General features: G+C 40.8%; 1 protein-coding gene across 3 annotated transcripts; it reads left to right on the plus strand.

Moving 5' to 3' along the window:
- The first annotated feature begins 9,424 nt into the window (after positions 1 to 9,424).
- LOC108696412 (NXPE family member 1) lies at positions 9,425 to 53,973 on the plus strand. Of its 3 annotated transcripts, none has more exons than XM_041569217.1 (6): positions 9,425 to 9,496; positions 32,677 to 32,785; positions 39,089 to 39,780; positions 41,280 to 41,341; positions 49,022 to 49,237; positions 51,491 to 53,973. In XM_041569217.1, exons 2-6 carry the CDS (start codon positions 32,687 to 32,689, stop codon positions 52,024 to 52,026), a joined length of 1,605 nt encoding a protein of 534 aa, XP_041425151.1. In that variant the 5' UTR covers positions 9,425 to 9,496; positions 32,677 to 32,686; the 3' UTR covers positions 52,027 to 53,973. The 3 variants fall into 3 exon arrangements, with proteins under 3 accessions (XP_041425151.1, XP_041425149.1, XP_041425150.1); XM_041569215.1 differs by lacking the exon at positions 9,425 to 9,496 and adding an exon at positions 22,899 to 23,252; XM_041569216.1 differs by lacking the exon at positions 9,425 to 9,496 and adding an exon at positions 22,900 to 23,252 and having other exon boundaries at positions 39,092 to 39,780.
- Positions 53,974 to 61,590: the final 7,617 nt, after the last annotated feature.

The following is a 61,590-nucleotide window of genomic DNA, read 5'->3' on the forward strand; positions in this document are numbered from 1 at the left end:
AGTCAGTAACTTATTTGTTTGCTTCACATACTTTATTGCGCTTTATTACAGCATTTTGCCTATTTACTTGTCCCTCCCTTCCTTGACCTTGCATAGCAGCTGCTCCCCTGAACTGGGGGAAGAGATCCAGTTGGGTAAGGAGAGGTGTCAGCAGAACAGCAAGTGTCGCAGGTTAGCGTAATTGTGCTAATGTGTGTGATTTGTGATTTTGAAAGGTAAAAAAATAAGAAAAAAGGGAAACAGACTTTTGTTGCCCTTTTTTCTTATATATTTTTTTTTACCTTTCAAAATTACATTAACTGATAATCCACACAAAAATCTAGCCCCCTGGTTTTGCTCATGACAGTCAAAGTTACTGAAAAGTTTCATTCACAGTTTTCATGCCAAAGTTGATTTTCACCAAGCAGCAGCAGGGAACCAGCCAGCAGTGACACTCTTCACAGTGCTAAGCTAATCCCACCACCAGCAGCAGAACAGAAGAACAGCCTGGCAGAGAGCAGCAGAATAGAAAGCCAGTGAATGCCTTCTTGGCACGCAGAGGACCGAGGGAGTGATCATCATCAAGCTGCTGGCAACCAGAGAGATGATCGGCTGCGTGAAGTCCTGATGCAGAGCTGAGAGAAGACTGACGTCACTGAAGCATCACCCACACACCGGAAGGAGAGAATCTGCAGTGTGAGCCGAGGAAGCAACAAGTAAGCCGGAAAGACCTGAAGGAGACAACTGCTCCCCTCTGCCGCTCTGGAAAGTGCAGAGAAAACCTGGAAGAAGCAAGAAGTGCCAGAAGATCTGAACAGCGGAACATCTTCACCTGCTATCCGGGACTGTGGGACAGGCAAGTAAAATCGGGACTGTCCCATGTAATACGGGACAGTTGGGAGGTATGCACAAGCCACTACGATACTGCCACTACCCAACCATACAAAGTTGCACTTTAAATAAATTCTACAAGTTATACAAGTTTCTATAAGTTATTACAGCACTTCACAGCAATAAAAGGGTTAATCCTGTTCACAGCGCCAAATTTAAAAAAGAAGTGAACCTTTATAAATAATAATACTTGTATTAATTAAAATAAATATATTAATACAAATATACAGGATCAATGATTAAACCTTTTGATATACTGCTTGTGAGCAATAACTTACACACACACACAAGTAAAGGTAGAATTTAAAAACATTTACTTAACTTCATATGATGGTAATTATAAGAATAGCCAGTTCTGCATCAATTCAGCACAATTGGGGAGCCCCACAACTTTTGGTTCATCACCCTCGGTGATGAACCTGATAATCAAGCGATGATCCAAATCCTGGCACCCACTCATGGGTCCGAGGCGAAGCTACTCATGTAAAGCTCCTTCTTATACCACAGTTCTTAGAAAAACCCCACCCAAGTGCTTACTTGTGCACTAATGTTGTTGTGCAACTGTTATCATAAACACACATTTCTAACTAGTAAAAGTATTAACTTTATACAAGGCCTTATCTGTTACTCAAATAAATTTTCTGGATAGATTATTGTCTAAATTGGATCTGTTTGATTATTCCAAGGATATTTGCTAAGTAATTGTTTACCCAGCAATATACATAGAACAAAGTCAGTGTACCTTGATCATTGGACAATAGCCATCCCAAAATCTGCTGCTTTTACCTAAACCAAGGATTTGATTCATATACCAAGGCAGATGTATATATTGTAAATCACTATCAATCAATTATATAAAAACCGCTATGCTACACACTCATTCAGTTTTAGGAGTAACAAGGAGAATGAAATGGCATTCTACCCAAATTTCCCTACTGTAATTGTCCTTGTTGGAGCAGCCCCTATGGGCTGCGAACTACATTGCACTAAGTATAAGTATAGTATTAAAATGTATCAGAGTTAGTCTGTATCTCCCCATAACATATAGTCACTCAGGGCTGTCAGCTGCAAATGTCTGTTACTAGCCACATTAAACTTGTTAGTGAAAATCCTGTTTATAAATCAATTCTAAAAACCTTCTAGGACCCTATGTAAAAATAACACTTCCAAATCCATTAGATTGCAAGCTTTTGTGAGCAGGGTCCTCTGATCCTATCTTTATTAGGTTAAATCATTGCAAGACCCCTGTTATTGTCTCATTGCGGTAAGGTGCTAGAAACCCTGGCGCTGTTTAAATAAATAATGATGGTGATGATGAAATGTAGCAGGACATTTATACATTTATTAATACAAACATGTCTGTCAGAGTGTAAGCTGTAATTGCAGTATTAGATAATGTAATACTGACACCTAGTGAAAAAGTCACTGACAACAGAAACATGTTTAACAAAAAATTCTAAAGCCCTTACAATACTTTAAATTACAGCAACATACATAAATAGTAACGTAGTAAGTTTGATTGATCAAGTTCAGCCTTTTAAGTGCCTAAGTGCTAGTTGATCCAAAGGAAGACAAAAATCCCCATTTGAAGCCTCTCCACTTTGCCTCAGAGGGGGAAAAGATTTGATCCTGACTCCAAGATGGCAGTCGGACCAGATCCTGGATCATCTTGTTGTACGAGCTATCTTCCATAACCCTGTATTCCTTCATTTGCTAAAAAGCCATCCAACACTTTCTTAAAGCTATCTAATGTATCAGCCAGTACAACTGATTCAGGGAGAGAATTCCACATCTTCACAGCTCTCACTGTAGAAAAAACCCTTCCTTGTCAGCCCTTTTGTCAGCTGGAAGGACCTACTGGTAAATAAAGCATTAGAGAGTTTATTGTACGATCCCCTTATATATTTATACATAGTTATCATATCACCTCTTAAGCGCCTCTTCTCCAGCGTGAACATCCCCAAGTTGGCCAGTCTTTTCTCATAACTGAGATTTTCCATACATTTTACCAGTTTAGTTGCCATTCTCTGGACCCTCTGGTCATAGTATAAAAAGTCTTTTACTTCTCTGCATAGTAGCATTCCTTGTAGTCAGTTAGCCTTTTGAGTGCTGTCTCATCTGCAATCTGGTGGCTTCTTTCCTGCCATGACATCCCTTTCTCAGGCGGTCGTGGCACAAACATAGTGTGCGGTTGCACAGCAGAGGGGGGCATGGGGGGACCCTGGGACAGCAGCCCCCGTGTGGCTATAGACCTTGGCTCTAGATCCCCTAATGTAAGTGAAGAGGAGGACGATAATATACACTGGGGCAACAAAAACCCTGAATTTCAGAAAAGCAAAGTTTATCACCTTAAGTGCTTCCCTTCAGAGCATTGATTGGGGCATTATGTGTTTCACTAAAAACAAAGAACAGAAATGATTGTCATTTAAAATTATATTAAATCAATGTTCTGAATGTATTCCCTCAATTTATTCCCTTAAGAATTAAATGTAGAAGCACAAGAGCCATGGGACCACCGGGTTTTTTCCCGGTGTCTCACCGGCCCTGTCTGACTCTGTCTATAGCATACTCCTACAATTAATTTGTTGGACTCTTTACAATCAGTGAAAAGCATCACCCATAAGACTTCAGCTCCCTCTTTTTTAACACAGCTCCTTTATATTAGCTTTTAAATCCTGCCTAACAAACAGACAAACGCCTCCTCCTTTTCTATTGCCTCTGTGCCTCTGAAACAAAGTATAGCCTCTGATATTAACTGCCCATTCATGCAATTCATTCAGCCATGTTTTGGAAACACCAATCACATCATATTTTCCTTCTCTAGTGCAGTGCTATAATGTAGCATCAGAGGCAAAATACTGCACCTCTGGAATAGAGCAAAAAATATGCAGAAGCATGGTGCACAAAATGTCACCAAAATGCCTTCCAGCCAGCAAGAAAGGAAAGCCCTGGAGCTATAAGCACAGGGGCTGTATGACAAGGGATCCGAATGACCAGCAGTCAAATTACACTGGTCTAGTTCAGAGATGGGCAGAATCACATGTAGCTGTGTTTAGGTGAGAAGGAAAGAGTTAAAGCAGGAGATGGCCAGGCCCAGGGGAAGAGAGGGACGTTATGTCAGGGGAAGAAGCAGTTCACTTTCTTATCTTCTGAGCAGGTAGAAACGACCCACCCTCCCTCATTTTTCAAATTGTCAGGAGTTTTCTACTTTTATGTTCTCATATTATCTATTAATAACTGAATCTGGATGTTTTTATTGTGGTTTCTGTATTTTTAAACATTATAATTGTGAGAGTCTGTATTGTATTCATTTATGTAAGTTAATGTGAAACGCTTGATCCAGGGAATGTTTCTGATCGGCATTGGGGTCAGGAAGGAATTTTTTCCCTCTTGAAGCAGAATTGGCACTGTTTTTGGGCTGGGTTTTTTGCCTTCCTCTGGATGAAAACAGTGCACATATGATATTATATTTTAAGTTCTATTTGTCACAGCAGCGGTAGGACCTTGCCAGAGTACTGTACAGGTAAGTTTAGAAGAGGGAGAAAGGAGGTTCTCTCCTGTGACTGCACGGTGGATTGATTGATACAGACGCTACTACAATTTGTGTTAGGGGGCAGCCTGCTTGGATTTTCTATCATCAAGACACTGCAGATGCAGATCTGGCAGCAGGGCTGCTGAACTTCTCTCATATTGGCAGCACAGCGTAGTAGCGATCTCTTGTTTAATTCTGGTATTAGAATATTGCCTTGGGTTAAGCTGGCAAGGTCCTATTTATTTGATAAAATGTGAATAAATGCTGTTGCCATTTTATAACCATCTCTGTCTCCTGATTTCATGAAGGTATGTAATAATTAGGGATGTAGCGAACGTCGGAAAAAAAGTTCGCGAACATATTCGCGAACTTGCGCAAAAACGCGAGCGGTTCGCGAACCCCATAGACTTCAATGGGAAGGCGAACTTTAACATCTAAAAAAGACATTTCTGGCCAGAAAAATGATTTTAAAGTTGTTTAAAGGGTGCAACGACCTGGACAGTGGCATGCCAGAGGGGGATCAAGGGCAAAAATGTATCTGAAAAATCTGCCTGTGTGTGCTTGGAAGAGATAGTGTAGGGGGAGAGCTGTTAGTGATTTCAGGGACAGATGATAGTAAGTTTGCTGGCTAGTAATCTGCTTGATACTGCTCTGTATTGGAGGGACAGAAGTCTGCAGGGATTTGAGGGACATTTTAGCTTAGGTAGCTTTGCTGGCTAGTAATCTACTGTTCTCTTTAAACAACTGCCATACGTTGACCTTGTAGGCATTGTTTGCCCAGTTTTTTTGGACGCAGCCACTGAAGCACAGTTGCCAGAAAAAATATGCCATATAAATGCTGAAAATAGTAATTTTTCGCCATACGTTGACCTTGTAGACATTGTTTGCCCAGTTTTTTTGGTTGCAGCCACTGAAGCACAGTTGCCAGAAAAAATATGCCATATAAATGCTGAAAATAGTCGTTTTTTGCCATACGTTGACCTTGTAGGCATTGTTTGCCCAGTTTTTTTGGTCGCAGCCACTGAAGCACAGTTGCCAGAAAAAATATGCCATATAAATGCTGAAAATAGTAATTTTTTGCCATATACGTTGAGTCAACGTATGGCAAAAAATGACTATTTTCAGCATTTATATGGCATATTTTTTCTGGCCTCTGTGCTTCAGTGGCTGCGGCCAAAAAAACTGGGCAAACAATGCCTACAAGGTCAACGTCGTTGACCTTGTAGGCATTGTTTGCCCAGTTTTTTTGGCCGCAGCCACTGAAGCACAGAGGCCAGAAAAAATATGCCATATAAATGCTGAAAATAGTCATTTTTTTGGTCGCAGCCACTGAAGCACAGTTGCCAGAAAAATTATGCCATATAAATGCTGAAAATATAAATTTTTTTGGTTGCAGCCACTGAAGCACAGTTGCCAGAAAAAATATGCCATATAAATGCTGAAAATAGTCATTTTTTGCCATACGTTGACCTTGTAGGCATTGTTTGCCCAGTTTTTTTGGTCGCAGCCACGAAGCACAGTTGCCAGAAAAAATATGCCATATAAATGCTGAAAATAGTCATTTTTTGCCATATACGTTGAGTCAACGTATGGCAAAAAATGACGATTTTTCAGCATTTATATGGCATATTTTTTCTGGCCTCTGTGCTTCAGTGGCTGCGGCCAAAAAAACTGGGCAAACAATGCCTACAAGGTCAACGTATACACTACTACAGCGGTGGATACGGATTACGTAAAATATATGAATGCTGCTTGAAAAAAAGTAACTCAAGTGGTTTTTCTAGAGACGATAATATTATCAATATTTAGACAAAATGTGAACAAGCTCACACAGCTAGATGGCGGGTTGAAGAAAACACTGTGCAAATAATGCCTACAAGGTCAACGTATACACTACTACAGCGGTGGATACGGATTACGTAAAATATATGAATGCTGCTTGAAAAAAAGTAACTCAAGTGGTTTTTCTAGAGACGATAATATTATCAATATTTAGACAAAATGTGAACAAGCTCACACAGTTAGATGGCGGGTTGAAGAAAACACTGTGCAAATAATGCCTACAAGGTCAACGTATACACTACTACAGCGGTGGATACGGATTACGTAAAATATATTATGGCTGCTTGAAAAAAGTCACTCCGGTGTTTTTTCTGGAGACGGTAATATTATGGATATTTAGACAGAATGTGAACAAGGTCACACAGCTAGATGGCAGTTGGTTGAATAACACACTGGGCAAAAAATGCCTACAGGGCAAATAATGCCTAAAAGGTCAACTTATACACTACTACAGCGGTAGTAAAATAAAAAAAAGTAAAATAAAAAAAAAAATGAATATTAAAAAAAAAAAATTAAAGTTGGTGCTGCTGAACTACTAGGAGCAGCAGATTAGCACACCAGTCCCACTCCCCAACACTGCTAGACTAATAGCACTGGGCTCTTATAGTAGTAGTAGTAGTAGTAGTAAAACAACAAAAAAATAAATAAAAGCAGTCCTTACAAGGACTACTGTTATTGCAGCAGTCAGCAGATGAGATCAGAAGCAGGACAGCTGCCCACAGCAGCTACATACAGAGCACTGCAGTAGAAGGTAGATTACTAGCCAGCAAAGCTACCTAAGCTTAAATGTCCCTCAAACCCCTGCAGACTTCTGTCCCTCCAATAACAGAGCAGTATCAAAACGATTACTAGCCAGCAAACTTTCAACTGTCCCTGAAATCACTAACAGGCAGCAGCTCTCTCCCTACACTATCTCTTCAGCACACACAGGCAGAGTGAAAAAACGCTGCAGGGCTTCGGTTTTTATAGGGAAGGGGAGTGGTCCAGGGGAGAGCTTCCTGATTGGCTGCCATGTACCTGCTGGTCTGGGGTGAGAGGGCAAAAAAAAGCGCCAACAATGGCGAACCCAAAATGGCGAACGTCGCGCGACGTTCACGAACTTCCGGCGAGCGCGAACACCCGATGTTCGCGCGAACAAGTTCGCCGGCGAACAGTTCGCGACATCTCTAGTAATAATGCGGCGCAGTGGGATAGCTCAAGACAAAGGGTCAAATTGAGGAGTCCCCTTGTCATGTAAATCACCGGTGGGATCGCATATGTATAGATTCACTTTTCCAAAGTCCCTGGAAGTTGCCTCATGGGTAAACTTTGGGGCAACTTCGGAAAACCTTAGCAACATGTTTGCCATCCTGCCAGCAATTCGCATTCTTGCCGGCAGTAAGGCATTTTGAGGGGACATTAGTTGCCTGCGGTAGCAAAGATTTGTCGTGCTTGTCGACTAATCTCCTCATGTGCCACCACCCTTAGCAGAAGTGCCTCGGCCACTAAGAGCTCACAGTGAGTGTACTGAAAGTTTTTAAAATATGCCTTCAAAGCCTACGTGGGACACGGAATTGATTAAATCTAAAGCGCCAGGCTCAGGGCTTGTACACCTAAGCCACATTTCAAATTTGGTGTGTATTATGTGTGGATTACCTATAGTAGCGGTTTCGATAATGAGAATGTAATTTGAGAAGTACTTTTATTATACAGCTTTTTATGTCAGGGTGACAGGTCCCCTTTAAGGCTAAACAGGTCTCTAGGCAGGGTAGAACTAAGCAAAACTTTGCTTTCTATAGTCATCTGACAGAGAGAAGGAAGATGGGAGAGGGACACCTGACACTGTTAAGGTAGATTTCTATCTTTTTTTTACAGCAGTGTAGCTTTCAAATAAATAGTACTACAAATGCAATCACTTCTCAAAGATAATAATTAAATTGGAGTTGAACCTTCTTTCTCTAATGTAAACAAGGAATAGGTATAGCACCTCTAGTCCAGACTGCTTTTATATAATTTGGATCTCCATGTCTTAAGTCTACTTAAGTTGGTTTTGATTTTTTAGTTATTTAGCATTTTATTCAGCAGCACTCCATTTAGCAATTTTAGCAATCTGGTTGCTAGGCTCCAAATTACGCTAGCAACCATGATTGAAAAATAAACTAGAATATGAATGGTAGAGGACCTGACTAGAAAGAGGAGTAATAAAAAGTAGCAATAACAATATACTTGTAGCCTTAGAGAGCATTTGTTTTTTAAGATGGGGTCAGTGACCCCCATTTGAAAGCTGGAAAGAGTCAGAAGAAGAAGGAAAAAAATTAAAAACCTATAAAAAATAAATAATGAAGACCAATTGAAAAGTTTCTTTGAACTAGCCATTCTATAACATACTAAAAGTTAACTTGAAGGTGAACCGCACCTTTAACTAAAATGTTGTACATTATGTTTTAAACTTCTGTACCATCCCAAGGCAATCACAGTCCTTTACCAGGGAAGCTCTGTGCCTCCAAAGATGCCCCAGTAGCCCCCAATCTTCTTTTCTGCTGATTCAATGCACATGCTCTGTGCTGCTGTCACTTACTGAGCTTAGGGACCAACTCAACATATCCATAAAACACTATAAGGCTGATTAGTAATTAATACAAATAATTACTATATGGCAGCACAGAAACTAGTGTAACTAGCATCAGAATTTAATAATCAGCCCTGTAGCATCAGTTTATATTACAGGCCAAACTCATTTTCTACTTGATAATTTGCGATGACCCCTAAGCTTAGCTTCTCAACAGCTGCTCAGAGCCCACTGAGCATGTGAGTGTTGCAGACGCTTTCCAGGATGGTGACCCCCGTGACAAGTTTGAAGTCCTGGATGCTATTGAGAAACTGAAACTTTAGGCCAGTGCAATAAAATATTATATTAAATATGTCATTATATAAAATATGTCATTTTATCCATTTTAATTTGTAGGGTTTAGTTCTTCTTTAAGAGTGGCTGTTTCTGTGAATCTTGCCCACAGAAAACAGGTACAAGTATCAGTTAGCAACCTAGCTGCGTGACATAAAACCAGATCACATACTGTATTGCATATAGTTTATTTGGATTGCATCCCATGCACTCCACCCTCCAGGTATTTTAGCAGGTGGAGTGAGCAAAATGTAAAACCAGTAATTAGAGCTGGAGGACCAAGGCTTCTGAGTAATGCAGTAGCAGAACCCACTGGAAACAGATAACACAGACAAGGAATACAGAAGCACAGAATCCATTGCTTGAATCAAGTAAGAACTAGAAATGTATAGAGGGAGAGAAAATTAATTGGGTTGTATCGCCAAATAAAAATATTTTACAGTATAATGAAAACAAATTTAATTCTAATCATTTTTGAACATTAAAATAATGAAAAATATATAACTAAAAAGTATTTATAAATGTAAATGACATTGAAAGTACTGCCTATCTTTTGTTACCCATGTACTAAATGTTCCCTTAAAACTACAGTATGTGGCAGTATTCACCACCTTCCCAGGCAAGACTGCACAATGCCTTGCATATTCTATATTTTCAATAAGAAAATGTTATTTCACATGAAAATGCATGGATGAGATTCAATTTGAGGAGAAAAAAAAACTTTTCAACTAATTCAGTTCCAGTTTTTTCCCCTAGACTTCACATGATAAACCTTGAGATAAGTTTTTCTGAATTGATTTGCATCTCAAATTGAATCCCATCCATGACTTTTCACATTATAAACCCTTTTCTCACTGAATTGAGTCTGACCTATTATATAGTAGGTAAAAGGCATATTTGCTCATAATATTACTGTGTCATATCTATAATTACTGTCAAAAAACTTTTCAGTTGACTTTTTTTTTAAAGTTTTTGAATTGTTTGCCTTCTGTTTCTTTTTCTTGCTCATCTTTCTATTTAGGCCCTCTCCAATTCATATTCAAATTAATGTATAGTTGCTAGGGTAGTTTGGATCCTAGAAACCAGATTGCTGAAATGGCAAACTGGAGAGCCGCCAGAATAAAAGCTAACTAACTCAAAAACCGAAATGATGAAAAATGAAAAGTAATTGCAGATTGTTTCAGAAAATCACTCTCTACAGCATACTAAAAATATATTTAAAGGTGGACAGCCCAGACACTCTAGGAATATCCAGAGGGCAAAAAATATAAAAGTAAAAATACTTTTTATTGAAGTTAAATTAGAAAATAAGCATCTCCAATATCCCTCTGACTAATAGACAGAACATTTCAATACATGGTTATAAAATATCATACTCCGATAATTTTTCCAAAAGTTTAATGTTCCAGATTCTGAACGGTTAAGGTGATCATAAATGGGCTGATAAAAGACATATCGAGTCGGCAGCTTATTGTCCGTTTATGGGGCCCTCCTACGGGCGTTCCCGATTGATATCTGGCCGAAAGTCTGCCAGATGTCGATCAGGCAGGGCTTAAAATCCTTGTGGATGCGGTCCCGTGATCCGACCGCCCGTTCTCTGATATCGCCCATCTCAAGGTGGGATCTCTCTGTGTATGGCCACCTTTACAATTTGCTTCATTAGTTGATACATTTTTCAGCAGAATCTCTGGAGTATTAGCAACTATTGTATCAATTCTAACAGCTGCCTTTAATGAAACTCAGGGATTCTACTCAGCTGAGTCAAAGATAAGAAATGTATCAACTAAATGCAGGTTGAAAAATGGCACACACCTCAAATCCAACTATTGTCTAATTACTAGTCATTTTCTAATTAATAAAAAAAAACACATTGACATTTTTCCTCGTTGAAATTATGTATGGGTGTGAATGTGGGTTTGAAGAGGAAAATGACAAACTTACAGTCATTTGCTAAAGGCAATTATAAGTAATAAGGTCATGTATTGCATATTAAAGAGAGGTATTAGCAAATAGGAGAATTGCTTTTTCACAGATATATACTGTATGAGCAGGTTACACAAGCTTTATAGTGATATGTATTTTCTATAGTATACATATTTATGTTACATAGCTATACAAAGATCCCTTATCCACAAATCTGAAAGGCCATCTCCAATATCTACTTGTTTATTTTAAGCAAAAAAATCAAATTTTTAAAAACATTTTCTTCATTCTCTGCAATAATAACTAGCTTGCACTTTATATAAACCAAGTTGCATGAATTCATATTAGTGGCAAAATAATTTTGATTTGTTAAATGTTTAAACCAGGTCCAAAGAATTACAGATAATTGTTTCACGATTGTTTCAAATTGACCACACGCACTCCCAGGTAAGCCCTGCGCCCCACTCGCAAATGATGATCATTTCACATATCTTCAGGTCGGCGTATCTGTCTGAATACTACATCTTAAGAACAGATCCCTATACTGAACCGCCAGGATACCTGTTCTAAGCGCTTCTAATACAACTGCGGTGTAAGTGCAGTCACTAGCTGCTCACCATGAATGCACCTACGATCCTGCACTATTTCAGTTTTTTCCAATTAGGTACAACCTCATACACTACGAGGTTCATACACCGATGTTCTAAATACCCTTTGTGTTGTGAGGTTAATACTAGGGATGTCGCGGACTGTTCGCCGGCGAACTTGTTCGCGCGAACATCGGCTGTTCGCGTCCGACGCAAGTTCGCGAACGTCGCGCAACGTTCGCCATTTTGGGTTCGCCTTACCTGGCGCTTTTTTTTGACCTCTCACCCCAGACCAGCAGAAACATGGCAGCCAATCAGGAAGCTCTCCCTCCTGGACCACCCCCACACCCCCTGGACCACTCCCCTTCCATATATAAACTGAAGCCCTGCAGCGTTTTTTCATTCTGCCTGTGTGTGCTTGCAAGAGCTAGTGTAGGGAGAGAGCTGTTACTGATTTCACTGATTTCTTTGAGGGACAGTTGATAGTAAGTTTGCTGGCTAGTAATCTACTTGATACTGCTCTGTATTGGAGGGACAGAAGTCTGCAGGGATTTGAGGGACATTTTAGGGTAGCTTTGCTGGCTAGTAATCTACCTTCTACTGCAGTGCTCTGTATGTAGCTGCCTGCTGTGGGCACTGATCTCTTCTGATCTCATCTGCTGACTGCTGTAATAACCCAATAGTCCTTGTAAGGACTGCTTTTATTTTCTTTTTTGTTGTTTTACTTTGCTACTTTAACAGCCAAGTGCTATTAGTCTAGCAGTGTTGGGGAGTGGGACTGGTGTGCTACTGTGCTGCTCCTAGTAGTTCAGCAGCACCAACCCGAGAATATTTTTTTTTTTTAATATACATATAATTTTTTTTTTTATTTTACTTATCTTACTGTTCTTTAAGGTGTCCAGTGCTGTTTGCTGTTCTTCATAGTAGTGCACCAATAGTAGTGCACTTGCAGGCATTATTTGCCCAGTGGCCATCTAGCTGTGTGAGCTTGTTCACATTCTGTCTAAATATCAATAATAATACCGTCTCCAGAAACACCACCTGAGTGACGTTTTTCAAGCAGCAATAATATATTCCGTATCCACCACTGCTGTAGTGTATACGTTGACCTTGTAGGCATTATTTGCCCAGTGTGTTCTTCATTTTCAAACCACTGCCACTTAGCTGTGTGAGCTTGTTCACATTCTGTCTAAATATCAATAATAATACCGTCTCCAGAAACACCACCTGAGTGACGTTTTTCAAGCAGCAATAATATATTCCGTATCCACCACTGCTGTAGTGTATACGTTGACCTTGTAGGCATTATTTGCCCAGTGTGTTCTTCATTTTCAAAACCACTGCCACTTAGCTGTGTGAGCTTGTTCACATTCTGTCTAAATATCAATAATAATACCGTCTCCAGAAACACCACCTGAGTGACGTTTTTCAAGCAGCAATAATATATTCCGTATCCACCACTGCTGTAGTGTATACGTTGACCTTGTAGGCATTATTTGCCCAGTGTGTTCTTCATTTTCAAAACCACTGCCACTTAGCTGTGTGAGCTTGTTCACATTCTGTCTAAATATCAATAATAATACCGTCTCCAGAAACACCACCTGAGTGACGTTTTTCAAGCAGCAATAATATATTCCGTATCCACCACTGCTGTAGTGTATACGTTGACCTTGTAGGCATTATTTGCCCAGTGTGTTCTTCATTTTCAAACCACTGCCACTTAGCTGTGTGAGCTTGTTCACATTCTGTCTAAATATCAATAATAATACCGTCTCCAGAAACACCACCTGAGTGACGTTTTTCAAGCAGCAATAATATATTCCGTATCCACCACTGCTGTAGTGTATACGTTGACCTTGTAGGCATTATTTGCCCAGTGTGTTCTTCATTTTCAAACCACTGCCACTTAGCTGTGTGAGCTTGTTCACATTCTGTCTAAATATCAATAATAATACCGTCTCCAGAAACACCACCTGAGTGACGTTTTTCAAGCAGCAATAATATATTCCGTATCCACCACTGCTGTAGTGTATACGTTGACCTTGTAGGCATTATTTGCCCAGTGTGTTCTTCATTTTCAAACCACTGCCACTTAGCTGTGTGAGCTTTTTCACATTCTGTCTAAATATCAATAATAATACCGTCTCCAGAAACACCACCTGAGTGACGTTTTTCAAGCAGCAATAATATATTCCGTATCCACCACTGCTGTAGTGTATACGTTGACCTTGTAGGCATTATTTGCCCAGTGTGTTCTTCATTTTCAAACCACTGCCATCTAGCTCTGTGAGCTTGTTCACATTCTGTCTAAATATCAATAATAATACCGTCTCCAGAAACACCACCCGAGTGACGTTTTTCAGGCAGCAATAATATATTCCGTATCCACTGCTGTAGTAGTGTATACGTTGACCTTGTAGGCCTTGTTTGCCCAGTGTGTTCTTCTTCTTCTTCATTTTCAAACAACTCCCATCTAGCTGTGTGAGCTTGTTCACATTTTGTCTAAATATCAATAATAATACCGTCTCTAGAAAACACCACCCGAGTGACGTTTTTCAGGCAGCAATAATATATTCCGTATCCACTGCTGTAGTAGTGTATACGTTGACCTTGTAGGCCTTGTTTGCCCAGTGTGTTCTTCTTCTTCTTCTTCATTTTCAAACAACTCCCATCTAGCTGTGTGAGCTTGTTCACATTTTGTCTAAATATCAATAATAATACCGTCTCTAGAAACACCACCCGAGTGACGTTTTTCAGGCAGCAATAATATATTCCGTATCCACTGCTGTAGTAGTGTATACGTTGACCTTGTAGGCCTTGTTTGCCCAGTGTGTTCTTCTTCTTCTTCATTTTCAAACAACTCCCATCTAGCTCTGTGAGCTTGTTCACATTCTGTCTAAATATCAATAATAATACCGTCTCCAGAAACACCACCTGAGTTGTTGTTGTTTTTGTTTTAAAAATAATGCCAGGCAAAGGCAGGCCGCCACGCAGAGGCACTAGGGGCCGTGCTGCTATGCTATCCTGTGGCCCTAGGAAATTGCCCAGTTTTAAAAAGGCAATGACCCTGAACTCCCAAAATGCTGAAGAGGTAGTTGACTGGCTTACACAGCACACCCCATCCTCTACCGTTTCTAACTTTACCACAACATCCTCATCCTCCACTGCTATGGGCACCCCACGTAACACTTCCTCCACCACCGGCGCCCCTTCTTCACTGGAGTCAGAGGAGTTATTTTCACATGAGTTTCTTGAACTGAGTGATGCGCAACCATTATTGGCAGAAGAAGATGAAGGAGATGAGGACGTTACACCAGATTTAATTCTGGCAGAGAACACAACAGAGATGGACATAATGAGTGATGACGAGGAGGTCCCCGCTGCTGCTTCCTTCTGTGAGCTGTTAGAAGAAATTGATGCATCTGAGGAGAATGATGATGAGGAGATTGATGTTTTGTGGGTGCCCAGTAGAAGAGAGCAAGAGGAGGACAGTTCAGATGGAGAGACGGAGAGTCAGAGAGGCAGGAGGAGAATAAGACTTAGAAGAAGCAGGGAGGACAGCTCGCAGGGAACAGTAGGGCAACAACATGTATCGGCACCTGTGGTCAGCCGGCCAACGCACCCGCCATTGCCGCCAACGCCGCCGACTTCTACTTTTACCCCCAGATTGCCAGCCCTCAAAAAGGTCAGCAGTGTGGGATTTTTTTAATGTGTGTGCCTCTGACAAAAGCGTTGTAATTTGCAATGAGTGCAGTCAGAAACTGAGTCTTGGGAAGCCCAACAGCCACATAGGTACAACTTCTATGCGAAGGCACATGAACGGCAAGCACAAAGCACTTTGGGAGCAACACCTCAAAGGCAACAGGCAAACTAAAAGCCACCCTCCTTCTGGTCCAGCATCTTACTGCTCTACCTCTGCTGTCCTTGACCCGTCTGAACCACCCTCCACTCCGCCTTCCACCTTGACCACCAGTTCCCATTCCCAGTCATCTGCCCCCAGCCAAGTTTCTGTGAGGGCCATGTTTGAGCGTAAGAAGCCAATGTCTGCGAGTCACCCCCTTGCCCGGCGTCTGACAGCTGGCTTGTCTGCACTCTTAGCCCGCCAGCTTTTACCATACCAGCTGGTGGACTCTGAGGCCTTCCGCAAATTTGTAGCAATTGGGACACCGCAGTGGAAGGTACCCCAGCCGCAATTTTTTTTCAAAAAAGGGAATACCACACCTGTACCACCATGTGCAGAGCCAAGTCACCGCATCTCTGTCACTTAGTGTTGGGCCAAAGGTCCATATGACTACTGACGCATGGTCCTCCAAGCATGGTCAGGGTAGGTATGTCACCTACACTGCCCACTGGGTGAACTTGGTCATGGCTGGGAAGCAGGAAATGTGTGGCTCAACAACGACAGTGGAGTTGGTGTCACCGCCACGGATTGCACGCAGTTCTGCCACCACCTCTACTCCTCCTTCGCTCTCTACCTCGTCTTCTTCCTCTTCTTCGTCCTCTGCTGCTGGGTCCTCCTCCTCCTCCTCCACACCTGTGCACCCCCAGCTCCCCCTAGGCTATTCGACGTGCCAGGTACGCCGTTGTCATGCTGTCTTGGGGATGACGTGCCTGGAAAGCAAAAACCATACCGGATCTGTACTCCTGTCATCTCTGCAGTCACAGGCCGATCGGTGGCTGACCCCACACCAACTGAAGATCGGAAAAGTGGTGTGTGACAATGGAAGCAATCTGTTGGCAGCACTGAGACTGGGCAATTTAACACATGTGCCCTGCATGGCACATGTTCTGAATTTAATAGTACAACGTTTTGTCTCAAAGTACCCAGGATTCCAGGACGTTCTCAGGCAGTCCAGGAAGGTGTCGGCCCATTTCAGACGTTCCTATACAGCCATGGCACGCCTTGCTGACATTCAGCAGCGGTACAACATGCCAGTCAGGCGTTTGATTTGCGACAGCCAGACTCGCTGGAATTCAACGCTCCTCATGTTGGAACGTCTGCTGCAACAACAAAGAGCCGTCAACGAATACCTGTTTGAACTGGGTGGTAGGACTGGATCTGCAGAGCTGGGGATTTTTTTCCCCCGTTACTGGGTGCTTATGCGCGATGCCTGCAGGCTCATGCGCCCTTTTGAAGAGGTTACAAATATGGTCAGTCGCACCGAAGGCACCATCAGCGACCTAATACCCTTTGCTTTCTTCCTGGAGCGTGCCGTGCGACGAGTGACAGATGAGGCTGTAGACCAGCGTGACGAGGAGCAGGAAGCGCACGATTTCTGGTCGGAATCACCAGAACGAACCCAGGCACCTGCTGCAACGCAGGGAGAGGTGTCAGAAGTGGAGTCAGAGGAGGAAGATGGCTTTGTGGAGGAGGAGGACCAACAGGAGCAGGCTTCCCAGGGGGCTGGTGGTGACCTTTTGGGGACCCCTGGTCTTGTACGTGGCTGGGGGGAGGAGACCGTGGATGATGCAGTCCTTGATAACGAGGAAGCGGAGATGGATACCTCTGCATCCAACCTTGTGAGAATGGGGTCTTTCATGCTGTCATGCCTGTTGAAGGACCCCGTATCAAGAGGCTTAAGGAGAAGGACCTGTACTGGGTCGCGACTCTACTAGACCCTCGGTACAAGCATAAAGTGGCAGAAATGTTACCAACATACCACAAGTCTGAAAGGATGCTGCATTTACAAACCCAGCCTGCAAAACATGTTAAGAGCAACACCTCAATGGACCAGGCAAATAAAACCACCCCTCCTTCTGTCCAGCATTCTATCCTCTACCTCTGCTGTTCCTTGACCCGTCTGAACCACCCTCACTCCGCCTTCCACCTTGACCACCAAGTTTTCCCATTCCAAGTCATCTCCCCCAGCACAAGTTTGTGAGCCATGTTTCGACGTAAGGAAGCCAATGATCTCGAGTCACCCCGGCCGGCTCTGACAGCTTGCTGTGTCTGCACTATTAAAGCCCGCCAGCTTTTACCATACCCAGCTGTGACTCTGAGGCTTCCGCAACATTTGTAGCAATGGGACACCGCAGTGTGGGAAGGTACCAGCGTGTGTGTTTTCAAAAAAGGAGATACCACACCTGTACCACCTGTGCAGAGCCCAAGTCACCGCACTCTGCACTATGTTGGGCCAAAGTCCATATGATATGACGCCATGTCCTCAAGCATGTCAGGTAGGTAGTCACCTACACTGCCCACATGGGTGAATTGGTCATGCTGGAAGCAGGAAATGTGTGGCTCAACAACTTCGACAGTGGAGTTGTGTCACCGCCGGATTGCCGCAGTTCTGCACCACTCTACTCCTCCTTCGCTCTCACCTCGTTTCTTCCTCTTTCTCCTCTGCTGCGGGTCCTCCTCCTCTCCTCCACACTGTGCACCCCAGCTCCCCCTAGCTATCGACGTCCCAGTACGCCGTTGTCATCTGTCTTGGGGAGACGTGCCTGGAAAGCAAAACCATACCGGATCTGTTACCTCCTGTCACTCTGCAGTCACAGGCCGATTCGGTGGACTGACCCCACACCAACTGAAGATCGGAAAAGTGGTGTGGGACATGGAAGCAAATCGGTTGCAGCACTGAGACTGGGCAATTAACACATGTGCCCTGCATGGGCACATGTCTGAATTTACATAGTACAACTTTTGTCTCAAAGACCCAGGATTCCAGACGTTCCCGGCATCCAGAATGGGTGTCGGCCCATTTCAGGCTTTCCTATACAGCCATGGCACGCTTCTGACATTCCAGCAGCGCTAAGACATGCCAGTCCGCGTTATGATTTGCGCGCCAGACTCGCGAATTCAAACCTCCTTCATGTCTGGAACGTCTGCTTGCAACAACAAGAGCCGTCAGACGAATACCCTGCGTTGAACTGGGTGGTAGACTGGATCTGCAGAGCTGGGATTTTTTTTCCCCCGTTACTGGAGTGTTATGCATGGCCTGATCAGGCTCATGCGCTTTTGAAGAGTTACAAATATGGTTCAGTCCACAAGGCACCATCAGCACTAATACCCTTTGCTTTCCTTGAGCGGGCCGTGCGCCGAGTGGGACAGATGGCTGTGACCAGCGTGACAGGAGCGGAAGCGCACGATTTTGGTCGGATCACCAGACGAACCCAGGCACCTGCTGCAACGCAGGAGATGTGTCAAAGTGGAGTCATGAGGAGGAAGGTGCTTGTGAGGAGGAGCCAACGGAAGCAGGCTTCCCAGGGCTGGTTGGATGACCTTTTGGGGACCCCTGGTCTGTCGTGGCTGGGGGACGGAGACGTGGATGAGTGGCAGTCCTTTCAGATAACGAGGAAGCGAGAGATGGGATACCTCTGCATCCAACCTTGTGAGACATGGGGTCCTTTTCATTGCTGGCATGCCTGTTGAAGGAAACCCCACGTCATCAAGAGGCTTAAGGCAGAAAGGACCTGTACTGAGGTCGCGACTCTACTAGCCCTCGGTACAAGCATAAAGTGGCAGAAGATGTTACCAACATACCACCAAGTCTGAAAGGATTGCTTGCATTTAACAAACCAGGCCTGCAAAACATGTTGTACAATGCTTTTAAGGGTGGATGTCACTTTCAGGAAACTCATCACACATTCCAGGGCAGAGGTTGCCAGAAATCCTGCCACGAGCGCACCTGCAAGGACCAAAGACCTTTGGCCACTCTGTTAACGTTCAGACATAGCAAATGTTTTCAGCCCAAGGCAGCGGCAGAACCCTTTGGGATCACCCTCAAAAGAACGCCTCGACCGGCAGGTAGCGGACTACCTGGCATTAACTGCAGATATCGACACTCTGAGAGCGATGAACCCCTGGACTACTGGGTGCGCAGGCTTGATCTGTGGCCAGAGCTGTCACAATTTGCCATGAACCTCTTGTCTTGCCCCGCCTCAAGTGTCCTCTCAGAAAGGGACCTTCAGTGCAGCAGGAGGGATTGTAACTGAGAAGAGAACTCGCCTAGTCACAAAAGTGTGGATTACCTGAACTTTATTAAAATGAATGAGGGTGGATCTCGAGGGTTACTGCACGCCGGGAAGACTGTTCTGAGTTTCTGATTCTGACTCCCCATGCAGCTGTCCTTCTCTGCACGCCTCATGACTCCACATACAGCTGTCCTTTAGCGTCCTCCTCCCTCCACCACCGTTACAACTAGGGTGCAAACCCTACTGGTTTAATTTGAATCCAGGTAAATCCTGAGTTTTTCTGGGCCTTTGTGCTTTCAGTGGGCTGCGACCAAAAAAACAGAATGATTTTCAGCATTTATATGGCATATTTTTTTCTGGCCTCTGTGCTTCAGTGGCTGCGACCAAAAAAAAAACAGAATATTTTCAGCATTTATATGGGCATATTTTTCCTGGCCTCTGTGCTTCAGTGGCTGGCGACCAAAAAAATGAATATTTCAGCATTTATATGGCATATTTTTTCTGGCCTCTGTGCTTCAAGTGGCTGCGACTAAAAAAAAACAGAATATTTTCAGCATTTATATGGCATATTTTTCCTGGCCTCTGTGCTTCAGTGGCTGCGACCAAAAAATTGAATATTTCAGCATTTATATGCATATTTTTCTGGCCTCTGTGCTTCAGTGGCTGCGACTAAAAAAACAGAATATTTTCAGCATTTAATATGGCATATTTTCCTGGCCTCTGTGCTTCAGTGGCTGCGACCAAAAAAATTGAATATTTCAGCATTTATATGGCATATTTTTTCTGGCCTCTGTGCTTCAGTGGCTGCGACAAAAATAAATGAATATTTTCAGCATTTATATGGCATATTTTTTCTGGCCTCTGTGCTTCAGTGGCTGTGACAAAAAAATGAATATTTTCAGCATTTATATGGCATATTTTTTCTGGCCTCTGTGCTTCAGTGGCTGCGACTAAAAAAAACAGAATATTTTCAGCATTTATATGGCATATTTTTCCTGGCCTCTGTGCTTCAGTGGCTGCGACCATAAAAACAGAATATTTTCAGCATTTATATGGCATATTTTTCCTGGCCTCTGTGCTTCAGTGGCTGCGACCAAAAAAATTTATATTGTTAGCATTTATATGGCATATTTTTTCCTGGCCTCTGTGCTGCAGTGGCTGCGACAAAAAAAAAATTTATATTGTTTGCATTTATATGGCATATTTTTTCTGGCCTCTGTGCTGCAGTGGCTGCGACCAAAAAAAACAGAATATTTTCAGCATTTATATGGCATATTTTTTTCTGGCCTCTGTGCTTCAGTGTCTGCGACAAAAAAAATTTATATTGTTAGCATTTATATGGCATATTTTTCCTGGCCTCTGTGCTGCAGTGGCTGCGACAAAAAAAAAATTAATATTGTTTGCATTTATATGGCATATTTTTTCTGGCCTCTGTGCTGCAGTGGCTGCCACAAAAAAAAATTAATATTTTCAGCATTTATATGGCATATTGTTTCTGGACTTCTGGTTCAGTGGCTGCGACAAAAAAAACATAATTTTTCAGGAAAGTACACATGCCTAATTTTTCAGGGTTCTGCAACAGTGCCAAAATCGCATCTTTTATGGTCACCGCAGGTGATCAATAAAGTAGACCAAAACTGGGCCCACACTGCAGAATCAGTGTTTTTTGGTTCGCTTCACTGTACATTGAATTACCTCTGCCTGACCGTGCACGTGCGCACAAGCACGGTGACTGCTAAACACACCACTACAGAAATATTGCCACCAACAGGACGAACATCCTGGAGGTGACAAGCAACTAGTAATTAAAAACTATTATTTGCTCACTTGACGGTATCATTCATTAAAGCTCTTTGCGTCTTTTTGCGTTGCAGTAAGCACCGCGTTTCGTCTTTGCGTGTGAACAGGCTGTAACTTTTACACGACTTGATTGGCATGTAGACGCCGGACGTTTTAAAGCATTTTATTACACAGGTTTAGAAATGTAGTGTGATTTCTGCCCTTTATAGCACAAAACGCAGCGCTGTGTCAACAATGGATTTTTTAGAAACATTTTTGCCCTTGATCCCCCTCTGGCATGGCACTGTCCAGGTCGTTGCACCCTTTAAACAACTTTAAAATCATTTTTCTGGCCAGAAATGTCTTTTCTAGCTTTTAAAATTCGCCTTCCCATTGAAGTCTATGGGGTTCGCGACGTTCGCGAACCGTTCGCATTTTTGACGCAAGTTCGCGAATATGTTCGCGAACTTTTTTTCCGACGTTCGCTACATCCCTAGTTAATACACTATCGGGATTGCTTTCTCTTTTAGGCACAGGGAACCTAATCACCATATCAGCGCACCTCCCTTTGATTGTAAGCATAGTTGCACCATCCCATCAATCACCTCCACCACCCATGAGATTGCTTAATAAAACATACGGTAACTGTTATTGTATTACCATACTGGTATATTAAAACACCATGTTCAACTGGCATTATTGTTATTAAAATAAAGGTACCATAGAAGGCACTGACTGGCAGTAGATTTACTGGATTTACTGGAGGCTAACTCTGCCAATCACAATTGTGCCTCAGGCAATGATCGGTAGCTGATTGTTACAGTAATGAAAAATCAATCTGTCATTCGGATCCACCAAAACATCCAACCCCTTCACCCACAGAGTCCCCAAATTTAAATATTTAACCCACTCATGCCTCAATTTTTGATTATTAAAACTTACCAGTAGCTGCTGCATTTTTCACCCTAGGCTTATACTCAATAAGTTTTCCCAGTTTTCGTAGGTAATATTAGGTATGTATATATATATATATATATATATATATATATATATATATATATATATATATATATATATATACATCATAGCAATGGCCAGAATGATGAGGTGACTGACTACCACATGAGGGTACGTCTCTCCTGCCGTTGCAATGTACGGTTTGAGAAGGACCGCTCAAGAGGGTGAAAGTGAACAGGAAACTAAAGCACAAAAATATATATACAAAATCAAAGAATGCAGCTTATCCCCATGTTGCAATTAAAACCAGTTGGGTGCATGGGTGTGTGGCTTATATCATATATTGAACAAAACAAAACAAATTAACCCTGCACTCCTATTATATCGTTTTTAGGAAAAAGCAGATTGAAAGGAGAATGTCTGTATTTAGTAAAAAGAGACACTTTTAGTTACATGATTTGTATAAAGTATGCATAAGCTGATGCGCCCCGCCGATGCAATGTCCATGCATCAGTCCTAACTAAGCTGGGTTAATTTGTTTTGTTCAATATATATTGTGAGACACCAGCTGGAAAAGTTATAAATGGTGTCTATATTTAACCTAGGTTTCTGACCTATACATGGTGAGGTGCTCCAGGGAATAGATATAGGGAGAAAACCAGCTTATGGGTTTTTTCCGAGTTGTTTTGAATCTCTGGTCTGGGTCCTGGAGTCCGGAGGCTTTGTAGAGCATTGGGTGGGATGAAGCTTCCATTCTTAGGTCCATTATGGATTTTGTGCCAAGAGCATGTTCAGCTGACTGAATGGTAAAAGGAGTGTTACTATTCAGAACAGGGAGAAGGGGGAAGCACTGAGAGGACAGATCAGGCTCCCTAAAACCAAGCCAGCCACACTCATTGGGAGAGGTACTGGGGCTTGTAAGGAGAGATTGAAAGTTCCTGACTGTTTGGATTTATGCCATGCTGAAGTAAGCTGTTTTCATTTTATACTTGAACTGTGTTATTTTGCTGAATAAACGAGCAGGCCCAGTCCTGTTTATAAACGCCACTTGCTGATCCCTTCATGTTATGCAAGCACTGCAGCCACCAATTGAGCAAATCCCCACAAAAAATATATATATATATATATATATATATATATATATATATTGTCCAATAATAAACCGCACTCACAGTACTTAATGTTAAAAAGATGTTTTATTCAATGTTTCAGCAGTTCAACTCGGGCCGTCTTCAGGAAGTGCAAACCCCTCACAAACGGATACCCAACATATATATCCCTTGCCTGTGTGTCTAAATGGCACAAACGTTAGGGGGCATTTTATTGCTGAATACTAGGGATGTAGCGAACGTCGGAAAAAAAGTTCGCGAACATATTCGCGAACTTGCGCAAAAATGCGAGCGGTTCGCGAACGGTTCGCGAACCCCATAGACTTCAATGGGAAGGCGAACTTTAACATCTAGAAAAGACATTTCTGGCCAGAAAAATGATTTTAAAGTTGTTTAAAGGGTGCAACGACCTGGACAGTGGCATGCCAGAGGGGGATCAAGGGCAAAAATGTATCTGAAAAATCTGCCTGTGTGTGCTTGGAAGAGATAGTGTAGGGGGAGAGCTGTTAGTGATTTCAGGGACAGATGATAGTAAGCTTGCTGGCTAGTAATCTGCTTGATACTGCTCTGTATTGGAGGGACAGAAGTCTGCAGGGATTTGAGGGACATTTTAGCTTAGGTAGCTTTGCTGGCTAGTAATCTACTGTTCTCTTTAAACAACTGCCATACGTTGACCTTGTAGGCATTGTTTGCCCAGTTTTTTTGGACGCAGCCACTGAAGCACAGTTGCCAGAAAAAATATGCCATATAAATGCTGAAAATAGTAATTTTTCGCCATACGTTGACCTTGTAGACATTGTTTGCCCAGTTTTTTTGGACGCAGCCACTGAAGCACAGTTGCCAGAAAAATTATGCCATATAAATGCTGAAAATATAAATTTTTTTGGTTGCAGCCACTGAAGCACAGAGGCCAGAAAAATTATGCCATATAAATGCAGAAAATATGCATTTTTTTGGTCGCAGCCACTGAAGCACAGTTGCCAGAAAAATTATGCCATATAAATGCTGAAAATATAAATTTTTTTGGTTGCAGCCACTGAAGCACAGAGGCCAGAAAAATTATGCCATATAAATGCAGAAAATATGCATTTTTTTGGTCGCAGCCACTGAAGCACAGTTGCCAGAAAAATTATGCCATATAAATGCTGAAAATATAAATTTTTTTGGTTGCAGCCACTGAAGCACAGAGGCCAGAAAAATTATGCCATATAAATGCAGAAAATATGCATTTTTTTTGGTCGCAGCCACTGAAGCACAGTTGCCAGAAAAATTATGCCATATAAATGCTGAAAATATAAATTTTTTTGGTTGCAGCCACTGAAGCACAGTGGCCAGAAAAATTATGCCATATAAATGCAGAAAATATGCATTTTTTTGGTCGCAGCCACTGAAGCACAGTTGCCAGAAAAAATATGCCATATAAATGCTGAAAATAGTCATTTTTTGCCATATACGTTGAGTCAACGTATGGCAAAAAATTACTATTTTCAGCATTTATATGGCATATTTTTTCTGGCCTCTGTGCTTCAGTGGCTGCGGCCAAAAAAACTGGGCAAACAATGCCTACAAGGTCAACGTCGTTGACCTTGTAGGCATTGTTTGCCCAGTTTTTTTGGCCGCAGCCACTGAAGCACAGAGGCCAGAAAAAATATGCCATATAAATGCTGAAAATAGTAATTTTTTTGGTCGCAGCCACTGAAGCACAGTTGCCAGAAAAATTATGCCATATAAATGCTGAAAATATAAATTTTTGGGTTGCAGCCACTGAAGCACAGAGGCCAGAAAAATTATGCCATATAAATGCTGAAAATATAAATTTTTTTGGTTGCAGCCACTGAAGCACAGAGGCCAGAAAAATTATGCCATATAAATGCAGAAAATATGCATTTTTTTTGGTCGCAGCCACTGAAGCACAGTTGCCAGAAAAATTATGCCATATAAATGCAGAAAATATGCATTTTTTTGGACGCAGCCACTGAAGCACAGTTGCCAGAAAAAATATGCCATATAAATGCTGAAAATAGTCATTTTTTGCCATACGTTGACCTTGTAGACATTGTTTGCCCAGTTTTTTTGGTTGCAGCCACTGAAGCACAGAGGCCAGAAAAAATTAAACCAGTAGGGTTTGCACCCTAGTTTGTAACGGTGGCGGAGGGAGGAGGAGGACGCTAAAGGACAGCTGTGTGTGGAGTCATGAGGCTTGAAGAGAAGGACAGCTGCATAGAAGTCAGAACAAGTCTTCCGGCGTGCAGTAACCCTCCGAGATCCACCCCTCATTCATTTTAATAAAGGTCAGGTAATCGACACTTTTGTGACCTAGGCGAGTTCTCTTCTCAGTTACAATCCCTCCTGCTGCACTGAAGGTCCTTTCTGAGAGCACACTTGAGGCTGGGCAAGACAAGAGGTTCATGGCAAATTGTGACAGCTCTGGCCACAGATCAAGCCTGCGCACCCAGTAGTCCAGGGGTTCATCGCTCCTCAGAGTGTCGATATCTGCAGTTAATGCCAGGTAGTCCGCTACCTGCCGGTCGAGGCGTTCTTTGAGGGTGGATCCAGAAGGGTTGTGGCGCTGCCTTGGACAGAAAAACATTTGCATGTCTGACGTTACAGACTGGCCAAAGGGCTTTGTCCTTGCAGGTGTGCTCGTGGCAGGATTACTGGCACCTCTGCCCCTGGAATGTTGATGAGTTCCTGAAGTGACATCACCCTTAAAAGCATTGTACAACATGTTTTGCAGGCTGGTTTGTAAATGCCGCATCTTTTCGGACTTGTGGTATGTTGGTAACATTTCTGACACTTTATGCTTGTACCGAGGGTCTAGTAGCGTTGCGACCCAGTACAGGTCCTTCTCCTTAAGCCTCTTGATACGGGGGTCCTTCAACAGGCATGACAGCATGAAAGACCCCATTCTCACAAGGTTGGATGCAGAGCTATCCATCTCCGCTTCCTCATTATCAAGGACTGCATCATCCACGGTCTCCTCCCCCCAGCCACGTACAAGACCAGGGGTCCCCAAAAGGTCACCACTAGCCCCCTGGGAAGCCTGCTCCTGTTGGTCCTCCTCCTCCTCCTCCACAAAGCCACCTTCCTCCTCTGACTCCACTTCTGGCACCTCTCCCTGCGTTGCAGCAGGTGCCTGGGTTCGTTCTGGTGATTCCGACCAGAAATCGTGCGCTTCCAGCTCCTCGTCACGCTGGTCTACAGCCTCATCTGTCACTCGTCGCACGGCACGCTCCAGGAAGAAAGCGAAGGGTATTAGGTCGCTGATGGTGCCTTCGGTGCGACTGACCATATTTGTCACCTCTTCAAAAGGTCGCATGAGCCTGCAGGCATCGCGCATAAGCACCCAGTAACGGGGGAAAAAAATCCCCAGCTGTGCAGATCCAGTCCTACCACCCAGTTCAAAAAGGTACTCGTTGACGGCCCTTTGTTGTTGCAGCAGACGTTCCAACATAAGGAGCGTTGAATTCCAGCGAGTCTGGCTGTCAGAAATCAAACGCCTGACTGGCATGTTGTAGCGCTGCTGAATGTCAGCAAGGCGTGCCATGGCTGTGTAGGAACGTCTGAAATGGGCCGACACCTTTCTGGACTGGGTGAGAACGTCCTGGAATCCTGGGTACTTGGAGACAAAACGTTGGACTATTAAATTTAACACATGTGCCATGCAGGGCACATGTGTTAAATTGCCTAGTCTCAACGCTGCCAACAGATTGCTTCCATTGTCACACACCACTTTTCCGATCTGCAGTTGGTGTGGGGTCAGCCACCGATCGGCCTGTGACTGCAGAGATGACAGGAGTACAGATCCGGTATGGTTTTTGCTTTCCAGGCACGTCATCCCCAAGACAGCGTGACAACGGCGTACCTGGCACGTCGAATAGCCTAGGGGGAGCTGGGGGTGCACAGGTGTGGAGGAGGAGAAGGAGGACCCAGCAGCAGAGTAAGAAGAAGAAGAAGACGAGGTAGAGAGCGATGGAGGAGTAGAGGTGGTGGCAGAACCGTGTGCAATCCGTGGTGGTGACACCAACTCCACTGTTGTTGTTGAGCTACCCATTCCCTGCTTCCCAGCCATTACCAAGTTCACCCAGTGGGCAGTGTAGGTGACATACCTGCCCTGACCATGCTTGGAGGACCATGCGTCAGTAGTCATATGGACCTTTGGCCCAACACTAAGTGACAGAGATGCGGTAACTTGGCTCTGCACATGTTGGTACAGGTGTGGTATTCCCTTTTTAGAAAAAAAATTGCGGCTGGGTACCTTCCACTGCGGTGTCCCAATTGCTACAAATTTGCGGAAGGCCTCAGAGTCCACCAGCTGGTATGGTAAAAGCTGGCGGGCTAAGAGTGCAGACAAGCCAGCTGTCAGACGCCGGGCAAGGGGGTGACAGTCAGACATTGGCTTCTTACGCTCAAACATGGCCTTCACAGAAACTTGGCTGGTGGCAGATGACTGGGAATGGGAACAGGTGGTCAAGGTGGAAGGCGGAGTGGAGGGTGGTTCAGACGGGTCAAGGAGAGCAGAGGTAGAGCAGTAAGATGCTGGACCAGAAGGAGTGTGGCTTTTAGTTTGCCTGTTGCCTTTGAGGTGTTGCTCCCAAAGTGCTTTGTGCTTGCCGCTCATGTGCCTTCGCATAGAAGTTGTACCTATGTGGCTGTTGGGCTTACCAAGGCTCAGTTTCTGACTGCACTCATTGCAAATTACAATGCTTTTGTCAGAGGCACACACATTAAAAAAATCCCACACTGCTGACTTTTTGGAAGTGTGCGATCTGGCGGTAACAGTAGAAGTTGGCGGAGTTGGCGGTATTGGCGGCAATGGCGGGTGCGTTGGCCGGCTGAACACAGGTGCCGATACATGTTGTTGCCCTACTGATCCCTGCGGGCTGTCCTCCCTGCTTCTTCTAAGTCTTATTCTCCTACTGCCTCTCTGACTCTCCGTCTCTCCATCTGAACTACCCTCCTCTTGCTCTCTTCTACTAGGCACCCACAAAACATCAATCTCCTCATCATCATTCTCCTCAGATGCATCAATTTCTTCTGACACATCACAGAAGGAAGCAGCAGCGGGGACCTCCTCCTCATCACTCATTATGTCCATCTCTATCGTGTTCTCTGCCAGAATTAAATCTGGTGTAAGGTCCTCATCTCCTTCATCTTCTTCTGGCAATAATGGTTGCGCATTACTCAGTTCAAGAAACTCATGGGAAAATAACTCCTCTGACCCCAGTGAAGAAGGGGCACCGGTGGTGGAGGAAGTGTTACGTGGGGTGGCCATAGCAGTGGAGGATGAGGAGGATGTTGTGGTAAAGTTAGAAACGGTAGAGGATGGGGTGTGCTGTGTAAGCCAGTCAACTACCTCTTCAGCATTTTGGGAGTTCAGGGTCATTGGCTTTTTAAAACTGGGCAATTTGCTAGGGCCACAGGATTGCATAGCAGCACGGCCCCTAGCACGGCCTCTGCGTGGCGGCCTGCCTTTGCCTGGCATTATTTTTAAAAAAACAACAACAACAACAAAAACTCAGTTGGTTTTTCTGGAAACGATAATACACACAGCTAGATGGCGGGTTGAAGAAAACAGTGTGCAAATAATGCCTACAAGGTCAACGTATACACTACTACAGCGGTGGATATGGATTACGTAAAATATATTATGGCTGCTTGAAAAAAGTCACTCCGGTGTTTTTTCTGGAGACGGTAATATTATGGATATTTAGACAGAATGTGAACAAGGTCACACAGCTAGATGGCGGGTTGAAGAAAACAGTGTGCAAATAATGCCTACAAGGTCAACGTATACACTACTACAGCGGTGGATACGGATTACGTAAAATATATGAATGCTGCTTGAAAAAAAGTAACTCAAGTGGTTTTTCTAGAGACGGTAATATTATGGATATTTAGACAGAATGTGAACAATGTCACACAGCTAGATGGCGGGTTGAAGAAAACAGTGTGCAATAATGCCTACAAGGTCAACGTATACACTACTACAGCGGTGGATACGGATTACGTAAAATATATGAATGCTGCTTGAAAAAAAGTAACTCAAGTGGTTTTTCTAGAGACGATAATATTATGGATATTTAGACAGAATGTGAACAAGGTCACACAGCTAGATGGCGGGTTGAAGAAAACAGTGTGCAAATAATGCCTACAAGGTCAACGTATACACTACTACAGCGGTGGATACGGATTACGTAAAATATATGAATGCTGCTTGAAAAAAAGTAACTCAAGTGGTTTTTCTAGAGACGGTAATATTATGGATATTTAGACAGAATGTGAACAATGTCACACAGCTAGATGGCGGGTTGAAGAAAACAGTGTGCAAATAATGCCTACAAGGTCAACGTATACACTACTACAGCGGTGGATACGGATTACGTAAAATATATTATGGCTGCTTGAAAAAAGTCACTCCGGTGTTTTTTCTGGAGACGGTAATATTATGGATATTTAGACAGAATGTGAACAAGGTCACACAGCTAGATGGCGGGTTGAAGAAAACAGTGTGCAAATAATGCCTACAAGGTCAACGTATACACTACTACAGCGGTGGATACGGATTACGTAAAATATATTATGGCTGCTTGAAAAAAGTCACTCCGGTGTTTTTTCTGGAGACGGTAATATTATGGATATTTAGACAGAATGTGAACAAGGTCACACAGCTAGATGGCGGGTTGAAGAAAACAGTGTGCAAATAATGCCTACAAGGTCAACGTATACACTACTACAGCGGTGGATACGGATTACGTAAAATATATTATGGCTGCTTGAAAAAAGTCACTCCGGTGTTTTTTCTGGAGACGGTAATATTATGGATATTTAGACAGAATGTGAACAAGGTCACACAGCTAGATGGCGGGTTGAAGAAAACAGTGTGCAAATAATGCCTACAAGGTCAACGTATACACTACTACAGCGGTGGATACTGATTACGTAAAATATATTATGGCTGCTTGAAAAAAGTCACTCCGGTGTTTTTTCTGGAGACGGTAATATTATGGATATTTAGACAGAATGTGAACAAGGTCACACAGCTAGATGGCGGGTTGAAGAAAACAGTGTGCAAATAATGCCTACAAGGTCAACGTATACACTACTACAGCGGTGGATACGGATTACGTAAAATATATGAATGCTGCTTGAAAAAAAGTAACTCAAGTGGTTTTTCTGGAGACGGTAATATTATGGATATTTAGACAGAATGTGAACAAGGTCACACAGCTAGATGGCGGGTTGAAGAAAACAGTGTGCAAATAATGCCTACAGGGCAAATAATGCCTAAAAGGTCAACTTATACACTACTACAGCGGTAGTAAAATAAAAAAAAGTAAAATAAAAAAAAAATGAATATTAAAAAAAAAAAATTAAAGTTGGTGCTGCTGAACTACTAGGAGCAGCAGATTAGCACACCAGTCCCACTCCCCAACACTGCTAGACTAATAGCACTGGGCTCTTATAGTAGTAGTAGTAGTAGTAGTAAAACAACAAAAAAATAAATAAAAGCAGTCCTTACAAGGACTACTGTTATTGCAGCAGTCAGCAGATGAGATCAGAAGCAGGACAGCTGCCCACTGCAGCTACATACAGAGCACTGCAGTAGAAGGTAGATTACTAGCCAGCAAAGCTACCTAAGCTTAAATGTCCCTCAAACCCCTGCAGACTTCTGTCCCTCCAATAACAGAGCAGTATCAAAACGATTACTAGCCAGCAAACTTTCAACTGTCCCTGAAATCACTAACAGGCAGCAGCTCTCTCCCTACACTATCTCTTCAGCACACACAGGCAGAGTGAAAAAACGCTGCAGGGCTTCGGTTTTTATAGGGAAGGGGAGTGGTCCAGGGGAGAGCTTCCTGATTGGCTGCCATGTACCTGCTGGTCTGGGGTGAGAGGGCAAAAAAAAGCGCCAACAATGGCGAACCCAAAATGGCGAACGTCGCGCGACGTTCGCGAACTTCCGGCGAGCGCGAACACCCGATGTTCGCGCGAACAAGTTCGCCGGCGAACAGTTCGCGACATCTCTACTGAATACAGACCGCTCTTTTTTCTTAGGATGCAACAGAGGTGCAACATGTAAAGTGCACCATTGCTGAAATAATAATTTTAGTGATTTGAAGACTGTTGAACTTTAACAATACTCCTACCTGAGTAATATTTTTAATAGTAGGCCCAGTTTCTTTTTTTTAATGTATTTAAGAAAGTTTATAGTTTAGATTGAGACAAATGCAAGAGTCCTCTGCACTCAACCCATTATCAATATATTTAAGACAGAGACATTTTGTGCATACTGCTACTAAAAAATGCCTTACCCTTTAAACAAAACAGGGATTGTTTGTCCATATATTGCAATATATTTAAGCTCGCCAACTACGTCAAAGTCATCCCATATCTGACCAGTCCTACGCCTCATTGCACCCCAGACTAATGATTTTAAAAATTAGTGGTAAGTACAACTTTCACTCGTTTGTTATAGTTAACCAGGAGCAGTGGCCAGCTCTATGTTGCAGCTCCCACCCTTCCCATCTATAGGGGATTCCAGTGGTGGCTGATAAAAGGTTAACCAAGTTTGGGAGTTTTACTTCAACATTTTTGGCATTTTCATGCCTTTGTCTGTTCTTAGTGTATGTGATATGTAAAGTATTTTATGTGCTATGAATATAATTCTTAGAAATAGAAAAATAATTTTGGGCATTTTGCAGAAGAGACTGCCAGGAAATTAACAAATTGACACCTTTATCAAATTCATTAACTGCCTAATTAAAAAGCTGTGTTCAGCTACTTTGAGCAGTCAAACACCACTATTCTCTATAGGGGAGCTCATTAGCAGTGCACACAGTTCTGATTCACTGATGATGATTATTCCAGCATAGAAAGTACCTCCCATAAAGTATTAATGACAGTAAATTGCACCCAATGTGTTGGCACTGAGCACAGTAGCACTGAGTAGATCTGTAATGATATGCAAGTTTCACTATAAGGTCATATGTTGCTTTTATTTTAAGTGATGCAGAAAAGAAAAACCTTAATGTGAATTTCCAGTTAACTCCTCTTTCCTTTTCTCAGTCTTGTTATCTGATTATTGTTTGATACTTTAACTGACATTCATTTACACTTCTATCAACCACTTTGATGATCATCCCAGCTCTCCTTTTGCATTAATGCACAAATAAATAATTCTACATGTGACTCTAAAATATTCTATTTGCACTATTCACAAAGTTACAGCTACTCCTGCTAATATGTTCAGACATCACAATTTTTATTTTTCCCCCCCAGAACCTGCAACATGTCCAGGGCTCTTGCAAAATGTTTTAGATCACCTTCAGTTCTATTAGTAACTTCCATCATATTGTTAAGCTTCACTATTCACTGGATATTAATAAAGGTATGTTTACAATCTGCTATTCCAATTAAATCTTTTTCTGTTTAATTTATGGGTGCACTAAATTCATAACATTTAGAGGGTTATTTACTAAACTCCGAATGCAAAAATCACGAAAAATTGGTGATTTTTTTTTAAAACAAAAACCTGACTTTTAAAAAGTCACACATTTTTCAGAATTTATTAAACCCAGAGGATGGAAAAGTCAGAATTTGAAAATCCGGCATCTCAGAGTAAAAGAGTAAAAAAACCCGAGCGGATTTGATTGCAGCTGAGTTTGTTGCAGAAAAATTTAGATAAATTTGGACTTTGATAAATAACCCCCTACGACTTGCTCAAATACAGAATCCTTTCCAAAGACAAACCTTATTTTGTATATTCAAATTTGAGCAGCCCATGCTTCAAAGTTCGACTCTCTTGTGCTAATTCCAGTTAAATGTAAACATTCCAGAAAGTACTTAAGGTGGCCATAGACACACAGATCGTACGAATCGAGGATTCGTACGATTTTCGGATCGTGTGTGGCGTGTGCCGACATCTTTCGCCCGGCGGAGATCGGCTCCCGCCAAAGCTCATGGCACATCGTAATCTGATCGTTCGGCCATACGGCCGAACAATCAGATTACCCCCGATATAGCCATGCCTGTTAATGGCATATCGGGGAAAGATCCGCTCGTTTGGCAACATCGCCAAACGAGCGGATCTTTGCATCTATGGCCACCTTTAGATTCAGCAAAGTCCTGAATTTGGTGTATCTCTAGTTTCATTGTAAAGTTTTATCCTCTATAGCAGCATTTCTTTTTCCCTGGTTAACATGGCATCACCTTACAAGAGGGTAATTCCCGCCCCCACATCTGACTGGACAGAGCACGTCACACAGCAATCCAAGAAAAAACTCCCCCTAGGCTATATTAACTGTTCCCCTCCCCCTTGCTCCTTGTCTTTTTTTCTCTGTCTCACAATGACTGGATGAGCATTTTTTTTTTTTTTTTTTTTTTTTTCTGCCCACCAAGCGTTTTATTGCCTGTTTGTTGTGTCTATTTTAATATTAAAGAACGCCTGGTGGCCTTTCTTTAAGAGCGCAGCTAAGAGTGAGTGAGATACTGCGAAAATACCTTTACCTGTTGGTTTGGTAAGCAGTAATGAGACTGCGGATTGTCAGACCTGGTGGCTGATATGCAGGGGAAAAGAATTGTGGATACGCAGCGCAACGGACCGCTACTTCCGCAATCAGGCGCACAAGAGCGACGTCATAAGCGGGGACAAGCATTAGGTATGCGCGCAAGTCAGAGACAGCGGCAGTGTTGGCCTACATGGACAACAGCGTGACAGACGCTATAGAAGCATTTCAGTTGGAGCAATTGGTAGGCATGCTTAAAAGAAAACCTAAGTAAGTTTTACAAGATGTATGCTTATGGTTACTTCTCTCTTACAGACTAAGTGTGGAATGGAGTCTCGACATTCTCATAGCCCAGAGGCTATGTGCAGAGAGGATAGGAGGTGGGCAGTATTTTGCAGCAGATATTTTTTAAGATTGGAAAAAAAGAGAAAAATATAAAAAAATGTTGTTTTTTTTTTTGTTAGTGTGTTTTCCCCAATAAGAACTAAAGAAAGATCAAGATGTGTGGCATGTGATAATCCATCAACAAAACATTCAAAATTTTGCCAGGCTTGTACAAAAAAGCTTGCAGGAGAATCATCGGCAGATTCAGTAGACATCATGTCTTGGATTAAGGAGGCAGTAGCACAGGGAATAAAAGAGGCAGCAGTACCTAGTACTTAAAAGCAAACAAGAAAGAGAATTACTCAAAAGGAAAGAGTTTCCAGAGAAGAATCACCTGATAGAGAATTATCAGTGGGTGAATTATCAGAAGATGAAGAAGAGGATTTTTCTGAGCAATTTGAAATGTTTGATTTTAATTTTGTGTAACCATTAAATGCAGTGAGAGAAGAACTTAAATTGCCAGAGACACAGGAAAGTCAACCCTCTGTTAGTAATCCATTTAAGATGCTCAAGAGAGAAAGAGCCACTTTTCCTCTGCATGAAACCATTAAAGATATAATTGTAAAGGAATGGGGAAAAGTTGATGCTAGATTCACAGTGCAGACGAAGATGCAGAGATTGTACCCATTTGCGGCAGAGCAAGAAAGAATTTGGGAAAGACCACCGAAGGTGGACGCGGCTGTGGCAAGATTGTCAAAGAGAATGGTTTTACCAGTATATGACGTATCATCCTTCGCCAATCCAATGGACAAAAAGATGGAAACTATCCTGAAAAAGAATTATTTAGCTACAGCAGCTGCATGTAGACCAGCCATAGTTTTAACTTCAGTATCACGTGCTATGCAGTCATGGATACACAATGTGGAAAGGTCACTAAAACATGAGGTAGATCGAGAAAGTATTATTAAATCATTGACAGAACTTAAGATGGTAGCGGATTTTATGGCGGATGCATCTATTGATTTAGTGAAGACATCATCCAGAGCTTTAGCCTTATCAGTCTCAACACGGAGGGCGTTATGGCTCAGATCATGGAGTGCAGACAAGGCATCAAAGATAAATTTATGTAATATGCCATTTGAAGGTGATATGCTTTTTGGAGCAAAGCTGGAAGAATTAATAAAGAAGGTAACAGGGGGAAAGAGTGTCTTCCTGCCCCAAGACCGTAGACGAGAATTGTTGACTGAATCAACATCAGACAGACAGAGACATTACTTTCGGGACAGGAGGTCCTTTCGTGAACAGAGAACATACAGACCAGGTAGAGAATACCCACAGGCGCAGGATTGGAGAAGAGGACAAAGTACAACCGCAAGACCATTCAGAGGCAGAAATCCTTCAACAAGAGGATCCAGAAGATATTTCTGAGATGGAGGCAGCTGAGACCTTAAAGATACCCAGAAGATTAGAGGAATATTCAGAGGTCTGGGCAAGGTCAATTTCCGATGTCTGGGTGATAGGATCAAAAGAGGATACTATTTAGAATTTGTAGAGATGCCAAAGAAGAACCATTTTGTCATGTCACAGATTCCACACAACAGGGAAAGGAGCAAAATTCTACAAGACTATATTAACAGTTGATGGCACAGGGTGCAGTGGCAGAGGTACCAGAGGAAAAGAGAATGACAGGGTTTTACTCACCAATATTCATGTTGAAGAAAAAGACAGGGGACTACAGGCCAGTGTTAGGTCTAAGACGTCTGAATCAACATCTTATAGTAAAAAAATTCAAGATGGAGTCATTATATACAATAATTCCAGAAGTTATACCGGGAGATTGCTATCGATAGATTTAAAAGACGCATATTTACACATACCGATTTGCAATAACTCATCAGAGGTTTCTCCGGTTTACAGTGGGACAGGTGCATCATTACCAGTTCACTTGTCTGCCTTTTGGTCTGGCAACATCACCAAGGGTGTTCTCAAAGATTCTGGTGACGCTTATAGCAGAATTGAGAAGAAGGATAAACATATTTTATTACTTAGACGACATCCTTCTACTGGCAAAGGAGCTGCACATTCTGATGAAACACAGGGATCAAGTGATTGCATTCCTACAAGATCATGGTTGGGTCATAAATATAGAAAAGAGCCAGTTGTCACCGTCCCAAGATCTGATATATTTAGCAGCGAGATTTCAGACAAACAAAGGAATAGTGTCTATGACAGAAGACAAGAAACAGAAGATAAAGGAAAAGATCGAATGGATACAAGGAAGAACGAGTTGTTCAGCAAGACAGTTCATGAGTCTAATAGGATTATTGACTTCAGCAATACCGATGACTCAGTGGGCCAGATGGAACATGAGGATTCCACAAAGAGAATTTCTCTCACAATGGGACACTTTAAAAGAAGATTGGGATCAGAGATTATTTATCTCAAAGGAGGTAAAGACAGCCTTGGAATGGTGGACAGATACAAATCACCTGGCAAGAGGAAGACTATTAGGAGATGTAAGATGGGAAGTGATGACTACAGATGCCAGTTCCACAGGTTGGGGAGCAGTTTGGCAAGAGAAGACAACACAAGGAATTTGGTCGGCCAGGGACAGCATTTTACCAGCAAATGTAAGAGAGCTAAGAACAGTAGTGTTGGCATTAAGAAATTTTGGGCACTTGTTCAGAGACAAGTCATTGCTGGTTCAGATGGACAATGTAGCAGCAATGTCCTACATAAAGAAACAGGGCGGGAACAAACGGGTGCTTCGCCAATGAGGCGAGTTGAGGCTGTCGCCTCAGGCGGCAGAGCCCCAATAGGTACCAGGGGCAGCAAAAATGCTGCTCCTGGTACTTTAAGAGCGAATTTCCTGGGGAGGGGGGGCAGCAGCAACTGCTGCTGCCTCAGGCGGCGGAGGGGCCAGGATCGCCCCTGGGAACAAAGAGTATACAATTAATGACAGAGATGGAACCAATCATGCAATGGGCTCAGAACAATCTGAGAGATCTATCAGCAGTATATTTACCAGGGAAAGAGAACAAGGCAGCAGACTTCTTAAGCAGAAGTTTATTAAACAGACACGAATGGGAATTGAATCAAGAGATATTTCAAAAGATTGTCAAAAGGTGGGGATTACCAGACATAGACCTGATGGCAACAAGAGGCAACAGGAAAGTGAAAAGATTCTATTCAAGGTTACCGGAGTCAACAGCAGTAGCAACAGATGCATTGAGACAGAACTGGGAGAGAGGCCTCTTATATGTATTTCCTCCAATCCCATTGGTGCCCAGAATATTGAAAAAGATAAAACAGGACCAAGCGAATGTAATAGCAATAATTCCAGATTGGCCAAGAAGGCCATGGTATCCGCTATTGAGGAGATTGACAATAGACGGTCCAATCAAACTACCTCTTCGTCCTTGGTTGTTGACACAGGGACCGATCCAGCATCCACAAGTTCACACGTTGACCCTCAAGGCTTGGCGTTTGAGAGGAAAAGATTAGAGAGAGCAGGCCTATCAACATCAGTTATTGATAACATGATGAATTCAAGGAAAAAGTCCACAATTAAATCATACCAGAGGACTTGGGGAGTATTTATAACATACATGGAGAAAATTGGAATGCAGTTAAAGGATCTCACAATCACAGAGGTATTAAATTTTTTACAAATAGGTCTAGACAAAGGGCTCAGCATGAGAACCAATGATGCAATTTATGGCAGCAGTGCTAAGATTAAGACCTCCAAAGTAAAATATTTCACCTTCCTGGAATTTACCTTTAGTTCTGGAGGCATTAACGGAACAGCCTTTTGAACCTCTAAAGGAGGTATCAGAAACAATACTGACATATAAAACAGTTTTATTGACTGCACTTACTTCAGCAAGGAGAGTTAGTGAATTAAGGGCACTATCAATTGAACACCCTTATATGGTTCTATCGACAGATAAGGTCATTTTAAGAACCAACCCTTCTGTTCTACCAAAGGTAGTGACGCCTTTTCATATGAATACAGAGATTGTATTACCATCTTTTTTTCCAGAACCACAATCTGAGCTAGAGAAAAAGTGGAGTAAACTCGATCTAGTCAGATGTTTATCGATATATCTGGAAAGAACGGCTAAGTGGAGAAAGTCGCAACAGCTATTCATAATCCCTTCAGGACCAAGAAAGGGACATGCAGCAGCAGCATCTACAATAAGCAGATGGATTATTTGGAGTATACAGAAGGCTTATACTGCAAAAGGAAAGCAGATGCCAATGGGGATTAAGGCACACTCCACGAGAGCTGTAAGTACCTCATGGGCTATTGAGGCAGAGGTCACACCAAATGAAGTATGCAGAGCAGCAACATGGAGCTCTTTCGCAACTTTTATAAAACATTATCAGTTAGATGTGAAGTCAACATCTGAAGCTCAATTTGGATAAAGCGTTTTAAGGGCAGTCCAGTTGGCAGGAAAATAAAAGTTTATTTTTTCTGGAAAAGCAGAAATTGTGTGTACATTTGTGCTTATATCTGACCCACCCATTATTGCTTTGTAGAACCCTCTTGTAAGGTGATGCCATGTTAACCAGGGAAAAGAGAAAATTAATATCATACTTACCAAAATTTTCTTTTCCTGGTTAATACATGGCATCATTTACAAGACCCTCCCGATATATGCTTAATTACAAAAGACAACGAGCAAGGGGGAGGGGAACAGTTAATATAGCCTAGGGGGAGTTTTTTCTTGGATTGCTGTGTGACGTGCTCTGTCCAGTCAGAAGTGGGGGCGGGAATTACCCTCTTGTAAATGATGCCATGTATTAACCAGGAAAAGAAAATTTCGGTAAGTATGATATTAATTTTCTCTTTTTTTCAGCAGCCCCTAAGATGCAGCCATTTTCAAATTAAATATGCAAAGCCACTGGCTACACTTGTAGACAATGAAGAAAAAGTAACTGAGATATTCAACGCTATCACCCGCACAGTCCCCAGCGTTTATTTTACAAATATAAGTACCACAACCAGTGCCAAGAACAGCAGAGGGATAATACTGGATTTAAAGAAACAATACTGTGTTGGAGACTCCTTAACCGTCCAAGTTACCATGTTTGATTATGTTGGTAAAAGAAAGACTTATGGAGGGGATTTCTTAAGAGCAAGAATTTTTTCTCCAAAAGTTGAAGCAGGAGCTTCGGGAAGAATTGATGATCTAAATAATGGATTGTATAATGTCCACTTTGCCTTATTCTGGGAAGGAAATGTAAAAATATCCATTCTCTTGATGCATCCTAGTGAAGGAGTGGCAGCGTTATGGAGAGCAAGGAATTCTGGGTATAAAAACATTATCTTTTATGGACAATATGAATACAGATCTAAAAAGGTGCAGTCTGAATGTGGGTTTGAATTAGATTCAGATGAAGCAAAATGTGAATACGGGGCTAAGGAAGACAAAGACTTTTTTTACTGTATTAAACCAGATAATGTATCTTGTGAGTCTCTAATTTCAGTGACAAGTAAAGAAAGAAGTCACACGTATCTAAATACTTTGGAGAAGACTCTATTCCTTAGGTAAATATTTCCTATATACATTATAGCACAAAGGGCTTTCGACTGCCACTGCCATCTGGTGGAAAACAGTGGCAGTCACGCAATGTCATTGAATGTAAAGCACGTGTAGATGCACAAAGCTATGCATATAGTAGTACTATTCATTAAAGTTACTTGCATCCACCTGCAGTTGCACAGTGCCATTGCATCAATCCTGCCTCATATGGTAAATCTATTGATGCTAGGGAAACCTCGAGCTACTACCACCCTGGGCATGGTAGTAATTCCAGATTTAATTAAATTGTGACAAAAGATAATACAGAATATCATCCAGCAAAGTGAACATTAATGTTATTTTTAACACATGTGCCAAAAGTGTTGCAGTCCCTGATCTAAAGATGCTAGCCACAACTGAGATTCATGGAAAATATACACACACAATAATGCATGCTTTTAGAGCATCATGTGCAATTGCAGTTGATCAAACCCAATATTTGCACTTTGCTCAACGCATCTGGTCCGTGGTCAGTGCCACTTACAGAGTGGTGACAGGTGGAAGCAATCATTTTTGCATGGAGTTGCACTTGTTTCAGCTCTGTGTGAGCTTTTCATTCCATAAAATTACAAATAGACGGCTGCCAAATATATTAAACGTAAAAAAAAAAGTAAATATTAACATTATCAACTTGAATTTTCTGTTTTCCTGATACCGTAGAAATTACATTTCAAATAGTTTATTAACTTGCTCTTGGAAAAAAGCACCCTTTTAATTGAGTGGCTCAGCTGAACTGCAGAGTTCAGTAGTTTGACTTTCCGTATTCCCCAATAAGTCGGGTCTCTTCACATTATAGTTATGCTTATATAAGTCCTGCCACAGGGAAGTGGTAATTACAGGGCTCGTGCAGCCTGATTATTCTGAATTATATGGTTCCCCTTGCAGTGGGATAAGCAGCTTATAGTCAATACTACACAAAGCAGTCGGTATAGTAAAATTGATTAGTCATAATAAATAAGCGCCCATAAAATAAAAATTTGTAGTATTGCACTTGCATATGCATATATGAAAGTGCTTACAATATTCTGTGCAGTGTGCATAGGGCACAACCAACTATGGGTTTAAGTGACTCCTGACTCCTTATGGTTTTCACTCTGCGGTTTCTGACTTCAGGTCTGATGTGTTTCATTGTCAACTTCTTCAGAGTCAACATTCTTCCTTGTGCATGCTACAGATCAGTGAACTATGATTATTATTAAATTACATGTTTTAGAAAAGCAGACATCCCAGCTATAAAGTCCATATACAAACATAAGGGGGAAATGATCAAAAAAATATGAAGATCTATTGCGGAAAGGCAAACAGCATTAGTTGGGAGAAAGATTTGCCTAACAGATTAATCAGAGAAATACCTTTGCTGTGATTATCCATTGTTGTGTCACACAATTAAATGAGACATAAAAAATACACCAGTGCATGTTTCAGTAACATATATTTATTTTTCCTCTTCTTTTGAACGAAACAGGTCAAACATTGGTGTAGAAATTCCCCAAACCACTGAAAGCGTTGATGTTATGAGCTGTAACAGTAAGTTTTTTTTTTTTACCCTTGTTTTGTTGACACCAAGTAAAAAAGGATAATGTGAAAAGAAAACCTTTTTTAATGCATCGTACAGGATAAATTCCTGTACTAACTGTTGCACTGCAAGTTAGAGTGATGGCACCACCCTAGTAGACCCGGATTTCCTTGTATGACACCCTTGGCCACCAGGTCCTAGAGCCCGCATCTTAGGCATGCAAAATTCCTAGTTCTATACTTAATATTGATGCTGAGAAGGCATTTGATAATATTACTTGGGAACCCTTTTTCCAATATATCAAATATCTTTATAAAAATCCTAAAACACAAATAATTTTGGGTCGAGCAAGGCCATCACCTTTTGAAATAGAGCGGATCTCTCCGTGTATGGCCACCTTTAATCAGCGACTTGAAGGGGGGCCACATGGTACATTTCTGTTCAGTGAGTTTGTAATTGATCCTGAGCATTCAGCTCAGATTCAAAAGCACAGTTATGGCCCATGTGCCCCCCCACTCAAGTCTCTGATTGGTTACTGCCTGGTAACCAGGGTAACCAGTTAGTGTAAACCAAGAGAGCTGAAAAGCAGGAAGTAGTGTTCTGACTGACTTGTTATACATAAAATCACTCCAGCCTTTATGCATTACATTTTTGGCTAACTATCTATATTGGAAACATTTTTTATTTTGCACAGCCTATCTATTTACCCAGTTTTTATTTTTACACTGAACAATTCCTTTAAGTGAAATTCATTAATACTTATAATAAATTAATTTTGGCCGAGAGGTGGAGGATACAACACTTTAAGCTTATCCATTTAGGATATGGAAAAACATTTTCCAATAGTACCTCTAATAGTCCTATATCATTTTGTCCTAAATGTGACGAGACTAATGTGTCACTTTTCCATTATTTATGGTCCTGTGCAAAAATTAACCTATTTTGGAGGGAAGTCACACATTTTTTGAATTCTAAACTGAAGATATATATTAAACTATCTCCGTGTTTTGCTTTACCACATTTAGATATTAATATGCTTTCTGCAATTCCTAAGTCAGATATTATCTCCCATGAGAGTAAATTATTGACTTCTTTTTTTCTAGCTGCGTCTAGGAAAGCTTTATTTAATTTCTGGCTACAAAAGGACATTATCGGACATCATATCTTATATGAACCAGCTTAGTTGGCAAGAAGCCTTAATAACGAAAACTAAAAAGTATTTCCAAAGATTATTTTAGGCTGATTTGGTCTCCTTATTTTTAAATCTGTAACTCCAATACCGGCGATCAAATAATGCGGTTTCTTCAATTGTAAGAATTGTAAGAAGACCGACATTCCAGATGATGAATGGGCTTTTTCTTTCTTTCTTTTATTACATGTACATCCACTGGCTTAGTAAATTTTAGTTTGTTTTTGTTAGTTTGAATGGTATACAGTTTTGATAATATCATGCCATTGTCTCGTATGCAACATATTTTCTTCATCTGCATAACATTTGTTGTCATTCTGATTTCATTTGTTTATTGTGAAAATCAAATAAAATATTTTAAACACTAAAAATAAACAAAGTTCCAGGACCTTATGGTATTCATCTTAAGGTACTAAACAAGCTTGGCTCTGTGATTGCCAAACCTCTTAATTTTTTCAGCATTCATTGAGGTCTTGCATTGTGCCAAGAGCCTGGTGAATTGCTAATGTGGTGCCACTATTCAAAAAGTGATTCCATTCTCAGCCTCAAAACTTTAGGCCAGTTAGTATGATGTCAGTTGTGGGAAAGAAGAAATTGGTCTTGCCAGACGAATTGAATTGCCTTTTAGGAGGAGGTGGGCAGGAACTTCGGATGGCACTAGATGTGATCTACTTAGACTTTACTAAAGCTTTTGATACAGTACCATACAGAAGGTTACTGGTTAAATTAAGGAATATTGGCCTTGAACATAGTATTTGTACTTGGATAGAGAACTGGCTAAAAGATAGATTACAAAGAGTGGTGGTAAATTGAACATTTTCTAATTGGACCAGTGTTGGGCTCTGTACTTGGTCCCTTGCTTTTCAACTTGTTTATTAATGACCTGGAGGTGGGCATTGAAAGGATTGTTTCCATTTTTTCTGATGATATTAAATTGTGCAGATCAATTAGTTCCATGCAGGATGCTGCCACTTTGCATATTGATTTGACTAGATTAGAAACTTGGACAGCAAACTGTAAAATGAGGTTCAATGTTGATAAATGCAAGGTTATGCACTTTGGTAGCAATAATATAAATGCAAGTTATACACTAAATGACAGTGTGTTGGGGTATCCTTAATTGTGATGGATCTGTGAATTTAGTAGATAACTTATTCCAGGAAGTTCATTCTTTGGCTACTAAAGCAAATACATTTACTACTGTTTTGCATAGTCTTTGTATAGTACTGTTTTGCATAAAAAAGACATTAACTCAAGAGATGAAAACATAATTTTGCCTCTTTATAGGTCCCAAGTGCATTAGAGGGCATTATAGACAGCGCGGGAAACTTTTTTCCCACAAAAAGGATCACTGTACCAGAGACCACCCTTTTAGACTAGATGAAAATAACTTTTAATTTGAAGCAGCATGGTTCTTCACAGTGAGGTTGTGGAATGCACTGCCAGATGAGGTTGTGATGGCTGATTCTGTTAATTTCTTTAAGAGTGTCTTAACTTTCTTGGACAAGCATAATATCCTAGGCTATTGTGATACTAAAATCTAAAATTAGTTTAGATAGTGGTAAATATCATTTATGTGAGTGTATGGAGGGGTAGGTGTGAGTGTGTGTGTATGTACTGTATGTGTGCTGGGTTTCATTTGGAGTGGTTCATTTGTTCTCTGCAGCTTTTTTTTTTAGAGAAGACATGAACAAATGAGGAATAACATGAACATAATCCATCTATGGATGTGGAAGCAAGAACATGAATCAGTTTAAGACCAGTCTCCCCACAGTCTACTCCCCACTGGCAAATCTTGTTAGCAACCCTACCGTAGGGTGGTGGCACATGGGGAGGTGGCACGTGCTGCTGCTTCGGTTTTCCGAAGTCGCCCAAAGTTTCCACTTCAGACAACTTTGGAAATCGGAAGCAATTCATATGCCATACCGCTGGCGATTCACATTCTTGTCAGTGGGAAGGCATTTTGGGGAGATTAGCTGGCCGCAGTAGCAAAGATTTATCACAGGTGACTAATCTCTCCATGTGCCACCACCCATAAGGTTGTGTTCTTGTAATCAGGCGAGGCCTAGAATCGCAGGAGTATGGGGACAATTAATGATGTAAAAGAAAATTTGTCCAGTGTGATTACAGAAATGCCCTTTACCCCCAAAATACAGGCATAACCCATTAGCACATAATTGTACTCTTAATGATGAGGATTTTGAGAATAAAGCCATCATACTATGTAACAGATTCTTGGAGAATGGTTACCATTAGACTAAATTTTCTAGGTCCTATGAGAGGGCAATGAATATGAATAGGGACACCTTAATAACAACCAAGGATAAATGAAAATTGCCAATCACTATACCATTTGTTACCAGATTTACCAATAGGGATTTGAATAGGGAAACATGTGAGAATTATTAGGAACCTGCATTTTACAGATCATTATTCTGGTGATCGAGTGGGGTCTGTGTTTTGTGGGACTTGAGCATATTCCCCATACCTGGGGGGGGGGGAGATTGCGTCCTACAAATTTTGGATTTTTAGGTTAGGGTATTTAACATCTGGTGGTCTCAATAGGGAACTTGATTTAGCTGCTTTTAATTAAAATATGACTATTTATTGCAAAAATAGGTATGTTTTAAATCAAATGCTTTATTATAAAATAATATATTCTTATATATATATATATATATATATATATATATATATATATATATATATATATAATATATATGTGTATATATATATGTATATATATATTATATATCATATGTCATTTTTTATGTTATATGCAATTCTAACACATTTATTGTGGTTGTTAGGGCAAGGTCCTAGCACTCTTATGCACCTGAGCACTTTTGTATTGTAGTTACATATATGTCTAGTGGTTGCCGGGGTCAATTCATGGTAACTTTTTGTGCTAAAGACACTATACACGCTGACACTCCCATTCTCTGATAAAGTGGGGCGGAGCCTCATGAAATGCATTGTAAGCCAGGAGCAGTCAGTGTCTTTTCTCCTGATACGTTTATTGCTTGTACTTTTATTCATAGTGTGAGTATACATCTGTTAACTATTTACACATCATTAAAAATGTTAATGCACGGTTGTATATTTTTACTTTTTTCCACACATTGAATGATTTCCACAAATTTATTGCTACTGCTGAAATTCTAAGGGATCAAGTTGCCTCTTGAAAAACAATCCTTAAATGGATTCTGCCATGAATTTTATGATGTAGTTTTTATTTCTAAATTATATTGTTACACTGCCAATAATTCACTCTGCAATATAAAATGTAATTCCTGAACCAACAAGTATATATTTTTTAGTTGAAATAATGGTGTGTAGGCAGATATCTCAGGTCATTTTGCCTGGATATGTGCTTTCAGAAAGAAGAAGCAGTTTAGGATGGATGCTTTCTGGCAGGCTGTTCTTTCTCCTACTCAATGTAACTGAATGTGTCGCAGTGGGACCTGGATTTTACTATTGAGTGCTGTTCTTAGATCCACCAGGGAGTTGTTATCTTGTGTTAGGGAGCTGTTATCTGGTTACCTTCCATTTGTTCTATTGTTAGGCTGCTGGGGGGAAAGGGAGGAGAATGCTATCACTCCAACTTGCAGTAAAGAGTGACTGATGTTTATCAGAGCACAAGTCACATGACTGGGAAGCTGGGAAACTGACAATATGTCTCGCACCCATGTCAGATTTCAAAATTAAAAAAAAAAAAATCTGAATGTATAACAGAAATGTTTTTTATTTACTGTTTTGACAAGAAAAGCAAAATACATATTGTTATGCATGTGTAACAATCTCAATAAACACTAAGTTAAAAAAAATCTGTTTGCTCTTTTGAGAAATGGATTCCAGTGCAGAATTCTACTGGAGGAGCACTATTAACTGATGTGTTTTGAAAAAAATTTTTCCCACTAGAGTATCCCTTTAATATTGAGTGTATAGGCAGGAGGGGAGCACTGTGTTAGACCCTTATCTGATATATTGTACTCATATTCCCTGTTAATTGGGAACAGGATTTTGAGACCTTGTAATTATACCATTGGTGATACACTATGGGAATTTTCCCTTGTGTGCACTCTTTTAATCAGAGGATTAACATGTAGAACCCAATTGCATGGAGTCTTCTGAGGGCCATGGGGATTTAACTTCGGGTTTGAAAAGCAACTCTGAAGTGCAGGGCCAGATTTGTCTTTCCGGCACCCCTAGGCCGGTGTTTCTGCTCTGCGCCCCCACGTCCTTGTGCAGAAGTGTGCGCATGCGCACACACACCTCCGTGCGGAAGCGAGCGCATGCGCACATTCCTTCACCTGTCCCTATCTGCACCAAGGACTTGAAACCACCAGGTAAGAAATTAGGAAATTTGTCATACACGCATGCTTCGGCAGATGGTACGGCTGGGCGGCATGCCGCCACAAATCCGGGCCTGCTGAAGTGATATTATGAGAAATAGCAGCAAGAGTTTTCTCTTGACATCTCTCTCTATGCCTCCTATCAATTTGTATAGCGAGGTGCATTAGGGATTCAAGGGAGGACTGAGCTGGAAAATTAAGTAGCGTATCTTTAATAGCATTTGAAAAACCCACTCTGAATTGACTACATAAGGCAGTATCGTTTCCGTCTGTCTTTACCACCCAGCGGCAGAATTTAGAACAATACTCCATGAACCCATTGTTTACGTTTGCTGTATAAGGAATCTGTCCAGTCTGAGCAGCACACGGTTACCTGATTATGAGTTTCTCAGCACACTGCAAGGAGATTGTTTATCTACTAATGTTTAACATATTTTGTGTTAAACTACAGGATTTTAATAGACTATACAGTATGTTTCCTGGGATCTAGTAATAACTGCCTGTTGTAAAATAGGTGGACTGGTAGCCTTGATGTGTACATGACAGTGGCAGTGTGTTTTCCTGCTGTTTTACAGGTATGCTATATCCATTGGTGTGTACTTTATTTTAGTAAATTTTGTTACCACTATATAATCACTGTTTCAGTTATGTTAAAAGCCCAATACATTAAGATCTATGAGAGAGGGCTCCAGCCAAGTGAACTCTGCCTTAAAAAAGAGTTAAAAAAACCCACTCAAGTCCTTTCATCGGCAGCTATGTGTCTATATGCTGAGTGAGTGTGAGGATCCAGTGCTGGTGTGACAGGGCAGGTTATGTGCGTGTGTACATGTGCACGGATGTGTATGGATTGGTTTAAGATGCCGTGCATTTGTGTTTTTTCAACCCAAAGGAACTACAGTATGTAGAGTAACTAGGGAAGGAGGGTGAATTTAATATATACCCTTTAGTGATATGCGGGTTAACAAAAAGTCAACCTGCACCGAACCTAACCCTCTCATTTGTTACAAGAACAGGACGGTAACATGCTGAGCCTCTCTATTTATAGGCCGGTGCCCACCCGGCTGAGATGTCATAGAAGGGCCAGGGCATGCAGGAAAGCCTGGAGGTGGAAGAGGAGCACAGTAAGGTTGTGGGCGGGATGGGCACATGGAAAAGTTCAGCCCACGTTTTCAAGTTACATGGAAGCCGTCTCAAAGGCATTCCCTTATGCACATACAAAATGTTCTGCTGGGATCCTGGGATCTTGGTCTAGTTTGTCTTAAGAATCATGAAATATCTTCTAATTCTAGAAGACACGTCAACCTGAAATACCAACTTTTGTATCAGTGATATAGTTATCACTACATCTCTAATATAGTATATGGCATGGATTTGTGGTCCCATGTTTGTTTTTCATGTTTGTCACAAACCCATGGAATATTGGGAAGCAAATAACGTTATTAGTGCAATTTAATGCAAATCTAGCTGTCAAAAGCCACCTGTGTCATTCGCCTAAAGGTATGGGATGACTTTGACGTAGTTGGCCAGCTTAAATATATTGCAATATATGGACAAACAATCCCTGTTTTGTTTAAAGGGTAAGGAATTTTTTAGTAGCAGTATGCACAAAATGTCGCTGTCTTAAATATATTGATAATGGGTTGAGTGCAGAGGACTCTTGTATTTGTCATTCGCCTAAAGCTCACTGATTTCAAAAGAAGGCAGAGCTAGAACCAACCTTTAAGTCCTCACTTGTTTGTGTGTGTGTGTGATAGGGATGGGAGGTCGGGGAATATGAGCTACAGTTTAAGAATCGGTTCTATACATGTTGTCTATGTTCAAAATATTGCATATGTGATTTGTTATCAATAAAGTTGCTGTAACATTTTGTTGACTATAGTAGACATAGTTTTATTTGTAATAATCTACGGTAACTTATTTTACTTCATTGCACAGTATATGTTGGGGAAAATAATATGTTGGAAATAGAAAGAGATTGTGTCATTAGCAGTATGCCTCCCAAGACAACACAGATCTGTAATAACCAAGGTGCCCACGTTCTGCACCCATAATTTCTCTTTTATTCTTAGATTCATCAAGAGAGTTTAAGAGCTGATAAAAAAATACCATAGTTTACCTACAATGGTCTTTAAATATTTATCTTTCAGGAAACAGTGAGGTTAAGCCAAAATGCTCAACTGGAATGTTTCAACCATTTCCAAGTGGTTATTTCTTGAATAATGTTTGGTATCCTGTGTTCTGCAACCTTTCTACCTATGATCCTCAATCTCACATCAGCAATTGTCTCTCTGGGAAAAAGATTTATATCATGGGAGATTCAACACTTCTTCAGTGGACTCATTATATAGCAAGCATTATGAACAGTAAGTGTAATGCTATACATTTAGTAAAATCTTTTGCTTTTTTCTTTGTTTAATACATAGCTAGAAATTAAAGCTGATACTCTGATTTTTTTGTTTTGTCAAGGACAAAACTACTGTACATAGGAAACTTGGACCCTGATTCAATTCAGCGAGAAAAAGTTATCTTGTGATTTATCACATGAAAACTAATGGATCAGATTCAATAGAGTTTTCGCATGATAAACTGTGAGAAGTTTTTCTGAATTGAATTGCATCTCAAAAGAGTTTTCATGTGGCAAACCTTTTTCTCACTGAAGTGAATCTGGCCCTTTATGCAATGCCATGCAATAATTGTGGCAGGTTTCTGTGGTTGCCCCAATGAAAACAGCATTGCCTGCATTCAGCAGCTTTGTAGTCATGAGGGATGGGAAGGGAGAGATATGCAGGGATCACCCCCTCCTGACATCACACCTGTCTTCTATCTAGATGCTCAAGTTAGGACGTGGACACAGATTGCCTGCAACCGCCAACATTGAAATGCTTTGCATTTCACACCATAATTTTTAACATACTGCGTGGAGCAGAGTGCAGCCAGTCCCTAGACAGAAGTGCTCACTGCATGAACCCTAAGAGGCATCTTAGAGCTCTAACGTTTCTGCCCTGTGTATGAATACATGGAAAATTACCATATTGGACCTTTGATACATTTGCCTATCCTTCTCAGTTGACTGTTTGTAATGTACTGGAACAGCAGGCATTTTATTAAGACACAACATATGCATCCTGCATCAAAGGGATGGATGTTTTTGGTGACCTAAGCTATGTATAACCTCCTTGCTTGCATTTGTTTTCACAATGAGATTCTATTTTTCAACAACACCATGGTGTTTCCCCATTATGGTGCTGGCTAATTGGTCCATTGCATCCATTACCAATAACTTTTAAAAATGTTTTTATTTGAGGGTTAAACGGTTGTAACCAAGATCCATGCCCTAGTGGCTACAGTTATTAAGGCCATCAGTTTCCCAGTGGGAAAATGATTGCAGTTCAAAAAGCTTTCTTTAGTAAACAAAATTGAACTCTTGTTTTCCTATATATCTGGTTTAAGTAGCAGTAATATGATTAAAATGTGTGTAGGGGACTGATAAATGTATTCCTATGTATTTACTTTGCATTCCCCTAAGGCTTGGGCACAAAGGGAACCCTTAATCTAAGGAAGGGAATTATTCCCAATTTCCTGAGTGACAGTATGACCCCTAGCTATCCCTGGCTTGGCAGCTAGGTGTCACTGTGAAATAATATGTAATGACTATGCCACTCGGTCTCTAGGCTTAGTGAATTTGGAGTCATTTGTAGGGTACCCATTAGTGCAGGACTAGTAATTGGTAGCTAGATCCTGTAATATTCTCTCTAGGGTTTAGGGCTACCTATGTTGAGCAGCTCTGGGCTCCACAGAGGAGTGATGGAAGGGATTAGATTGCAAGGGCCTAGAGAACCAGAGACAGGTAAAAGGGATTTAGATAGATCCCACCCTGGGTTCCACATAAGAGGTGTCCTCAGAGAAAACAGGATAAACTGTGGGTAGACTGATATTCCCCTGTCAAGCACTACCAGAGGGAGGATTTTGCTATTGGTAATTTTTGTGAGAATACAGTGACTACTGTTCAATTACTCTTCTTTGTATTGTTACTCTATTATCCTATGTGAATTTGTGTTAATAAATCAGTTCTATGGTTAAGTTGCAAGAACTACTGGTGCCCAATTATTGTGCACTGCATTGCATACAATTGTACAACACCCTTTCTCCACATAGTTGCAAGGAATTACCCCATGAGCATTATTGGGGTAAAGCTACCAATTATAATTTACTACAGCGTTACATGTGTAATGCGTGCAAAATGTATGTATTGTACAATAAAGGGCACGCAGTCACTTTAACATGTTAGACATAGCAAGTACATTTTATATTTTACATTATCAATATGGCAAGAGTATAAAAAATGGAGCCCAGAAAACATACAGGGCATGGTGGGGGTACTACATTTTAATTTGAAAGCATTGGCACAAGCTGCTATCCTAATGTGGGTTATATGAAGAGGTGTTAACTATATTCAACATTTGAACAGCAATGATCCTTATTATATATTGATTAATACCTGTAACAGTCTATAGAATACACAGAAAAGGGGCTTTAAAGGATTACTTCTGCATTAGACAGAACATGCATTCCAGAATATAATAATGATCAAATCCTCCTACTTTTTTTTTTTTTAGGCCTGAAATTTTTTGACCTGCATGCAAGTGGCTCCTTTAATACACTCTTGCTTCTGGACACGGATAAAAATGTCTACATTCATTGGAAAAAACATGGCCACCCTCTGTTAATTGCATATGCCTTTACAGTCAAGGATTATTCTACTGTAAATCAAGAAATTGATAGACTTGAAGGTGGCCCACAAACTGTTTTTGTCTTTTCCTTAGGTCATCACTTCCGACCATTTCCTATTACCTTATTTATTAATAGACTTCTCAATACGCGCAAAGCCATAGAACGGCTCTTTCTTCGTAGTCCAGATACAAAGGTCATCATAAGAACCGAAAACACCAGGGAGCAGAGTGTGGCCATGGATCGATTTAGTGACTTTTATGGTTATATTCAGTATCAGTTAACAAAAGACATCTTCCAAGGACTGAATGTAGGAATTATTGATGCCTGGGACATGTCAATTGCTTCAGGAGCATTTGAACTTCATCCTTCAGCTTCAACTGTTAAAAATCAAATAAACATGTTTTTAAAGTATATTTGTTAACTCTGTATAATAGTAAATGGTTGTTACCCTCTACGTGTAGCATCTATTCTAGAGCATCAGAACCACCATTGCAATTCTTCAACCATTTATATTACCTCCATTCCCATCTTCTGGCATTCCCTCTTACCTACCTACAGCAGTTCTACTGACAAGCACCCCAACTTCCTCCAAACTCTTCTTCTTTACCTAGAGGCAGAACTAAATGTTACAGGGCCCAATGGAAATTCAATTTAGGGCCCCAAAACAATAAGTTGACATGTTTTACCAAGATATATTGACATTGCTCATTATTAGGGCCTTACTGGGCTCTCCACATTCCTGTAACCACAGAATCTGCTTTCTCTGTAGTTACGCCCCTGCCTTTACCTTACCCTTTAGTCTTTAACATTACACAACCTCTGCTACAAATTGCAATAGCCTCTCACTGGATCATGTTTTTCTAAAAGTGTGCACATAAGATATTTCTGCACATGGAACTAAAAATAGATTAAGAACCATTAATACAACAATTAATAAGCTCCCTTGATGCTTACAGACACCGAGGGTGAAAACATGATGGTACCAAGTGGGGGAGTGGCAGAAAAGCAAAAAAAAAAAAAAAAAGATTCCAGAAATCAAATTCTGAAGTCAGAAGATGAAAATCAAAGTCATGTTGAGCACAAGGTCAGTACAGGCAGCAAACATACATGATCAAAAAATCAAGGTCTGTGGTCAACACAGGAAAATACAATCGAAATAGAGAGCTCAGTGTCACACTAGTAATCATAATCACTTTGCAATGAGAAAGAACCCTTAGGGTCTTCTTACGTGGCACATCAGCTCAAACACAATATTGCATCAATACATGACATAATTGCTGTGTGTCAATTCATTTGCACGCTGGCATCAGTAGCCATGTAATACATTCTTGTGTTGAAAGCTGCCTAGCTGAGTGCACCCAAAGACCTCTAGTGTTGGATGCCCGATCGCAACCTTAATATAGAACAAACTATTCAGCACTGTTATTGACACTCTAACTCCTCCAACCCCACCATTTCCTATATGTAACAAACTGCAGCCTTCATCCACCAAGATAACATGATCTTTCCAAAATTGCTACTATTTTATAGAGCAATATTAAAGAAAATCCCTCAGACTTTAACTCTCCCCCACACTCTCTTCAAATATTCATACTTTTCATTATCCTTGTCAAACCCACAATACCTCTCCAATACCTTTTATACTTTTCTCTACCCATCACTCAAGATATTAATCTTAGAATCAACTTGTAGTGATATATCTCTACATGTTATTAGCCCCCACATAGTGCTCTTCTGTCTGGTCCACCCAGTAAAGGTTTAACTAGCACCTTTGCATAAAAATAGAAGATGTGTTTGCAAACTCATGCCCTATAAAATTATCTCTCTACCTTTTTCAATCTCAGCCTTACCAGTAGCCTGATTCTACCTTGTTTTTTTCAAATATAGAACGCTCTCTATCTTTTACCTCTTGGCCTCCAGAAATGTGTCTGTTTATAGCTTTAGAGTAATTATATTGTTGGCAAATTAAAGTAAGAATATACTGTATTGTTAAATATGTAAATTTGGAGATTCTGTGGATATAAGAACAGATGCTCTGCCTCGCAGGCATCCGCATACTCAGGACATTGCTTGCATACAGTATATGCTACACACCCAATGCAAATGTTTTTAATCAATTTAATGTAAATAAAGCTGGCCTAGATTCAAACATGTGGAATACATTGTACCTGTTCTACCACCCATCCCTATGTAAAAGTATGTTCCAAATGAATAAATATGTTGATACCCCTTTCAATAAGCAGTGGGTGTACTGTATTCTCCCTTAATTTTCTTGGGCTCTCTAGACTAAATGGACATTTTGTCCTGGTACCCCCGCGGCAAGAGTCCCCACGGTGGGCGTCCCCGCCGGGCCCACGTCCCCTCTAGACCACCAGTGTAAGCCCTTACAACGATAGAGAAGTAACCTAATCATGAATTTGATGTTACCTGTTATACGTGAAAGGGCTAACATTGTTTAGGGGCCGAAGATGGGGCTATCGAAACTAAAAAGGGAGCTATTGACGGTTTATGAACAACAAATGCAAAAGAAGTGAGTGCTACTGATTTTTGGTTATTATACTATTTTTGTGATACATATTATTATACATATTTAATAATTGAATTTATAAACAGTGACTATTATACATACTTAATAATTGAATTTGTAAACAGTAACATATGAAAAGTAATGCAAAAACCCCATAAAGGCATGTTTGAAGAGCAATTAACACAATAGGGTTAATCCCTCAAAGGTTTTGATTGGTTTTAAATAAAGTGGGAGGGACTGACAGGGTATAAATCCCGTAGAGACTGTGTGGTTTACAGATACACCTATGACTAAGCGCCGGAGGGTGCGAAACGCGTAAGGTGGGCCTGGGGGGACTGTATGTAACTGAATTTTTAATGATAATTTAAATAAAGAAACTTTTTATGGAAAAGTAAGCCTTTGGGACAGCTATCTTTGGATACAAGGAATTTTGATATATATATATCGCCTGTGAACTGGGGCGAGTTCCTTGGGCTTAACCAAGTTTAAATCAGAGGTGGACTCCCAATCTTTATATACAGAGAAGTAACCTATCCTAAATAGATAATTATGAAGATTTTCATTCATCCAGGTCATGGTATATCTAATTATATTCTAAGTAATTATAAATATATAAAAATATAAATCTAAGTAATTCTAAAACAACTGGACTTGCTGAGTAATTATTGAAGACGTTACACTACTCATCCAATCCAACCCCGTATGTCTTTGTATTCTAGAATCACTTAAAAGAGTTTACACTGCTGCCAATAATTAACTAAAAACCTCTAAAGTGCCTGTGCTTATCTATATGAAGATCACCAAAGTGCTATGTGCTAAATTATATTATACGGTCAAATTAATAAAACTGCAATTCATTAAACCTTCTTACATCAATTTTAATTAATAGTGATACTTTATAAAAAAAACACCAATTGAATTCAATTAATAAGACCAATTTTAAAATTATTACCTATGTGATTAATTCGGTTCTCCTTTGGCCTGTTATAATACAAGGTATTAAAGATAGAGAGAAACCTCTAAAGTGCATTAGTGCTAATTAATTAACCACCATAATTACCCCCAGGGGATTTAATTAACAAAAATAAATAAATGAATAAATTGTGTGTATAAATTCCACAAATGCTAAGGTAAAATTATTGAAAAACACAAGCTCCTTTCACAGGACTTCCTGTGAAGGATAAATTGTATCAACCTTATCAGTTGATGGTTCATTGAACAGAAAATAGTTATGCTCCAGAAGAAATCTTATAGCCTGAAGAAGAAATTCCTTCAATTCCTCTGTATAGTTACTGTATCTATCCAAGTGATATCTAATAGCTTCCAATCCTTTATCGTGTGGAATAGACGAGTAAAGCGAGGTCACGTCAAGTGTGGCCCAGCTGTACTCATCACACCACACGAAGATTTCTTCTGGAGCATAACTATTTTTTGTTCAATGAACAATATTATCTTCAGCAATGTGGGACAGCTATGGGAGCGAAGTTCGCTCCCTCTTTTGCCAACCGCTATATGGGTTGGTGGGAAGAGACCCACATGATAGCAGTTAGGAATCAATATTTGAAGATATACATTTGCTACATTGACGATTTATTATGCATTTGGATGGGACGAGAACAAAAGTTCAGAGAGTTTGTGGAGAAAATAAATACCAATGATCTGAACTTACGATTTACAGATACGTTCTCAAAGATGGAAATAGAATTTCTAGATGTAAAACTTATGGCCAAAGAAAACAGTATACATACAACAATCTATCGTAAACCTTGTAGTGGAAACACGCTGCTTCATGCACAGTCGTGTCATCCAAGAAGCCAAATAGCAGGAATCCCTATTGGACAATTCCCACGGTTGCGAAGGAACTGTTCCACTATAGGTGAGTATAAAACTAAAGCAGATGAAATGAACGGAAGATTTAAAGAAAGAGGTTATAACAATAAGCTAATTCAGAGAGCCTATGTGAGAGCAGAAAATACTGATAGGGATACTCTTTTGTTTCCACAAAATAAAACACATAAGAAGGACTATGGACAAAAAATTTCCTTTATTACGCGATATAGCAGGCAATATAAGAAAATAGTCAAAAGAGTAAAAAAGTTTTTGCCAATACTATATGCTGATGGTGACTTTTGTGCAGCTTTGGACCCAGGGATAGGTTGTGTGGCAAGACGTGCCTACACTCTTGGCGACTTATTGTCTCCGAGTCTGTATAGAGAAAATGAAAATAGAAAACAGGATGATTTTTTGAGATTCAATGGTTGTTTCAAGTGCGGGCAGATTCGTTGTATTACATGCAAGTACTTGAAAACCTCTAAAGAATTTAATTCAACTGTGACTAAAAATGTATATAGAATCAAACAGTACATCAATTGCTGCAGCAAAGGTATTGTTTATCTCATTACTTGTACTAAGTGTGGTAAGCAATACGTGGGCTGTACTATTAGATCATTAAAAGAACGGATTAGAGAACACATTAACCAAGTGAGTAATATTAAATTAAGCAACAAAACCAATGTCACTAGGCATTTTTATGAATGCAATGGGAGTAATTTACAGTATCTTTCTATACAGGGGATAGAACAAATTAAGACAGGCATTAGAGGGGGAGATCTTCTAATGAAATTAAAGAAAAGGGAGGTTTATTGGATTTTCCATCTACAAACCAGGCTACCACTCGGACTGTGCTAGGTAAGCATGAAACGCGTTAGGCGCTCAAAGGGGTTTTTCTAAACGTTTTTTAATATTTTGATGTAATAAACTATATATTTCACATATAAGCATGCCTTTGGAGAATTATTTAAGTATATATGTATGTGGTTATGAACCTAACTGTTTCTTGGTCGGTAATCTTTCTATTTTTGGGTTTGAGTAATTCTGTACGATCAGTGTATAAGGCTCGATGGTATGCTTTTTTAATTGATTTTCCTGAATATCCTCTTTGTTTTAACCTCCCCTTCAATTCTGGGGCCTGTATTTTAAATACTTCCCTAGATGAGCAATTTCTTCTTATTCTTAAAAATCCACCTATTGGTAGAGAATTTTTTACTGCAAATGGGTGAAAGCTGGCTTGGTTTAGCAGGGAGTTGGTAGCAGTTTCTTTCCTGAACGTTTTGGTGGTTAATCTCCCCCCACCCTCATTACTAATTAGGAGGTCTAGAAAGGAAACTGACTTCTGAGACATGTCAGACAAGGTCAGTTTGATGTTTAATTCATTTTTATTAAGTTGTTACACAAATTTGACTGCTTCCTCCCTGCTACCTTTCCAAATCAATAAGATATCACCTATATAGCGTATCCACCTGATGATATTCATGTGGTACATGAAAAATTGTTCCCCCTGACTATCTTTTCTTCCCAGAAACCCAGGAAGAGATTAGCATAGGAGGGAGCACAGGATGTTCCCATTGCTGTACCTTGCACTTGAACATAAAATTTTCCATTAAATGGATGGTGAAATAATTGTGATATAATATGAATCTCATTAATTCACCCAAGAAAATGATAGTCTCTTCAGTTTCCTCAGAATGTCACCTCTCTGAAGAGTTACAATGTGCCATTGTGATTGGATTAGTGGAAGAATTTATATGCCGAGAATTTCTCACACCAGTCAGTTGAACTGAGGAAGCTGCTCGGATGAGTAGTGAAACGTCTTCAATGATTACTCAGCAAGTCCAGTTGTTTTAGAATTACTCATACTAGATATCCTACATAGGTCTTTGTAACAATAACAATGGATATCAGTCACGTGCACTGACAAAATACATTTATACAAACTCTACACAATGACATAAATGATAATTTCCCGAGAGATCTACTTAAAAATGGACTTCTTGATTTACAATAGTGTGCCACTGAGGATATAATTGAAAATATCTTTCCAAACCAATCTGGAGAAAGACAACACAAGTTATCAAAGCTTTCACTGGAGGAACTATAATAAAACGGCAGTAGGTGGTGCTGTGTATTTATTTGTTAGTCTGCCCTTCTTCAGTGCTGTATAACCATGTTCCTTTTTGTTCCTATGTTATTTACAACAGCATCTGCAGTGTGCAAAGATTTATGTGCATCTGTGAGTTGAATTCAATTGACTTTTAGGAAATTTGTTGGATAACTAAAATTACAAACTACTGGGAATCATTAACTAATAGTTGTTACCAGCTCTTTAAAGTATATACTTTTTGCAGACTTGAATATCTGAGGAACACTAGGCATATGTACACTACCCCTACATAGGATAATCTATTGCACTGTTGGGTGTCTGCAGGATTCTGATACCAAGCCCGCCGGGCAGCTAAGGCAACCCGGCCGGCCACCTGCCACATACACCCCCATGTGTGCATGCATATGTGTGTGCAAATGTGCAGTAATGCCCAACAACATGCCCAGCAAACCACCCCCCACATCTTTGTGCCTTAGGCAGGTGCCTCTTCTGCCTACTCCAAGTTCTGGTCCTGTTAATACCCAGCAAATGCACTACAATATTTCACATCGGGAATTAAAATGAGTAAAGAGAAAGCTGTATTTAATAAGAGAAAACAATGTTGTTTGAATCCACTCCTTCAAAGTTTCAAGTCAAGTAACTACAACCATAGTATTTCAAATGAGATAAGATAAGATAGTATAAGATGAGATTAAATTGTCCCATTGAATAAAAGTAAGAAATGTCAGATGGTTGTACTTATGGCTATGATTTAGCCCAAACACTTGCCAGGAAAGAAGTGAAGGTGGTCCCTGTGGTTTTCAGGTATCTGTAATATAAGAGCCTAATAAACTCAAATCCTTTCTGGATTTTAAAATGAATCACACTTTCTATCAAATTAGATTTGGATGCATACATTTTAGTTAATATATCCCATTTAGCAAACTACTGCTGTTGTTGTTGTTCATATTAGAAGGCAGCGAATAGCAATTTGGCTTATTTATGCATATTAGATAACACTGTAATTCTACACGCTGTAGTGATTGTTCCTTACCATGTTCTGTCATTTATACAATATCGGATACATTATGGGGCAAATTTATTTACCTCCGAAGTTGCGGCAGCGTTGGCTTCGATTGCACTTCACCGAACTTCGCCAGGCGTAGATTCGCTAGGGCTGCGCAAATTCACGAAGATCCGAAGGTGCGCACAAGTTACCAATCCTTTGCAAAGTTGCGCTAGCGATGTTACGATCAGCGGTTCGAAGTTACGCAATGGCAAATTTGCATACGGCGTGCAGTTAAAGTACAATGGCCGTATATGCAACAGCAAATACATTACACTACACAAGCCTGGGAAACCTTCATAAAATAAAATAGAGTTGTCATTTTGCCCTATACATGTGCCCACTGTATAGTTTAGGTACCATATGTATGGGGGAAGGAGGGTACCCCAAAAAAAATTTACGATCTTTTTCAGCCTATCACCCTTAAAAAAGTAAAAGACACCAGCGTTTTTTGTGACTTCGAAAAAATTTCAACTTTTTTTTAGGCAAGTCCTATCTACTCTATTGCACTTCGCCTGGTCTGAGGTGGCGAAGTAAAGTCTGACGCAAGAGGTAATGTTCACGAAAATCCGCAATATATAGTGAATTAGCATAGGTGTGTCCCTTCGCCAGAGCACAACTTCGCCTGGCGTAAGGGTGGGAAGTAGCGCTAGAGTAGGTCTACTTCGCTAGCGAATTTACACCAGCACCCGTTAAAATGACGTTACGCTGGTGAATTTTCGCTAGCGTTAGCCACTTCACCCTTTAGTAAATTTGCCCCTATGGGAGAAATGTACTTTATCCCCCTGTTTGCTTTTAGCACTCTGTAGTACACAAATGTGGTGACATTTTGTTATTCCTATTTAACATAATAACATAGTAAGTTAGGTTACTAACACATGCCCATCAAATGCAACCTTTTAAGTCTATACATAACCTGCCTAACTGCTAGTTGATCCAGAAGAAGTCAAAAAACCCAGAAGCCCACAATCTCATTGTTTGATATTTTTTATTGCTTTGATCGTCTTGATTTTTAGTGATATTTCTTATTTTTTCAAGTGTGTTTATCCAATTTCTTGGATATTTAGTGATTTCACAATTAGTTTTCACGTGTGTTCATACATTGGTGATGCCATAGCATACAGTCTCGTGCAATAGTTTTTTACCAAGGTGATTTTTTTATCCTGCCAAAATTTTATTGTGACACATGGAGAATACAATCCCCACAGAAGTACTGTGGCAAAAGATATTGAAGTCTAAGTTAGACAATCAGAGGCAAAGGGCAAAAAGGGAAACAAAAAATCTTCACAAGCTGAAGGAAGCAAAGCAAGAGGCAATTATTATATATAATTAACACTTAGCATTTCTATTACAAACACAAATGGAAAACCAACAAATATAAGTGGAATACTGGTTCTTTGTTGTAAATGTTGCAGAGAAATGTTTTCAGATGAGGAGGAATTAACCATAGGTCTAAAATATTATCCCTGTCCCATGTGCAGTGGGGTAAGGATTAACAAAGAACTGTTCCTAAAGCATACACACCCTGTGTCCTTTCAGGGCAGAACGGCATCACCAATTAGAAAAACAAAAGGGTGCAAGATGCATGCTTCCACTCATATGTGTGTAACCCTTTATTGGCACACTTCTTTAGAATAGGATCATACTCACTTATACCTGGTGTATTACCTGTTGGAAATCCAGAACAGTATGGAAGATACTAAGAAATGGGATTTACAGCACAGTGCTTCCACCCACCGGGCACTGAGGAATATACCTCAGGGGGATTCCACTAGAAAAATAAAACACACAAAGCTATGCAGCAAGCAATATAAACTTTATATAGAAATAGAACAATGTACACAGTATTTACTATAAACAGCAATCCTGCCCTAAGGCTAAGGCCACACTAGGCGATAGCGCCGCGATTTGACTCGCGGCGACTTTTCGCCGCGACTTTTAAGCCGCAATCGCTGGGGAAACTTTTGCGCTGGCGTCTATGGGGAATCGCGTAAAATCGTAGGCTAAGGCCACACTAGGCGATAGCGCCGCGATTTGACTCGTGGCGACTTTTCGCCGCGACTTTTAAGCCGCAATCGCTGGGGAAACTTTTGCGCTGGCGTCTATGGGGAATCACGTAAAATCGCCAGCGTAAAAACACACGCGGCGATCTTTTTTCTATTGTCGCTCGAAATTGCCTCGCTAGGCGATTTCGAGCGACAATAGAAAAAAGATCGCCGCGTGTGTTTTTACGCTGGCGATTTTACGAGATTCCCCATAGACGCCAGCGCAAAAGTTTCCCCAGCGATTGCGGCTTAAAAGTCGCCGCGAAAAGTCGCCGCGAGTCAAATCGCGGCGCTATCGCCTAGTGTGGCCTTAGCCTAAGGAATTGTGGGGTCTATCTGACTTACAAATGTAGTCATTTAAGTGTCACACTCTACTTCAGACGAGATATGTAATTGCGCAGTTCAATCCCGGGCAATAGGTCCCTTTA

Source organism: Xenopus laevis, chromosome 7L, assembly GCF_017654675.1.
Source record: "Xenopus laevis strain J_2021 chromosome 7L, Xenopus_laevis_v10.1, whole genome shotgun sequence".
Lineage (NCBI taxonomy): Eukaryota > Metazoa > Chordata > Amphibia > Anura > Pipidae > Xenopus > Xenopus laevis.

Bases quoted from the DNA above. Each gene is read 5' to 3' on its own strand.
- LOC108696412 (XM_041569215.1), top strand. The intron at 41,342-49,021 runs GTAAGTTTTTTT...TTTATCTTTCAG, and splicing joins TGATGTTATGAGCTGTAACA to GAAACAGTGAGGTTAAGCCA. The intron at 49,238-51,490 runs GTAAGTGTAATG...TTTTTTTTTTAG, and splicing joins TATAGCAAGCATTATGAACA to GCCTGAAATTTTTTGACCTG.